We start from the raw sequence: 72,089 nt of genomic DNA on the forward strand, positions 1-72,089 counted from the left end.
ACATCTTGCTTCGTATTGTATTAACTGATGATGAGCAAGTTCTGTTGGAACCTCAGTTACCAATGTTTAACTGATAAGATGTTAAACCCAACCTGCCCCTATCAGCAGCAACTACAAGGTCACAGTTAGAAGTGTGCAGTTCAATATAGCTTTATAGTCTTCTTCACTAGAAAATTAAGTTCTATTACATACCCATTATTTCCTAGGGGACATGCAATGACGTGACTTCCTTCTGTAATCACATTTACTGGAGCTCCTCTGTTTCCAAAAGGTAAAATCCCCATTAATACCTGAGTTTGTTGTGCTTACCCTTAAACAGGCCAAAATATTACAGTGCAGTTACAATGAATATAGTGAGAAATAACAAAAGGGAGGCCAGTAAAATCAGTGAATCCATCTGACAGATTTATGTAATATTCAGTTGCAGCGTCATGAAAATGGACTGTCTTCTCAGAATGCCAGAACCATTTGTTTAATGCACTTTGGGCATGACCCAGTTCCTATTTAACTCAATAAACACTTGTTATTGACTCTAATGCAGAACGGACGAAGTCATATGACCACAAAGGACTACGTAAGAGCTTCACCAGACCTATCTGGTCTGAAGTTTCACATAGAGCATACCAACCAGCTTCTATAGAAATAATTAATGGATAGTATATGCATTGCCCTAGTGCTTTAAAATAGAGTAGGCAATTGTGTTTCCTTTTACAGTATGTCAGCTCCACAAAGGCAGAATATTTCCTTAATTTTAAAAAATGTCACACTCTGGTTCTAATTAGGTTTGACTATTCACAGTGCTTTTTTACTTCAAAAGGCAACAGGAGGGATTTTTCCTGTTTGTAAAAATATAGACCAGGATGCATCTGTTTATTGCATTGTAATTTGACTTTCCACTGTACACTGAGGGACTGTTTTAGCCCTAACCATTTGTAGAAAAGGGAACTTTGAGGGTATATCACTACTCACATAGAAACTTCTACACTATTTTTGAAGCAAGTAAAAAGAAGCATCAGCAATGAACGTGAAGGTTATTTGCTTAGCAAGCATTAGTGAATTCACTAAAGAAATGTGCATCACACAGTACTATTTAGTTCAGCCTAAGGTCACAGACATTTCCTTGCCGTATTTTTGTATTAAGAAAAATGAAATATTTTCTTTGCAGGTCTTTGTGCTTTAGGCAGTTCAGTCCTGGTCTTCTGTATTCTTACTGAAGGCTGGGTAATAATATGAAAGTAAACTGAATCCTTAGCAAAAGAACCACTGCCAGAGATGCTGCAATTACAGATAGTATTTTAGTCATATACACAGACCAACTTACAGATATCAGCTCAAGCATCTCATTCTTCCTGCAGCATGTCTTCTTCCTTTCAACAGTTGCTCTTTTTATTTTTGTTTTGTCTTATGTGCAGCTATTTGCAGATTTGCTAGAGTCAAGGCTACATGGCCTTTCTAGGGACAAAGTCTTTATCCCAAAAGTTGCCTGTTACACTTTGATGTCTTCAAATATATTGGTCTTTGAGTCAGCCTCCTGCTTCTTGTCTGTGTTATTACTTTTGATGAAAGACTTGCTTCCACACACTTGTTGCCTGTATACTGTTGGATTTGCTCACATGGTTCTCTGTATCAAGTATATACCTGTTTTCCTCTGCCTTCCCTAGGCCAGGTCAACTGATGACTAAGACCGTTGCTCCTGGGCATGATCTTGGCTCCAGCTGTCTAAAGACGCCAGATGTTTTTTAGGCTAGGTACAGACAGTCAAAAAGCCCAAAGCTGATGATTCAGCCTTTGCAGGTTAATCTAAACTGCACAAATGAAACTGAAACAGAAGTGAACAGACATTTACCTTTGATTCATAAAATGCAGCCTCATACCTGCAGTGACTCAGGCCAGAAGCCAGGGGGCTCAAGAGCACAGGTCTCTGTTTGTATGTTCACTTCCTCTTCCTCCTACCCACAAGGGCTTTAGGATTTGCAGGCCAGGATTACAGCAGCAGGATTCTGGAGGGTTGCTCACATCACTTCGTCCTGTCTCCAGGTGTCTGTGAGATTTGTAGTCCACAACTGCAGCCAGCAGTAAGTTTGAGCAGGAAAAGGGGTGTTTAACCCCCTTCCCTGGTCCCAGCCCCCAGCCCAGGGTTTGTTGGGGGGGGAGGGCAGTTCCCCTCCTTATAGACTGGGCTTGACCCCCCCCCTTTGTCAGTCAACCCTCACTGCTCCAGCTAGCCCTGCTCTCTAGAGCAGACAGCACAGCCTGTCCAGCCCAGGGCTGCAAAATGCGGGGCTGCTGGAGGACCACGGTTTAACTTGAACCAGGAAGGAGTCTGGGACAGAAGTTTCATAAACCAGTTTGACCCAAATCAGTTAAGTCTGACACTGCATTCAACCAGGTTTATCTTTAAACCAGTTTCAGCCAGTTTGAAACTGGTTTGTGTGTATTGAACTTCGATTCTGTTACACGTTTAAATCAGTTTCTGATCACTTAAACTGGTTTATGTGTAATGAAGTTACTGTAATTGATAAAATGGATTGAGCACAAAGTGAACTCTAATCCAGAGCCTGATACTAACCTGTTATATGGCCTTTTGGGAAATCCCTTAGACCCCCAACACCAAAAAGTAACTAAATGCATGCTTAAGTCCAGTCTTGATGACTAAAGTTTCAAAGTGCACAATGATCTTTAGGAATATCCAAAGGGCTGCCCAAAGTAGGGTTGTTCTTCTGATACAGGTCTTAAGTAGCTCTCCTTCTCAAATTCTGTGTCTAAATTGGAGTTGATAAAGGTCTGTAAACACTTGGAGATACAATACAGTGCCTTTTCTGTGTATAGTAGTAGTAATAGTAGCTCATGAGTCTGCTGATTTTTCCTTTTAAAGTGAAAGTTTGTTTGAAATGAGTTTGTTGCTCTTACGCAGCATTCTAGTTGCACGCCATCTACAACTAATGTCTGTGCTATCTTGTATCAGACTGTCACAAGTATCCAAAGCAAAGTTCTCAGAGTTATTCCATTTTGTTTAAGGAAACTGCAGGAGGTTGTACAAAAGCACATTTCAAAACACAATCCTTCTCAAATTAATGCCATGTGTGTAATACAAGTCCAAAACAAAGCAATTCAGCTTCCATGCGCATCATCCAAAGCCCAGAGTAAATTGATAGTTTCTAATAGACTCCAGCCTGCCTTGGATCAAGGCATATTTCCAGAGACACAATACAAGATGTTGACCATTCTTTCTATACTTTGCAAAATGATGCTCACATTGCAGCTGACAACATGCTCAAAAGGATGTTCAGAGGACAAGGGTGCCAGCAGGATTTAAATTGCATTTACACTTAGACAGTGAAGGTGAAAAAAAAAATGGTTAAGAGATTCTGCTAGACTTCAATACCAACATCTGCTGAGATGTAATCACATATTTAGTCACTGCTCACTACAGAAAATATACCTTGTTTCTTTAAGGCTATATGAAGTATGGCAGCAAAAGGAGAGATCAGCCTGAGAGACAAGCATCTTTGAGATGGAATCACAGGATGCTTTGTGTGGCAAATGAGTTCAGATGTGGAATACAGACAAGAGACACTTTACTCCAATAGCAACACTAATACTTACCATGGCACTTTGCATGGGTCAGTGGATTTCCTGAGAATCATTAACTTGGTAATTACCCTTGGAAAGAGCAATGAAGGCCTCATAAAAAAGTCATGTGATTTCTATGCTGGATGTTAGAGTGCACTCAAGCTCTCCAATTTGTACTTTATCATAATCATGGAAGGATTTCACTCTGTGTTTGGATTCTAGGTTGTACAATACTGATCACGCTGCTATATTGTACTGAAAACTGACACTGATAAGTCCTGGAGGCTCACAGCTCCATACTTAGCTTAACTCCTGCTTCATTTTAGAAAAGCCATTGTGGTCACCTGTGCATGAGAATTTGGAAGCTAAGCATGAAGTTTGATGCATTTCCTAGCCTGTTAGCATCTACATTTCTCTTCACAGCAATGCTGGGGGTTCAACTTTGGGTGCAAACTGTAAGTTCTGGAATGCCTCTCTTTTTTCCCCAAGATGTTTTTAGTAGGAACAGTTCCCTTTTCTGGTATAAGGAACTAGGCATTTCAAAAAAGCTTATGTGAAATAAGTGTCCAAATCTTCAAATCCCATCCTTGGGCCAGATACACCTACTTGGAGCTTCCTGCAGCTATTTGTATAACTGGAATTTAGGATGGAGTTGGATACCCAAATCTTTAAGTGATTCACACTAGATTGAACACCAAAAATTCATTGTGTGCCTAAATCCAACATGCACCTCCATTTGGCACTGTACACAGTCCCACATAGATGTGTGCACCTGTCTGAAATGACACAGAACATTCACTTTGCCAGCAAATTTCCAAATGGGATCTGGAACAGTTCTGCAGCAAAGCTCTGCTTTTGTCTTCGGAGAGAAAAATGCTGTTAATCATCTTCAGAGTAGGATTAATGCCATGTTTTTAGTCTGTACCCTGCTGCCTCACAGGTAGCCTGTGAATTTATGAAGACCCACATCACCCCTCACCTTTACCCCCACTCAAAAGAAAACAAAAAACAAAGCAAAAAAACCCATGAGATGCCACCAGTTCAGTGTAGGGAGAGTATTAGGTGCACTGACTGTGATCTAAAGACAGTTTGGGGAGTCAGACAAGGCCAGGCAGGGCAGGGTACATCATTGTATGTACTAGATTTGCTTTCCTGGGGAAGTGAAGGAAGTCAGAGGGAGAGAAACACACTGCCAGTGTTTGTGAGAGGAAGAAAAAAAAAAGAGAGAGAGACAGACAGACAGTCAGTGTCTGACTTGCTACCTTGAGAGATGTGAAGTACGTGCTCAAAGAGGGTTAAAACTAAAGTCATGCGTAATGTCAGCAACCCAGCAGATTGTGCTCATTCCCTGTGAGCATAGCAGTCACCCTGGACATAAGGAATTTGGTCATATACACACTGGACTCTGTTGTACTCACAAGCCTCACACCCTTTACTGAAGGTGCAAAGTACAACCCATCAAGTACAGGGCCCACCACCAGCTGGTAGCTCCTTCTTTCATGCTGCACAAACTTTTCCATGACTGGCCCATTGGCCAATCCCCACATTCTTGTGCTCGATTAGGTCTTTCTGCAGCACATCTGTCTATGCTGTGTTCAAGTCTACAGGCACTGGTGAAATCCTCTGCATAAGTTATGCATGAAGGCAGATATCTCCACTTTCTCCTCCACAAAGAAGTTAGCATGATGACAGGTTGGGTTTATTTTCCTGCTGTGGCCAGACAGGACCCACAGGGGCTCTCCTAGAAGGCTTGCCATGGTAGGGTGGACAGTGTAGTGCCAGTAGGACAGTTTTAGGCTGACCAGTCACAGATTTTCTGTGGCCAAGAACATAGCACCTAGCCAAAATGTGTGCCCATTCAGCACGTAGGTATCCAACCCAGTGAAAGTGGAGGCTGAGGCTACTGAATTGCTCCAGGAGCAAGGCACATCATGGGTTGCAATGTATATTTAGCTACTGCTATGGGCTGGCTCTTGAGCTACAGTGGACTTCCCTCCATTGTCTGGCTGTGATCCCAGACTAGACTTCAAAAGCAGTTAGCAAGTGGTGGCACCCACATGTCTGTACATCCAAGAGAGATGATGTAAGGTTTCTGCTTACCTGTCTATGTCCATCCTTAGTATAGGTTTATGGTCAGTCTTCATGGCTGCACGATACTGGAAGAATGCTAGATGCACCACAAATATTGTGTATTACTTCCCTATCCCTTAGAGGTTTGGGGAGGCCCAGTTAATGTTTTCAACATGGTACAAGTGAAAAATAGCTGTATACTTTCAAATATGAGGTCATATCATAGAGCCTTCACTCAGCATTTAGCAACCCCATCTAATGCTGTGTAAGGACTGCACAACCAAGCTAAATTCACTTGAAAATGACTGCATCTGCTGATGCACAGAGGAAGAGAATTCCCAAATTCTGCTTATTCTGAATCCAGATTAAGGTTTTTAAAATGAGATTAACAGTGAACTCCACATTTCAAACCAGACAAGAATCTGGGAATGTAATGAATTTCCTCCTGGCCCAGCATACTATGAATATGTGCATCTGGGAACTATTAGAAAGGCTCTAAACTGTCTAGGAGTCCACTCAGAACTATGAGATCATTTCCTAAGGGAGCCTCATTGGTGAGAATTAAATTAGGGCCTTACTTTCTTTCTGAAGGGGCAAATCAATCCTGCATGTAATTTCCTCATACTAACACAGCAGTTAGTGTACATTTTTGCACTGTTATCTTACAACTTAAGCCTAGCTCTGAAAAAAAAAGCCAAGAACAAAGTGCAATGTGTGTGTGTGTTGGGGGGGGGGGTGTAGTTTACGGAAAGGAAAGGAAAGGAAAGGAAAGGAAAGGAAAGATTTGAATGTTTCAGTTAGGACACAATAAATTCCAAATTGGTCTCTCTCCTTCTTGGTGTTTTACCTAAGCCACTTATCTTCACATGTTATAATATTTCCTGCCATGGACCACTGTTTCCAGAGGATGTCAAAGTGGATTAAGTAATAAAAGAATATCATCATCATATTTATAGGTCCCTGTAATTGTAACTCCTTTTAGTGCCCTTTAAAAAGATGAGTCTCTGCCCTTAGAAGGCCTGACCCTATGAATTGCTGAGCACTAACCTCAACAAATAATGAATTCACCTCACAATATCTAGTCTTCCAGACACTGGCTTTTCCCCCATTGGTGTCAATGGCAAAATGGCCACTTGTTTCAATGGGATAGACAAGGAAGTGAACATGGCATCAATGGTACAGGGTGTCAGTTCTAAATTCTTGATCTGTGACTTGGAAATTGTAACTTCTCAAAGTGATGGGTGGCCCATTCTCCCTTCAGCTTCAAAGTGCCTGGGTAAACAAATGAAGTGGCAAATGACTAATAAGGTTAGGTAGGTTTAAAAATAAGGACATGAAGAGAAGAGACATATGAAATGGAAGAGGAAAAACATAAAAAAAAAGATTTTTAAAGGATGAAGTCACAATATCACTTCTGTTTTTTCAGGAATAAAAACCATGCAAAGCAGAGGGCTCAAATGTACAACAAGAAAGACCATAGGAGACTGTTTTGCAAACTCATGCTACATTTTACTTTGTTTCTATTTTGAATCAGTGCTTTAAAAGTTACACCAACTGCATTGTACTAAAGACATTACAAGTTCTTAATTAATGGATCTACCCAGGATAATTTGTATGAACTAAGAGCTCTAGCCCTCCTTTGTTATTCCAAGCCAGGATTCTCAAAAAGCTGAGACCTGACACAACAAGGTGTATGAGAAATATGGATAAATACCACTAGTATCTCTCAGAGTTTGTGGTGATATTTATGTTTCATAGTTCAGGAATGTTGGATATTGCTGTAGAACTTCCATTGCATTGCTCTCTTCTTGTCCTGCCCATTAGCCTGGGATCCCTAGGAAATGAAGATGCTCCTATTTAATGTAATCATTTCTAATATAAAACTGCATCAGGTTTGTAGGAGATTCCATGGAATAAAAGAAAAATTAAAACAGTATTTAGAAGGGATTGATTTTTACAGTTTCAAAATCGGTGCTGCCAACTTCATACTTAAAGAATCACTGTACTGGGGCTACAATGAAGGGTAGTTGCATAGCAGTTCTTACCAAGATTTCTGATACCTTATTCTGAACACCACATTACACAAGTCCTGGGTTTTGGTGGGGACCAAATATATGGCCACACAAGTAGTTAGGGATGGTCCTGCTTTGAGCAGGGGGGTGGACTAGATGACCTCCTGAGGTCCCTTCCAACCCAATTTTCTATGATTTCTATGATTTTAAGTACACCAGGATGAAATATGTTCCTATTCAGAGTACAGCATAAGCGATGTAAGTAGGATATAAGGATATATTTTCAAGATACATTAGGATATATTTTCACCTTAAATGCATGACAAAAGACAGTTTTGATTCAACTAATCAACACACCATAACTCTAGATAAAAATCCTAACTTTTCAATAGAGAGGTGGCTTCTATTAAGAAAAGCTGTCAGCAAGAAATGCAATTTAATTTCAGCAGCTTTTCTATTCACCTACAGTAACAAATCTCAGTCATATTGTGGTTAGAAATCAGGAAATCTATATCACATACAGAATGAATGATGATTAAATCAGGAAATACATTGTCAGATTAACCACCTTCGCTTTCTAAAGGTTCAACTACAGCTTTTAGGTATGCTGCAGCTCTATATCTATGTACATCTATATGCATATTGCAGCACTGAGTGTAAATACCTGAACTACCTTTAAACAGTATAACTTGGATACTACAGTTTAGTTGTAACAGCAGGGACCTCAATATAGTCTAAATTACTTTGCTTTTTTACTTCTATTAAGTTCCATACTACTACAGGTAGACTCCTCCCAGTACTACAAGTTAATTCAGTTACAGCTACCTGGCATATCTCTACATAATGTTGCAGTCTACAGTGACTGAGAAACCATGCGCTGCTGGAAGATGGGAGAAGCCTGCGTGATAATGGATACTTTAATTGGACAGGAATATAATACCACCTCATTCATCAGTAGCCCTTGCTACCAAGTGCAGGGGTCCCAATTTTCCTGTGCAAGTAGCACAACAGTTTGTGGGTACATCCCATTCCTGAGCATTTCTACATCAATACCCAAAGAGCATGCTATTTTACCACCATTCACTGCCCCCAGTCTTTTCCCATCAGGACTGCCATCTACTGTTGACAATCCCCAAGCAGCTCTATGCTCGATTTCATAGGAAGCAAATGACAGCATCATAACTGTCAGGGGATCAGGGGGAAAGGGAGATGGTAGTGGGGGTCTACTATAGACCGCCACACCAGGAGGATCAGCGAGATCTGGAATTCTCCAGACAGCTCTCAGAGGTCAAGAGTTATGGTTGTCATAGGTGACCTAAACTACCCTGACATCTGCTGGGAGGAGCAGTCAACCAAATCTAACCGCTCACATTTGTTCTTAACCTGCAAACAGACCTCCACCTAACACAGGAGGTATATGATCCCACTAGGAGAAATGCCTTGCTGGACTTGGTGTTGGCTACAGGGGATGACCTGGTGGGGAATCTGCAGGTACAAGGTAACCTAGGGGATAGTGAACATTGATTGATTAAATTTAATATCTGACAAAGGGTGGGTAAGGTAACCAGCAGGGTTGAAGTGCTAGACTTCAGAAAGGCTAATTTCAGTGTGCTCAGGAGATTAGTTAGTGAGGTGCTGAAGCTCAAGAGCATTGGCAAAACGGGGGTCCAGGAAGAGTGCTTGTTTCTCAAGGGAGCGATCCTATGAGGGAAGAAGGAGACAATCCTATTGCACATAAAAGGGGGCAAAGGGGCCAAGAAGCCCTCTTGGCTGAACAGGGAAGTCCAGGAAAGCCTAAGGGCGAAGAAAAAGGTATACAGGCTGTGGAAACAAGGGGTAGCTACCAAGGAGTAGACCTCCATGGCTCACACCTGCAAGGAATCAGTTAGGAAGGCCAAAGCAGGATTAGAACTTAGGCTGGTGACAAAAATTAAGGACAACAAAAAGTCCTTCTTCAGGTATATAGGGAGCAAAAGAAAGGTGCAGGGTAGCATAGGACCCCTACAGGACAAACTAGGGCAATTGGTGACAGAGAGGGTGGACAAAGTTGAGCTATTCAATGAGTTCTTTGCATCTGTATTCCTAGACACAGACCAAGACAAATCTTCCAGTTGGATCACTGACAGACACAGGAGGGGCACCAGCCCACCAACTGTTAGTGCCGACTTAGTGAAGGGGCACTTGGAGGGGCTGGATGTGTTCAAATCAGCAGGCCTGGATGAACTTAATCCAAGGGTGCTGAAGGAATTGTCCAGTGTCATAGCAGAGCCACTGGCATGGCTGTTTGAGCACTCATGGTGCTCCGGTCAGGTCCCAGAGGACTGGGAAAGGGCCAATGCGGTCCCTATTTTCAAGAAGTGGGAGGAAGAAGGAACCATGAAACTATAGGCCAGTTACACCTCTATCCTTGGGAAAACTCTGGAAAAAATTATTAAGAATCACACTTGTCGGAGCCCAGCAGGGGAAATAATGCTGAAAGGAAATCACCACAGGTTCACTACAGGTAGATCCTGTCTGACTAACTTTGTTTCCTTTTATGACTAGGTCACAAAATGCTTAGACTCAGGAGTCGAGGTAAATGTCATCTACCTAGACTTTAAGAAGGCCTTTGATATGGTATTTCATTCTGTTCTCATAAATAAACTGACAGGCTGTAATGTAGATGCTTACACATTCAGGTGGGTGGCTAATTGGTTTTGGGGTTGCACCCAGAGAGTGGTGGTGGATGGGTCGATAATCGACCTGGAAAGATGTGGGCAGTGGAGTCCCACAAGGCTCGGTCCTTGGACCAGTGCTATTCAATGTCTTCATCAGTGACTTGGACAAGGGCATGAAGAGCACCCTGTCCAAGTTTGCAGATGATACCAAATTATGGGACAAAGTTAACACACCAGAGGGTAGGGAATGGATCCAAGCAGATCTGGACAGGTTGGAAAAATGGCCAGAACAAAATAGGATGCAGTTCAACAAAGACAAATGCAAAGTGCTGCACCTAGGGAAAAAGAACCACTGACACACTTACAGGCTGGGGATGACCTCAGCAGCACAGCAGTGGAAAGGGATCTTGGAGTCATAGTTGACTCCAAGATGAAATATGAGTCGTGAATGTGATGAAGTGATCAACAAGGCTAACTGCACTTTATCATGCATTAGCAGATACATGACGAACAGGTCCAGGGAGGTGATGCTTCCCATTCATGCAGCACTGGTCAGGCCATAGTTGGAGTACTGCATCCAGTTTTGGGTGCTGCACTTCAAGAAGGATGTGAAGAATCCTGAGAGGGTTCTGAGGAGGGCCACTCACACGGTCAGAGACCTGCAGGCAAGGCCCTAAGAGGAGGGACTGAGGGACCTAGACCTCTTCAGCCTTTGCAAGAGAAGACTGATGGATGATCTTGTGGCTGCCTATAAATTCATCAGGAGAGGGCAGCAGGGAATAGGATATGCTCTATTTACTAGGGCACCCCCTGGAGTAACTAGAACAATGGCCATAAATTGATAGAGAGCAGATTTAGGTCAGACATTAGAAAGAACTTCACAGTAAGGTTTGCCAGAATCTGGAATGGGCCTCCAAGGGAAGTGGTTCTCTCCCCTACCCTGGGGGTCTTCAAGAGGAGACTAGACAAGTACATAGTTGGGGTCATCTCACCCCAGCGCTCTTTACTGAGGTCCCTTCTGACCCTAACATCTATGAACTGCTCTGCACTCTGCACTAGCAACCATGATTTGGTCCTCCAAATACAGTGGATTAATGACACAAGAATACCAAGTCATCACCTACCCATGTTGCCAGATGTTACTTAACCTTTCTTCCACACGATCTAGGAATGCAGTGTAGGCACCACGCCGTCTTTTGTGTCTCTAACAACAGAATTAGAAGTAGAAACAAATTACAGCAATTAAATAGATGAGAGGCCACTGACATAAGAATATTTTTAACATGTCTAAGGAGTGAGCTGAAGACCCAGCTCCACAGACATGCCTTCACATGTGAATCAGGCAGCAATTATGAAAGGATGTATCTAAATAACATCTTCATTGTGTCCTGGGAGAGATATCCCAAGCAAGACCCACCCACCTGCTCCTGTTTGCATGCACCAAATCTAGGAATACAGCACATAAGTCATTCCAGGGGCACACTACACCCACTTTGAAGATGTTGATTACCAACATGCTTAAGAGATGCTTCTGGGAACACCACAGTGTGTCCTTACTACCACACTTTTAAGTCTGGCACATCCAAGGAGGGAGCAAGTGGGCAAGCCAGACCAAGAACAAGCCAAGGACGTGGTATAGACATACTCCAAACCAACAGCATAACTGAGGGTGGGTGAGAGGGACAAACCTGTGTCATGGCAGCACCTGATGGTGAACCTGAACTATGCCAGCAGCAGCCAGGTCTTTGAGTCTACAGGTTCAAGTAATACTTGCTTGGCATCCCATTGCCCCTTAGCTTTCCAGTGCTCAGCACAACCCCCGCTCTTTCCAGAGTGCTAAAATAGTTAGTTATACCTGCTCTGAATGTATGTCTAATCACCTGATTGGTATGTACAAATTCAGTACTTACTATATTTAAATATTGAAACTATTGTTATAATCATATAGATATGAGTGTATTAGGTACAGAAATGTCCATCTTCCTCATTCTTCCAAGAGGATAAACTCATAGCTTAATTCATTTGCTATTCATACAATTTCTTTAAAGCAATGCATTTGCAAAGTCCCTATTAACATTAATGGTAGTTGAGTGCATGAACCAAGAATTCTTTTCATATCTAAAGAAGTCATCACTAAATGTTTAGTTTGTGTTTATGAGCCATCACAAATATTTCTCCTCTGAAATCCTTCTGAAACAGCCTACATCTGGCACAGAGATTTTGGCCCCCACTGAGCATTTTTTTGTGCATGGCTTCCTTGGCAGTAGAAAGAGGTAAGTTTACATCATTGCCATGTGCAGTGTTGTATACTTGTGCACTAAAGGTTACACTTTTAAAGCATCCCTCAATAATTTCAGCTCCTACTGTCATCAGTGCCAATAGCCAACCCTCCCCCAGGTACAAAACTCCATTCCAGGGGTAGGCAACATTTTTTGGCTGGAGTGCCGAAAAAAACACAATGTCTACCTTGGAAGGTGCTGGAGTGCCAACATGCCAGAGCCTGGAGCAGTTGTTTGCAGCCTTTGCAGCCAGCCCACGGAGCCCAGTCTCCTTGCAGCAGGGCTTGCAGCCTCCCAGCCACCTGCTGGGAGCAGCCTGGGCTCCGTAGCTGGCAGCAGCTGCTTAGAGACCGGGCTGGCGGTGGTATGCCGAGCAAAATGGCCTTGCGTGCCATGCTCAGCACACATGCGAGGGGTTGCTGACCCCTGCTCTATTCTAAGAGATGGAATGAACTGCTAGTCCAGTTGTTGTGGTTCTTACTCTCTCTAGGAACAATCATCTGCCCACCAATAAGGGCATGATTCAAAACCGTCTGAAATCAGGTCAGGTCAGGAGTAAAACTTTTGAGCAACATAAAGGCAGGTTACTTGGCTCAGAATACAACTAACCGTAAATGAGGCAGGTTTGGGTGGCCAGGGATTCTTTGGCAGAATTAACGTGGAATCCCACTTGCATTCACGAGGCTTGTAAGTAATAAATCTTCAGTCAACATCTTTTTGTTTTTCTATCAGTGGTTCCGGTCTGCAAACTGAAGAAGTTAAACAAACAACTTACTATTACATGGTCCAGGCTCTGCAGACTATCTTGTTATCAATAGTAGCTCAAGAATTATTAGAATTTGGAAATCTGGGCCTACAGCAGATGGAAGTTCGGAAGAGAATCCCGGAAAGAGGAGTGAAAAAGTATATGCATTTAATAAAATAACCATCTTGCCCAAACCATTGGTACAGTGTATACATACTATAGCCACTTCTCCCTCTTTACATCTGAGTACTATAAAAAGGCAAAGGACAACACTGGATGGCACCTGCAAAATAAAGACAATGCACATGGAGTTCAAATCCATTAAATATCATGAATTGTACAGATCAGCTGCAGCAACCAGGGACTGCCCAGCATTCGGCAAGTGCTCTGGTATAATCCTTCTTTGGGCTTCCTAACCTCCACTGGGGACCATACCAGTGACTACTCCTCCATAGGGTGTCAAATTTGCCTCTTTTGGACACCTTTCAGTCATAGGGGCCTAGGACTGAAAGGTACTTCCTGGACCATTTGAATCCAGACCCCTGTATTGACAGGCAATCGTAAACCAAGGAACTGCCAATATTGTGACTTCTTACTCTCACCTCCAGCTACAAGGCACAATACCTGAAACATCAAGACCATCCTATAATATGCCATAGGCCAAAGCAGGGGATATGGGGATACTGCCATTGAGGGAAGCAGCTGGATAATATATGCTCATAAGTTCATAATAAAACAACCTAGAAACAAGGAATAGGAAGAACTGTTTATGTTAGACTAATCTATTGAACTTCTGTCCCAGATCCCCTCCTGACTCAAGTTAGGTTGTAGTCCCCTGGCATCCCAGGAGCCTTTGCAGCTCTCCAGCTGGCTCCCCTCCCCCACTCACAGGGTGACTGGGCTAGCCTTGGCCCATGTTGTTCTGCTGTTTCATAGTTGGTAAGGTCGGACGGGACCTGAGCAGATCATCTAGTCCGACCCCCTGCCATGGGCAGGAAAGGATGCTGGGGTCAAATGACCCTGGCTAGGTGATTATCTAGCCTCCTTTTGAAGACCCCCAAGATAGGAGCGAGCACCACTTCCCTTGGAAGTTGGTTCAAGCTCCTAGCCGCCCTGACTGTGAAGTAGTGCCTCCTGATATCTAGCCTAAATCTACTCTTGGTCAACTTATGGCCATTATTCCTCGTTACTCCCGGTAGTGCTCGGGGGAACAGGGACTCTCCCATAGCCTGCTGGTCCCCCTTGGCCAGTTTGTAGACAGCCACCAGATCCCCTCTCAGCCTTCTTTTGTAGCCAAGGGCTAGGCTAGCCCTGCCCCTGGGCTGTTACAGAGCTACGGCAGCAAAGCCTCTGGTTCCCAACCCTGGTCCTGCCTGCACCTCTCAGCTGAACCAAGTGTGGGGGGATCTGCCCCCACTCCACTCCCCTCCCCTAACCATCATGGCCGGGCTGGGGCTGTGCAGCAGGGGCTTCTCCACTTGCCCATTGCCTGGCCCACCTGGCCAGCACAGCTTCACTCCACAGCCCTGTCCCACCACAAGCTGGCAGCGGTAGGGGGTGGGGAGTGGGCAAAGCAGAGACACCTACCATAGACCCCCCTGAACCAGTACAGCTGGGGGAGGGGGTTATACAGCAGGGGCGTCCTGCCCAACCTGCCCTGACCACCTGACAGTTGCAAACAGGAACCACAGCTCAGAGTCCGGCTGTCCACCAAACCGGGAACAGCAGGGGTAGAGAAGGGGGGTGGGGGAGGAGGGAAATGGATCTCCCTGCCATGTGGGGCCCACCAGATTGCTGGCTCCGGGTGGGGGGGCAGCCTGGGTCTGCAGGGTGGGGGCTCTGGCTGTCAGGAGGTCAGAGGGGGAATGGGGAAAAGCTGAGCCAGAACAGCAGAGGGGGCTGTACAGCAGGGGACTCCACTTTCTTCCCCTTCCCTCTCCCCTGCCACCACTGGTAGCTGACCTCTGGTAAGGGACAGGGCAGAAGAGAGATTCGGTGCCAGCTCCCCGCTTCCCTGTGGCTGACAGCAGAGGGTTGGGGGCATATGCCAATAGACAAAAAAGAGACCGCCCCTGTTGGCTGGGCTCAGCTGCCCTTGGCAATCTCCGGCATGCTGGGAGGCATGCATGTGGATGCTGGGGAGTGTGCAGGTGGAGCCCCCACCTTCTGGCCTCCGCTAGTGCAGGCATCTGCCTGCCTCCCCCCACCAAAGGGCAAATGTGTGTTCCCATCACTCCTGATCCAATCTAAACAGCTTAGACAAACCTGTGTAGATTGGCTCTATTCTGTTGTGGGCTTTTTGAGTGTCTGTAATTAGCCTGAATGTATATTAAATGTCTTTGGTTCAATTAATTTCTGTGTTAGAAAAGACTTACCTGTGTTTAAATTCTGTGATTTGAACTTTAAATTGAAAGGGTCTCCGGCATAACTTGTCACAAATTCTGGCATGTTAGCTTCAGACTGCACGTGAAAAGGAAACAATTCAACATCAGATGCATCATCTTGCCAAAACCACGTGTTGAAAATAGATAAATGTGTTGAAATTAGATAAGATATACCGATATATCAAAAAAGGCTTTTCAATTTAAAAACACAAGAAGTTTAAGGTTTTATAACCAGCTGGCAAAATCAATAGAGTGCTATTGATTTTAATGGAGCCACACCATTTTACACTGGCAAAAAAGTTAACACTAAGTTTAGTTATTCAGAAATAAACTTCTTTGTGGCACGAACCATTTATTTCTTTTATGTTTTTGGACAGTGCCCAGCACATTGGCCCCAATCAATGATGGTGCTCCTACATGGATTACCAGGGACCCAGGTTTTCCATTTCCCATGGAAAAACAAAGTAAATCACGGATTTTACTTTTTACCAGAGGCAAACCTGGATTTCTCATTTTACTGGAGAAACCTGTGGATTTTGCAGTTTTGCAAAGAGCTCTCTGCAGGTTGGCAGAGTTTAAACTTGCAGGGGGCTGGGAGGTAGTGGGAGGGCAGGCTGGCAGGGGGAGCAATATGTATGTATATGCACATGGCCCCAGGCAGCTTGGAGAGCAGCTCCCACAGGTTATTGGCGGGGGGGGGGGGGGGGGAATTGAGGCTCCTATAGAGGGAGGGAAGGAGGAAGTGAGTTGGGTAGGGCTGGGGCAGTGCCTGGGGCTCGGGGCTCAGGGCCACAATGCGTGGTTGCAGGGCCCTGGTGGGAAGCAGGATGGGGCTGTGGGCAGCTCATCTGGGATGCGGTGGATGGGTGGGGGCAGGACCAGCTCCCCCCTGCTGTGTGCACTCCCGGGGGCCAGAAGGACCTGTGCTCCTCAGATCTGTGTGTGGGACAGGGGTGGAGGTGAGCTGCTGGTTGCAGGCTCAGGCAGAGGGGTGAGGCTGGCTCCCCACTGCTGCTCACACTCCCAGGGGCAGCCAGAAGCCGTACCTCCCAGATCTGTACATGGAACAAGGGCTGCATGCTGCCTAATTCAGGCTCGTGCTATCTGCCCTGTTGCCCGCCTCTGGGGCCTCCGCAGCCCAGCATGTGCAACCTAGCATTGCAGGGAACAGCGGAACTATTCAAAAAGCTGCCTGCCACTGTGAGCTCCACACTGCCTGCATCCCCTGCATGCAACCCTGCACTGCCATCCCCATTGCAGCTGTGCAGGCAGGGGCCACGTCAGCAGGACAGTGCAGAACTCATAGCACCAGGCAGCTTCCTGCACAGCTCTGCTGTTCTTTGCAGCACTGGGTTGCACTACTAGGCTGCAGAGGCCCCAGGGGGAGGGCAGCAGTGTGGGAGCCCAAGCCTGAAGTGGGCAGCACACAGCCCCTGCCCTGCACACAGATCTGGGGGGCATGGGTCCCCCCTGTCCTCCGGGAGTGCGCACCATGGTGAGGAGCAGCACCCCCTTCTGCCCAAGCCTACAGCAGGCAGCAGGCGGGGAGCCAGGCTCCATGTTCTGCCCCATTGCAGCAGCCACTGCCTCCTGCCAGGGGCAGGGGGCTGTGGACCTGGGTCCCTGGCCCTGGAGCCCTGACAGCTGAGGGGCCCCTCTGGCAGGGCTGGGGGAGCAGGAGCTGTGGATGTGGGGTGAGGAGCACCAGCAGGGCCGGGGCAGGGTTGTGGTGGGGAGTGAGGGACAGAAGTAGGGCTGGGGGGCCTTTCATTTTAACCACAGATTTGGATATATTTCAATTTCCACTTCACTTCTACAGTTGAGCTATGCCTTTCTTTCCCATTTCCAATAATCCCTGTTTATTCACCAGCCCTACATGTTTGACAAATACTACCAAACAGGGCCCCAAACAGTTCACTCTGTCACTCCTCCTCTCAGCTTGTTGCATATGATTAGTGTAGCCCTGCCCTTCATGAGCTAGAACTGACCAAGGTTGCCCTGCACCTCATCAACATATAGAGAGAATCCCAGGACTCATGACAAGAATACTCAGTTACAATCATGAGTGGGGAACTAATTAGCACATGGATCCTTCATGGTGGGGCAGAGGGGGGGAGGGAGGGATAAAGAAAATGTCTTGCACTGGCATTGCTTAACTTAGACTCATGCAGCTGTATCAGAGACAAGGCCAAAGGGTCTTTGTGTATCCTATACCCACAACTCAGGAGAACAGAATGAAAATGTGAATTTATACCACTCCGCTGGTTCTTCACCCCCCAGAGAATTCTGTGTGTAATGGCCTTAGGCCTGCTTTTCACTGATGACATGATACAAAGAAGCCCAGACCCTAGGGAAAACCTGGGGCTGAGTCAAGGACAAGACACTAAGAGTTTTCTACATAACGGGTGCATCAATACATAGCTCGAAGTACTCCCAGCTGGGTCATGAGACGCTACAGGGATTTGGGAGTGGGGCTCAAGGGTGTGGGGGCACAGGTGGTGTTCTCTTCGATCCTCCCGGTCTCGGGGTATGGGCTGAGGAGGGAGAGGAGGATCCAGGTAGTTAACCAAAGACTGCAGTACTGCTGGTGCCAAAGGAAAGGCTTTGGCTTTCATGACCACAGCCCGCTCATTGGCAAGAGAGGCAGTGAGCTGCTGGGAAGAGATGGCCTCCACCTCTCTCTGCTGGGGAGGAGGCTCTTCTCAGCCAGACTGGCTGACCTGCTCCACCAGGCTTTAAACTAAGCCTGCTGGGGGATGGAGGGACTACCGCCACTGCTGGCCCGCTGAGCAACCCTTGCAAAGCCAGCAGGCCAAGGCACTTAAGGGAGCCTACCCCTGCCCCAGCCCTGGTACAATCTGTGGGCAAGGCAAGATCTCCCAAGGGGACACTTGCCTGTCTGTACACAAATGCCAGGAGCTTGGGGAATAAGCAAGAGGAACTCATCCTCCTGCTTAACACAAATAATTATGACATCATAGGGATAATGGAGACCTGGTGGGATTCCACCCATGACTGGACCATGGGTATAGATGGCTATACCTTGTACAGGAGAGATCGAGTAGATAAAAGGGGCGGGGGTGTAGCTCTCTCTGTTAAGGAAAGCTACACGTCCCTGCAAGCTGATATTGGAGACCAGGGTAGATGATTGGAGATGGTCTGGGTTAAAATCCATGGGGAACACGGCACAGGAGACACAATGGTGGGAGTCTACTACAGACCTCCCACCCAAAGTCAAGAGCTTGACCAGGAGTTCACCCAGGAACTGGACGAGGCCGCATGCTCCAGGACCATGGTTGTCATGGGTGACTTCAACTACCCAGACATTTCATGGGAGGATCACTCAGCAAAATCTGAGCGGTCGCAGAGCTTCCTATCGTGCATGGATGACCTCTACCTGACTCAAGAAGTCTACAGGCCAACGAGAGATAAAGCGCTGCTCAACCTGGTACTGGCTACTGGGGGTGACCTAATCGGCGACCTAGTGATTGATGGGAAGCTGGGGGACAGCGACCATGAGCTGATCACCTTCACCATCTGCCGTAAAGCTGGCAAGTCAGTCAGCAACACTGAAGTCCTTGACTTCAGGAAAGCTGACTTTGACAAGCTCAGGCTTGTCAGTGAGGCCCTAAGCGACCACGACCCCAGGGGGAGGGGGGTTCAGAAAGAGTGGTTGCTCCTCAAGGGAGCGATCCTCAATGCACAAACTAAGTCTATTCCATCTTGGAGGAAAGGCAGTAGAAGGGCACAGCAGCCCCCCTGGCTCTCCAGGGATCTAGCAGACCTCCTGAGGCTAAAAAGAAAGGCCTACAAAGAATGGAGGATGGGATTCACCTCCAAGGAGGAATATTCTGCATTGGTCCGGTCCTGCAGGGAGCAAACCAGGAAAGCCAAGGTTGCAACTGAACTCCAACTAGCTTTGAGTATCAAGGACAATAAAAAGTCCTTTTTCAGATATGTGGGGAGCCAGAGGAAAAGCAAGGGCAACATTGGACCCCTGCTAAAACAAGTGGGACAACTGACACCTGATGCCCAGGAAAAAGCCAACCTATTAAATGAGTACTTTGTGTCAGTCTTTCATCAGTCCCATGGGATGCCCATGCCCACTATGGGACAGGGAGGTCCGGGTGAGGGAGATCCCCTGCCCTCCATCAATGCTGACCTCATGAAGGAACACCTTGAGAGGCTGGATACCTTCAAGTCAGCTGGCTCTGACAATCTACACCCCAGGGTACTCAAGGAGCTGACGAGCATCATAGCTCAGCCCCTGGCACAGATCTTTGAGAATTCCTGGCGCTCTGGTGTAGTGCCCAAAGACTGGAAGAACGCCAATGTGGTGCCTATCTTCAAGAAAGGGAGGAAAGTGGATGCAGCAAATGACAGCCCCATCGGCCTGACCTCTATCCCGGGGAAGGTCTTAGAAAAGTTTATTAAACAGGCCATCCTTAATGGACTGACTGATGCCAACATCCTGAGGGATAGCCAGCATGGGTTTATTGCGGGTAGGTCTTGCTTGACCAATTTCATTGCCTTCTATGACCACATGACCTATCACCTGGACAAGGGAGAAGAGATTGATGTCATATATCTTGACTTCAAAAAAGCCTTTGATCTGGTATCCCATGATCACCTCTTGGCGAAACTGGCCAATTGTGGCCTTGGGTCCACCACGATCCGCTGCCTGGGGAATTGGCTCCATGGTTGGACCCAGAAGGTGGTAACTGACAGAAGTCAATCGTCATGGTGCCCTGTGACCAGTGGGGTCCCCCAAGGCTCTGTCCTTGGACCCATATTATTCAAAATCTTTATTAATGATGTGGACATTGGAGTCAGAAGCGGAATGGCCAAGTTAGCCGATGACACCAAACTTTGGGGCAAAGCATCCACACCTGAAGGTAGGAGGGCGATCCAGGCTGACCTGGAGAGGCTCAGCAAATGGGCGGATGAGTACCTGATGGTGTTTAACACTGAAAAATGCAAGTTTCTCCACCTTGGGAGGAAAAACCTCCAGCATCCTTATAGGCTCGGCAGTGCTACGCTGGCTAGCACTATGGAAGAAAGAGACTTGGGGGTCATCATTGACCACAAGATGAACATGAGCCTTCAATGCGATGCTGCGTCTAATAAAGCGACCAAAACACTAGCTTACGTCCATAGATGCTTCTCAAGCAAATCCTGGAATGCTATTCTCCCCGTGTACTCGGCCTTGGTGAGGCCGCAGTTGGAGTACTGTGTCCAGTTTTGGGCCCCACAATTCAAAAAGGATGTGGAGAAGCTTGAGAGATTCCAGAGAAGAGCCATGCGCATGATCAGAGGTCAGGAAAACAGACCTTACAACGAGAGGCTGAGAGCCATGGGGCTCTTTAGCCTGGAAAAGCACAGGCTCAGGGGTGACCTGATGGCCACCTATATGTTTATCTGGGGTGACCACCAGTATCTGGGGGAACGTTTGTTCACCAGAGCACCCCAAGGGATGACGAGGTCGAACAGTTATAAACTACTGCAAGACCGACTCAGGCTGGACATAAGGAAGAATTTCTTTACTGTCCGAGTCCTCAAGGTCTGGAATAGGCTGCCATTGGAAGTGGTTCAAGCACCTACACTGAACACCTTCAAGAGAAAATTGGATGCTTATCTTGCTGGGATCCTATGACCTCAGCTGACTTCCTGCCTTTTGAGCGGGGGGCTGGACTCGATGATCGTCCGAGGTCCCTTCCAGCCCTAATGTCTATGAAACCTATGAAATACATGTGATTAATATGCATGAATAAACACTGGGGCGTATAGCTCCAGGGTTTTTTGCTCCTGGGTGCTTCATTTGAATATGCACTCGAGAGCAAAAAACTCTAGAGCATATTGCTCTAGAATTTATTAGTGCGCAGCATGTCGAGCCCAGTCTGAGAAGCCCAGGCTGGTAGGGGACCCAGAGGTCACCCTGCCAGCTCAGGGATGCTTTGACCAAGCTCCACATGCTGCGGAGGGGACTGGCTGAGGCAGTGAATCTTAAGGATGAAAGAGTAATAGCAAATCTGTTCCAGTAAATTTCCATTTATAGACAAGCCCTTATTAACTGTCTACCGAACTTGTATCCCTGTACAAGGGAATCTTTTAGGGTTTGTGAAATTAAGGTAATTTTAGCCTGCTGATTAACTGAATCTCTGGTAGTATGATAAAATTTAGCCTGTAGGCAACTGAATACTGTGTTCCTCAGACTTTTTAAGTGGTACTCTTTCTTACACAGACCTGATGCTGGATTCCATAGATGGTGAGAGTACCTAGCTCTTAGCACTAATTTTCCAATTAAATATTTTGACAGAAAGTGCCGATTTCCCAAATGAATGGAGTTTGATAGCTATGTACCTACAAGATTTAACAAGATTAAATTTCTGAACTCAACAAGAAACTTGAATGCAAGTCTCCCATATCCAAAGTATATGCTCTACTCAGAAAGCTCTTGGTTATTCTGAAGTAGGCAAGTGTCTCTATATGCATTTTTTTCACAAAAAAAAAAAAAAAAAGATTTGGTTCTGCCCAAGTGAACATCAGGAAACTTAAAGAAATTCTGAATGTGTGTGGAGTGGAAAAGCCAATTGCTACCCTAGTCTAGTAAACACAGCCCCAGAACAATTCCTCTTTCCAAAGAAGAAAGTTTTTCAACTATTTTAGTTTGTTTAATGAAAGATATTGGATTTACCCAAAGAACCTTATCTGCCTATGCCCTTAGACCAACAGCCTTGAAAAGAGGGGGACTTTCCTTGAGACAGGATTCAGTTAGATAAGTTTCCTTTATCAGTAAAAGGTAACAGAGTGTGTTTTCAATTTAAACAAAGTAAACTCAAACAACCAGGAAGCTAAATTCTGGTGAAAGTAGTTTGACAAAGGAACTTAGACCGTTGTTATAGCTCTGCCAGAAGGAAATAGGAAAGTCATCATGTTCCATGCAAAGGAGGTATGCAAAGATGACATGGAGTACTTGTTCTTTGGGGGTTTTTTTCTTGTTTCTTTTTTAAACAGGCACTAAGGTTTATATTTGTAGGTAGAGAATGAGAATCAAAGATGAGGACTTTTTAAAGTAGATATTTCACTTTAAAACAGCAGGAAAGTGTGTGTTCTCCCTCTCCTCCCACCACTTTTTCTTTTTTTTTTCCTGGCAGGTTCTTTGAAAGACCCAGAGGACTGCAGACATGAAGCTTTGGAAAGGTTTCAGTTGAATGAAATAGTGCCTTAATCAGCTATGCTTTTTTCTAGCCATTTCTAGTGCGTCTGAGTTAAATAGATGTTACAAAACCAAATTATTAGCCCCATATAACAAATCTGAATAAAAAGCACTTCACTTAAGACAATTCCTCTTCTTCAGCAATTTTAATGTCAAACGTCATCCACAAATCCACAAATCTTCCAGGAAAACAATGGAGTAAATGCAATACTTTTCTACTATGCAAGCAAAACAGACTTTTAAAAACACCATGCCCTGTTTCAAGCAGATAAAATTCAGCTAAAGGAAACCCTAAACCTAATTTTTCACCCCTTTCAAAAATCTCCTTTATGCATTTGGAGTTAAAATCTTGATGCAATGCTAAAAGAAGTAGAATGGTTCATTGGTCTGAGTTAAACATATTTCACCCACGGATTTAACCAAAGACCATAGAAACATTCAAAGGATCTAGAATTCTAATGAAGAACTTTTACTGAACCAAGTGTATAGATAAGTTAGCCAAGTTTGGGGACACGAAGAGGCCTTCCTCAGATCTTCTGGGGAATAATGAAGATAAAAGATATCACTAAGAGCCCCTCACATCTTGTACATCATGGCTATAACAACACTCTAACCCCACTACAAAGAAGAACTTAAAATAAGAAACTAATACCAATCTCAATAGCTGCAGCAGAGTGGTTACTGAAGTCATTTCATTGCATCTAGTTCTTTATACCCAACAATTCAGATTCCGCATATGTGAGAGGCAAGGATTTTTGTGGGCAGTATCTTTTGTTGAATCAACTGCATGGCTGAGATAAACTTAAACAAGCTTTTGAATGTAGTGCATTCTTCTTCAGGTCTGAGGAAAAAAAAATAGGCACACTGATTCAGTTAATGGTTGTTTTAGTAATGGCCTGTGTCCCAAAGCTTACAATTATACTTGGCTTGGAGAAAAACGGTTTACTTCTCTGTAACAAACCATGTGCTTGAATGGCTCTATATAAATAATAATACTAATAGATATGAGAACTCCAGATAGTAAGATGAGTAATTGCTGCAATTATGTTCTATTGTTATACCTTTATAAAATTTTCTTATTCCAATTTAATTATTTATGGTAAATTGTTTTAATGAAATTGAGAATGAGAATATTAACTTGTTCTATTTGCCAATAAATTAATAACATATGGAACATGGTTAGAAGTGAGCATTTCTGTTAGAGGAAAATATTTTCTTAGAAAGCAGAATTGGTCTCAACTTAGTCAAGGCACATGCCTGACTCATGAAATCAGGGTCCAAGTCTTCACTCTGTGGGCACATCTACACATGCCTATTAAATAAGGAGCAAAAAACTCAGGTGTTTGTCATACTATAGTTTATTGCTCCCCAATGCCACATATACGTGTGTGCCCAGAACTACAACATGTTGAGCCGGGTCAGAGCAGCCCCAGCTGGTAGGGGACCCTGGAGAGTCAGCCTGCCAGCCCAGGGCTGCTCCAACATGATGTGGAAGGGCCGGCTGGGGCACAAGAGTGCTCAGTGCAGGGCTAGCATGGCAGGCAGTCCACTCACTAAAGCACACTCATACTCTAGCCAGCCAGGTCAGCATGTACATCTGTGCTGCTGAACAAAAAAAACTCCACAGCAGGGTAGTCCTTCTAAATACAAGGACTACCCTGCTGTGGAGTTCATTAGTTTCCTGCGGCCTAATAGGGCCGCACATGTAGACACCGAGACATTTACCGCAGAGCTAATTAGGTAGCTCCGTAGCAGAAGTTTTGTGTAGATGTACCCTGTTATAGTCTTTCAGAGTCTGGAAGAGTTATTTACTACCTAGTCCTAATCCTACTGAAGTTAATAGGAGTTTTTCTAAGGATATTTGGATCAGGCCCTTAATGGTTTTGTGTGGCAGATCCTTGTCTTTAAAATGGACTGATAATATTTCCTCTCTTCCTTTCTTCCTGGGTCTTGCCTATTGCACCTGTAAAATCTTCAGGGAAGAGACTGTCTCTTCCCATCTGTTATGCATAACATCTCTCAAAATGAGACTGATCTCAGTGGGTATCATTACAGCAAATAAAAAGATGTAGGAATGAATAATTTTACTTAAAATATCAGACAACCTAAGTGGGCTTTATTTGTTTGGGAACAGGTACTGAAGCTAGGAAGCAGAGAGAAGGAAGGTAAGGATAAATAAGATGATCATAAACTAAACATGTCCATAATTGTAATTTTGTTCTTTGATGCAAAAATAGAAGTTTTCTAGCCATCTACAGACCTCACTAAGGCCAAGAGCTGAAATGAACAGCTAAATTAAAAGGCCAGATTTAAAATGCCTGAGGTCTCAATGAACCTTTAGGGTTTCAGTGAAACTGTTCAAAGACTAATACAGTTTTTCAAATTCACAGCTTGTATCCAGCTATAGTAAAGTTAGTGACTGAATGCTTTTTGAAGAGTGACATCTAGTGGCATAGTTAGTTATTCAGAATTATCTGGTGACTGCAGGAGAAGAAGTTGGTTCAAAAGGGCTAGGAGTCACATAACTTACCTGCCTAAAGTCATAGGGTTTGGGATCCTGGTATGTGCCAGTCTTATACTTTCCATTCTTTACAAACATTATCTCAGCTTCATATAAGCCCACCTGGGGAAACCTTGTGACAAACATGGGCAATTTCTTCTTCCTTCCCAAAGGAGGGAGGAACTGGCTAGAATATCTCATAGATAGCTGCTGGATGGTGTCAGCTTTTGAACTCTTGCTCTTCTTCAGTTCTTCTTTTTCTTTTTGACATGCCTGAGGTGGTGGTTGGGAAGTTTGATAAAGCTTGTAACTAAAATCAGGAGGCTGCTTTTGCCATGTATCTGAACCGGTTCTGGGAGGTTGCTTAAAACTTTGATTCTGTGCAAAGGCCAAATCCAGGCTTGCAGTAAATTTGATTTTTCTATCAAAGGAGAAGAAGGGATGTTTGCCTTTGTGAAGAATGGTCGCCATTTCTACTTCACGTGGTGCCTGCTAAAGACAATAATTATTTTGACTTAGGTTGAATAGAGCATTATTATATTTAAAATAACCAAATGCCTGTATTCATACTTAACTGAAGGTTTTTCCTTAGTACCCTAATTTAGAATAGTAATATAATTGTGTGGCTCAGCTGGGACAAGAGGAAGATGATCTTGTTGTGAAGGGGCTAAACTGTGACTTAGTTCATCTTCTTGCTCATGCAAAGATTCCAAATCATTTTATTCGATACTAGCCAATTGCCCATCAAGAATGACAGGGGGCGGGCGGGGGGAAGGGGTAGCTGGGATGCAGGGCCGCCACCTCCCGCCCCATGCTGCTGCTGTTCTGCCTCTTGCAGGGAGTGGGGTGGGGGAGCCGAGGCCAGCAGCCTCAGCTCCCCCATCCTCTGTCTGGTCCTCGGAGTGGCTTCAGAATCATGGTGGTGCCGCCCCAAGCTTAGATTACTCTGATTGGCTGTTTCCATCAGCCAATAAGAGCACGAATAAAGCATTATGGACAGACAGACTTAGGCTTTTATAATATTCAAATAGTTTCTTATATCCTACTCATCACCAGAGCTGTGTTGCCTTGTAGGGGGGCATCAATCTGCAAACTGATCTGAACAAGTAAACACTTAACCCCACAAAGAGCCCCCTTAAAGTTAAGGGCATCAGGATCTGCCTGTTCTTGCCAGCTTGTCAGGACTTTGATCTTTCTGTGCCTTGGTTCACGACATATAAAATGGGGATAGAGAGAGGTAGTTAGCCATGTTAATCTGAAATTAGACAGAGGTCAGGGCAGGGTGGTACCTTAGGCCATTTGTAGACATGCTCACCATTTTTTAAAACATGTTAACTGCTTCATATCACACAGTTTGCATCAAATTTCAATTTGAATTAAGGGTTAATAGATTATTATTGACCATAAGTCCCTTAATAGACTCAATACACAGCATCTGTGTGTTGGCTTATGTGCTTAGCACTTGCGGATGGAAATAATTAGGAGATGATAATAAACCTGTTTAAAGCACTGCAACATTGTTGCACAAGTACCGAAAGTTGTCTAAAGTGCTTTTCGTAGAAACCATAATGGGTGCAATTGACCTGAGTGTTGATGACCATTGGCTGGGGGGGGTAGGAGGGGTGGGGGTGTGGGGGAGACCAGGGAGTTTGCCCCCTTCTTCCAGACCAGTAGTCTGTGTGCTTGGGCACAGCTGGGGGAGTCAGGATAATGATACTTAGTTACTATGAGGTGTTGTTGGCACATTTGATTCTGTAAAGATGTTATTTTGTGCCTGATAGCCTCCGTTGTGTTTCAAAAACCCAAATTGAGTTTCCTTTGTGAGGACTGATATATATTTGCAATGCTTATCTGCTAAATTCCTAAAAACTGTTTTTCCTAAAAGCAATACTCTGCGTGTGTGTGTGTGTGTGTGTAAATAAATAAATACAGTTTAAATTGCTTAATTCAGACTGCCCTAATCTGTACTCATTTTAATTCTCATTCAATAAGGATTATTAATTCAGACTGGAGCCAATTTTAATTCTGAGTACAAATGTCCATGTGTATATAGCAACTGCTGTAGTCTGGATTATACCTAGGAAAATATAATATCTATAAATGGGTTTAGATACGAACTTGTTCAGAGAAGCATAATGTTTTCCAGGTGCCAGCCTATTCAGTCAGAAGCAAATCCTGGCCCAAGTACACAGTCAAAGTAACCAGCTGTCTGTCCAGTAGACAAAGCTGAAGCATCTAGCTTCAAGCAGTGAGTCTGCAACATGGCTGCTTATTTTGGGAAGGTGGTGGGTAATTTGTTTCAAGATGAGAAACTGGCATAGTTATTCAATGATTTATAAATACTGTACAATGGTTACCTATTTGCTCCTCCCTTTTAGGGACTCCCCAGGCTTTGTATTACAGCCAGGGAGTTTTTAAAGCCTCTTTTTCAAGCTTTAAGTGGGCCAAGGGGAAAATTTGGGATTACAATAAACACCAAAAGAAAAAGATCACACATTTGCTAACCCTGTCAACACTATTACCATCTGCACACTTGACTTTTGTGTCTTAGAAACAGAAGTACCTAAATCCCAGGTGAATACAGGCAGTGACAACAACAGTGCAACTCCAGAGAGGCATTTGACAGAAAAGATTAAAAGACATCACTTACCGCTCTCTCAAGTCAGTTCTTTCCGACGAACTTCACATACTGTATTGCACAGCCAGCCTTCTCCTCTGCAAGGGGCCAGGGGAAGCTAAGCAAACAGATGAACTTGCAGCACATGTTTATTCCAGAAGCTGTTTATTCTTTTGTTGTACAAAAGAGCTGGAATGTATAATCTGCCCATCTGTGTTGCTAAGAAACAGGATCCTTTTTGCCTCAGGACTTAATTCAGAATTCAAAAATGAAAATAGTGACTCAGTTGGCGGCATAAAGTCAGCTTGAAACCTAGCAACAGGGCCATGGGTTCATTTCTATTGCTTCAAATGTTAGAAAACAAAGATATTAGAGGGGAAATCTAATTGAGGAAAACAGAACAGCAAGATGAAAGGGAAGGAGAGCTGTTGTATTTCAGGTTCTGCTAAACCATGGGATTTTGCTAAACTCACTTTCATGACTTGAAGGGCCTTGTTTGCTGTTTGTCAATTTGTCCTGGATACAAATTGTCTGTAAATCAAAGTGGCAGTGTTATACAACAACTTAATATTCTCCTTGTATTATATGGCATAGCACAGCAAATTCATTTGCATTTCAGTTTGTAAATAGTCTGTTGCCAGAGTCATTTACTGCTGGGCGCACACCCCTTAATATAAGTTCTCTAAAACACACATGGATTTTAGAACTTCAGGGGAAAAAATAATCTTACGCACACATTTACAGAGCATTTGTACATGTGCTTTTACAAGTGAGACGGGGATGTATGAGACAGCCTATGAAAAAGTGTAAAATTAAAAATACAGTGCAATTCCCTACTCACTGTGACGACTCTGGCAACACACAGTTTTCAAAGTGAAATACAAGCAGGGCCTGATTCCATCGTTCTCTTAGAGTACAAGGAGACTATGCAATCAAGTCATGTGGGAAACCAAGAGTAATACAAGCATTTAAGTAACACAAGCTGGTTCCCCTGGTTCCAGAACCATCACAAGTCTAAAACCTGAGCCAAGACTTCAAGAATTGCACCATAGGCCACAACTAGGCTGAATTATAGCATTCAATTGGTATGCTGGCTTAGTTTATTGTCTTCGATGAAAACCAAATATAACTTCTCTTCAGCTTAACACAGTAATGCCAACAGTCACAAAACCATCGCAATACTCAGGATTTCAAATTCAAAATAAACTCCAGCTCGCAATCTCCCAATCCAACCCCCACATCTCTGGATTTTCCCCAGCTAATAAGTGGAGGGAAAGGGGCGGGGGGAGAGGGAAGGGGCAGGGGAAGGATCGAGGGCCCCGTGGTGCAGGAGGGAGTAGGACAGGAGCAGGAGCTGGGGTGAATGGGGCCCCACAGCTGGGGTGGGTCATCCAGAGGTGCCAGGGAGCCCACTGAAGCACACAGCCCCAGGGAAGGCATGGGGGCATGTGCCCCCCATGAGACAGAGGTGGGCTGCCTGCTGTGGGTTGGGGCTCTGTGCCCTTCTGTCTTGCCGCAGGAGCTCAGCCGTCCAACGCCAGTGTGTCTCCTGCTGCTGGGTGGGCAGGGGATGTGCCGCATGGTCAGTGCCCCCGCATACCCTGCCTGCCCAGCGGGTGGCAATGGCATCACGCGGCTGAGCTCCTGGGGCAAGGCAGCAGGCCGCAGAGCCACAGCCTGCAACAGGCAGCCCACCTCTGCCCTGTGGGGGGCACATGCCCCTATGTCTCCCCCAGGGATGTGCACTGCTGTGGGGAGCTATGCCCCTGCCTGGCACTGCTGGATGACTTGCCCCAGCACCCCATTCATCCCTGCCCCTGTCCCACTCCCTCCCTCACCACGGGGGCCTTGATTTCCCCCTTCTCACACCCCTTTCCCTGCACTTACCAGCTGGGCACGGTCTGTGTGTCTGTCAGGGTCTCTGTGTCCATGTCTCTGTCTGCCCCTCACTCCCAAGCCACAGTCCACCCAGCCCTGCTGCTGCTTCTCACTCCTGATCCACAGTAACCCACACCCTGCCAGGGTGTGTGCGGACTCCCCCTCTCCAGGCTCCAACCCCCTCCCCCACACACCCACAGCCCCCCACACCTTCACAAATGACCCCTCAACACACACATTTCAAAAATTGCATCTCATGATTTATGTGCCAATCTCTTGATTTTTTAAGAGTTTGTCTCATGATTTTTGGCACAGTGGGGTTGGCAATACTGCAACAGAAATTAATCTACACACAGCAGACTCAATGGGAAGGGGAAAGAGAAGTGTGCAAACACCAGAAACAAATGAGTCATGACATGATCTTAGAACTGTAAACTTCTCTTTACATTGTTACTCCCTAATCCTGTTCTCACCCAGGTCATTACCTTTAAAATAACATCTAGAGTGACTCCACTAAATTTCAGTGCTCTTACTGATCTGATTTACTGTAAACTCATCCAAACATTGCATTTATCTTATTTGTTTATTTTTGCAAAACTTGTAGGGTGATTTCTGGCTTACTATGAATAGATAGCAATGTTTAAAGTGTTGTAGGTCTTCAACCCTAAATCAGCTGGCAGCCAAGATTGGTGATAAGGTTTTTGCATTTAGTTATAAAGATCAACTGAAGTTCTCAGCAGACATGTTTGCATAAATAATCCATTGCAGATTACTGAGGTGCACATAGTTTTACTCAAGAGAAACATACATCCAACCCTAATTATTTAAACTAAATTTGAAGAAATAAAGTGTTTCATTGCCACTAGATGGCAGCACATTACTTGCTATATCAAGGGAAAGCAACTTTAAACCACCAGAAGAGGAAAGGTAGTAAACTTTTTTGCAAAAGAAAGTAGGTTTGATATTTTTCTGACCAAAATTCACTATGTATTTTTAGGAAAATGTAATCCACTTCTAGAATGAAATAAGATTAAGGAGACCTTATAGGACAAAAACAAGGAATGAAGCTATAAGTATTTTCATCTGTGCCACTAAATTGCATGATCTTTTTGCAGATGAACAAACACACTGGAAAAATATGCAAAACAGATCTTGTGTTGAAAGTCACAAGCTACAAGTAAACTAACTCACAATTCTTTCATAACATCTCCTTTCTTTTTCCTTAAAAATCTCTAAAAATGTGATCTTAAATCCTCAATCCTGCGTTTGTTTTTCTTTGCAATTTACTTGCATTTTAATTTGGTCAACAGTTCAGGAAAAGGCAGTATTAGCCAAATGTTAAGAATAATATATCAGTTTATAGTATTGTTAAGATGGTCTTTTGTATGTGCAGTGTCCTTTAGTGCGTCTTTAGAATTGCAGTATTTTAGTTACCATTGCAATTTAAAATTTTTTTTTAGGAATCAAATAAATCATTAAAGGAGCTTTTCTATTGATTTTGACGATGGACACAATTCCACCTTAAAAATAATTGCTATCTTAGAAGTAGATTCCTTTTTTAAAAAACCTAGACTGTAAACTCTTTAAAGTAGCAACCATTTTTTTCCTTCTATGTCTAGAGGAGGGATGGGCAATTATTTGGGCCCATATAAGTTTTAGTGAGCTGTCATGGGCCGGGTCAGCACCCCCCCCCCCCTTCTCCTGCACCGACTCACCAAAACTTCCTACATGGGATTGGCCCATGGGTGCGGAGCAATATTTGACAGCTGGACAGGCAGGCAGGGCCAAGGAGACCCCAGGATTGGGATAGTAACAGTGCAGGGCTGGGGCCTGGGGCAGAGCCATAATCTACTACCTACAAATCCCTGCAATGGGCGTGGGTTCCGCGGGCAAGTGTGGAGAATGGATCTTGGCTCTGCCCCCAGACTCAGCTCCACACCGTCACCATCAATGGATCTTGGCCCTAGCCCTGCATGCAGCTTCTCACCTGCCTGTCCATCCTGGGATCGCAGGGCCATGACACTGAAGGAGAGCAAAGCCCCCGTTCTGTGGACAGGGACATGCAGTAAGTGGGATCCTGGCTCTGCCTCAGCCCCACACTGTCATGACCCTATGATCCTGGGGTCTCCATTGACACCAGCTGGGAGCTGTGCAGTTAGGGTGCATGGCCAACACCTAGACATGGCTCTGGCTGACTAGGCTTCAGTTTTGGGCAGCAGACACTGCCGCCACATGTGTCACACATACACCCTTTTTTTTTTCTGGTGCAGGTTGACTGCTTTGCTTATCCTCTTTGATCTCTTCAATTTACCTTTGCCTCTCTTAGCAGTGCCCTTTCCTTTCCTCCTCCTTTCCCTATCCTTTGTGTTGAAATAATCATATTCCTGCTCTCTACAATCCATTCATAGCACTTGACCAAGTAGGCTGTAGCCTGTGAAAGCTCATGCATCTCTGAATGAGTTAGTCTATAAGGGCATCTTTATACGTGCTCTGGGGTGGGAGGAGACACTTTAATTAGAGCAGCTCTCGGGAGTTGCTCTAATTAAAGTGCCCACAGCGTCTTGTATATTCAGTGTCCCGCACTTCAAAGTGGTGGCATGGGTGCTTTAACTAAAGCTTGATCAATGAGCTTTAGTTAAACTGCCCCTGCTGCCATTTTGAAGTACAGGGACACTGAATACATGAGACACCAAGGCTGCTGGAGTGTGTTAATTAACATACATCGGAGCAGGTATTGGGCAATGGGCATGTGTGTAGGTGCCCTGATTTGCCACATTGCCCTGCCTGCTGCCTAACTTCAGACTAACAGGCTAACTACCTTTTTCTTTAATTTGTTATTTAGGGTTTTCACAACTCACAAGTGTGCCCCTGCAATGCTTATACTGGAGGATACATGGAAAATGGAATGATTAGAAGGATTATTTTATTTACAAGATTCACTGTGAGCTATTTTATCTAACAATCTGTTTTGTAAGATAAAATTGTTTTTAAGCCACACAAGTGCAGATGAAAGCTGTTGAATCTAATAAGCTTATTGTTATTAGGATATTTCAACACCTTTTAAAAACCAATAATCTCTCTGGGGTTTAGATTTAATAAGCCAAGTTACAGCCCAGGAGCTTTACTACCCTTTTCCATAAACCCTTGTAAATAAGATTTTACACTCTAAGACTTCTGACAGAACCTACAGCAGTGATTTTACATGACTGTGGATTTCAAATCATTCTTAGTTACTGCTAAACCAATGATCCTCCTCTTTTCTTGTTCAGAGCCTAATGAAATGTGGATGTCCACAAGCTTTGAATTAATTGGAACCCACAATGTATGAAGGATAGACAATAGGGGTTCAGTATATATTCAATGTATTTTTCTTGTTTCAAAAAAAAAAAATCAGATGTCTCTTGTGAGCTGGGCACCTTGGACATTCTGTATTTACCTCTCATTTCCTTTGTTTCCATTCCTCATGGTTTATGTGTCCAGCTCAACTCAGTTTCAAGTACACAAGATGCTTCAGTAAACATACTTCCTTGGATGGTGGGAATTTGACAGCCATACATATAACAGCTGTTTGATACCTTCTTGAATCTTAGGGTCAGAGGACTGGTGCATTGTTTCAGATAATGAAGCAGAGAGTTTTGGGCGTGGTCATTCACTACATTCTGCAGGATAATATCTCTAGAACAGGGATTCCTAATGTCTTCATATTGTGGCCTGTATCCAAACAATTTTGAAAACTACATATGTTCCACCTACTTGTAGGTAGACGGTCTACTAATAATGCCATAGCAAGTACAGGAATTTCTTACCCTGAAAAGTAAAAACAAGAAAGATTTAAATACATTTTAAAATCAAATTTAGCAAAACTAGGCACCGGAATGAGAGCCAGTATCACAAGGCAGTAACACAAAGCAGCTGTTCATAGATTCATAGATGCTAGGGTCAGAAGGGACCTCAATAGATCATCGAGTCCGACCCCCTGCATAGGCAGGAAAGAGTGCTGGGTCTAGATGACCCCAGCTAGATGCTTATCTAACCTCCTCTTGAAGACCCCCAGGGTAGGGGAGAGCACCACCTCCCTTGGGAGCCCGTTCCAGACCTTGGCCACTCGAACTGTGAAGAAGTTCTTCCTAATGTCCAGTCTAAATCTGCTCTCTGCTAGCTTGTGGCCATTATTTCTTGTAACCCCCGGGGGCGCCTTGGTGAATAAAACCTCACCAATTCCCTTCTGTGCCCCCGTAATGAACTTATAGGCAGCCACAAGGTCGCCTCTCAACCTTCTCTTGCGGAGGCTGAAAAGATCCAGGTTCTCTAGTCTCTCCTCGTAGGGCTTGGTCTGCAGGCCCTTAACCATACGAGTGGCCCTTCTCTGGACCCTCTCCAGGTTATCCATATCCCTCTTGAATTGCAGCGCCCAGAATTGCATGCAGTACTCCAACTGCGGTCTGACCAGCGCCCAATAGAGGGGAAGTATCACCTCCTTGGACCTATTCGTCATGCATCTGCTGATGCACGATAAAGTGCCATTGGCTTTTTTGATGGCTTCGTCACACTGCCGACTCATGTTCATCTTGGAGTCCACTAGGACTCCAAGATCCCTTTCCACTTCCGTGCCACCCAGCAGGTCATTCCCTAGGCTGTAGGTGTGCTGGACATTTTTCCTCCCTAGGTGCAGCACTTTGCATTTCTCCTTGTTGAACTGCATCCTGTTGTTTTCTGCCCATTTGTCCAACCTGTCCAGGTCTGCTTGTAGTTGTTCCCTGCCCTCCGGCATGTCCACTTCTCCCCACGGTTTTGTGTCATCCGCAAACTTGGACAGAGTGCGCTTCACTCCCTTGCCCAAGTCGCTGATGAAGATATTGAAGAGTATCGGTCCAAGGACCGAGCCCTGCGGGACCCCACTGCCCACACCCTTCCAGGTCGATACCGACCCATCCACTACGACTCTCTGGGTGCAACCCTCTAGCCAATTCGCCACCCACCGGACTGTGTAGTCGTCCAAGTCACAGCCTCTTAACTTGTTCACCAGTATGGTGTGGGATACCATATCGAAGGCCTTCCTGAAGTCTAAGTATACGACATCAACCCCTACTCCTGCGTCCAGGCATTTTGTAACCTGGTCATAAAAAGAGACTAGATTAGTCAGGCATGATCTACCTGCTATGAACCCGTGGTGGTTTCCCCTCAGCATAATTTGTCCTGCTGGGCTCTCACAAATGTGAACCTTGATAATTTTTTCGAAGACTTTGCCTAGGATGGAGGTGAGACTGACTGGCCTATAGTTGCCCGGGTCCTCCTTCCTCCCCTTCTTGAAAATGGGGACCACATTGGCCCTTTTCCAGTCCTCCAGGACCTGGCCCGTGCACCACGAGTGTTCAAATATTCCCGCCAGTGGCTCTGCAATGATGTCAGCCAGTGCCTTCGGTACCCTCGGATGGAGCTCATCCAGGCCTGTCGACTTAAAGGCATCCAGTTCCTCCAAGTGACTCTGCACCATCTCAGGGTCTATGCATGGCAGTCTGGCGCCTTGCTGCTGCCTCTCTACAACCCCAGTGAGAGCCTTGTCCTGCCCCTCACTTAGGAACACTGAGGCAAAGAACTCGTTGAGGAGTTCAGCCTTGTCCCCCCTGTCCGTCACCAATTGCTTCTGCCCATTTAGTAGGGGTCCTATTCCACTCTGGGCCTTCCTTTTACTCCCAATATATCTAAAAAACAATTTTTTGTCATCCTTTACTTGGGATGCCATCCTCAGCTCCATGGTAGCTTTGGCCCGTCTAACTGCCTCCCTACAAGTGCGAGCAGAGGAGGTATACTCCTCTTTGGTAATCTCTCCCCATTTCCACTTTTTATATGCTCCCCTTTTAGTCCGCAGGCTGCCCTGGATTTCTCTGGTCAGCCACGGAAGCCTCTTGGCCCCTTTCCCTCTTTTTCCTTGCATCAGGATCGTCTCTCTTTGTGCCCGAAGGATCATTTCCTTAAGGTACAGCCACCCTTCTTGGGCTCCCATCTCTTCAAAACTCCTACTCTGCAGTGCGTCCTTGACTAATCGCCTGAGTTCACTGAAATCAGCTTTCCTAAAGTCTAGCATTTTCACCCTACTAGTTACCTTACCCACTTGATGTCTTATGATGAATTCTATTATTAGGTGATCACTGTCCCACAGGTGACCACCGATCTGTAGGTCCCCTACCATATCATCCCCCGTTGCCAATACCAGGTCCAGTAAGGCATTCCCCCTAGTGGGACCATGTACCTCCTGCATCAGGTGGAAGTCCTGTATGCAGGATAGGAACGTGCGTGAACAGTGGGACTTTGCTGTCTGTGTCTCCCAGCAGATGTCTGGGTAGTTTAGGTCCCCCATGACTACCGCCTCCTTAGTTTTTATGGTCTCTGAGAGCTGCCTCAGGAGCTCCAAATCTAGTTCTTCCCTTGGTGTGGGGGTCTGTAGCAGACCCCTACCACCAAATCCCTTTCTCCTTGCCCCCCATGTAACTTAACCCACAATCCTTCTACTTTCTCCTCCTTCGATTCCGTCTTGATGAGGGTTGAAATATATTGCTCATTGACATAGAGCGCAACCCCTCCCCCTTTCTTCCCCTCCCTGTCCTTTCTGTACAGCCTATAACCCTCAATATGTACCGCCCAGTCGTGGGAAGAATCCCACCGGGTTTCAGATAGCCCTACTAAGTCGTAGGTGTTTTCTGCAAGCAGGAGTGCTAGTTCATCCTGCTTGCTCCCCATGCTCCTAGCATTAGTATATAGGTATTTGAGTTCTGTGACTGGTGCCTTTTTTGCCCCCCAGCTCTGATTTCCAAGGGGCCCCTTATTGCTTACCTGCTTATTGCTTACCTGTGCTGTATTGCTGGCCGCCCCATGGATTGTAGGTTCCCGATGTTCTCCATCTTCAGGCTGGGCTGTCCTTGTGGGTGCCACATGGTTTGGTGGTCCACGGCTTCCCCCGCCCTCATCTTCCCCTCCCCCCAACGAGCCTAGTTTAAAGCCTGCTGGAGGAGATCCGCCAACCTAGAAGAAAACACACGCTTACCTTTGGGGGACAGGTGAAGCCCATCCCAACTGAGCATGTCCCTCATTGTGATGTGCGGGTCATTGTCCAAGAAGCCGAATCCTGCCTCGAGACACCACTGCCGAAGCCGCCAGTTGGTCTCTCTAATGCAGTTCTCGTGCCATCTTCCATGTCCACTCACTGGTAGGACAGAAGAGAATACCACCTGTGCACCGATCTCCCTCAGCACGCCGCCCAGAGCATGGTAGTCCTGTTAACCAACAAGTGTCTTATTGACTAGTGGTATGCCAGACGAGGCCTTTCTGCCATGGCATGGAAATAAAAGCCCTTGATTTTTCCCAAGAATTCAGTTGGACACTGCCACCACATGCATCATCCCCACCCCCCCTTTTTTTTCTGGCACAGGTTTTTGTTTTTTTTTTTACATTGGGGGATCCTAGTGTCAAAAATCCCCACTACATTGCAAATAGTCCTGTCCCTGGCATAGACTCCTGAAGAAAAGTCAAAACTGACTAAAGGTAACTACCTGTACTTAAGAAAACACATGTGAAAGGATAACAAAAACTTGGGTAGACGTCACCATTTGGTGCACAGAATGTAGGAGGGTGCCATCTTTGAACATAGCAACAATTGCTTTTAGTGACTGGTATCTCCTCTTCCCAGTATGGTACAAAGGTAATCCTGCTGTTTAACCCAATGTTTTCAAGGCCAGACAATCCAATAAAGATGTTTCTAATATCATAGTGACAAAAGAAAGTACGGTTCGCAATTCTCTCAAGGCAAATTATCTCAACGTTATTTAGGAAAATGTTTTTTACATACCAATTGAAATGTAAGTGCTGTATATAATACTGGAATGCCACTATGGAATTATTAAGTGCTATAATATACAGCATGATATTAAATAAATTCATGAGACTATTGAAATATTTTTCTTTTAATGTTTTGGGGTGATTTAACTCATCATCCATCAGACTAACTGGTTTTCCTTATACAGTTTTCACCATGCTTGCAGTATTCAGTACTAGAAATGTAATTTTTTTGCCACTTGCCTCTTGCAGTTTTGCATGTTGCACAGTTACATGTCAGCAATGATTCATCGGGAACAGAATGGAAACGTTTGTCAGGAAAAAGAGCTCCACTCGGGTCTTCATACCACTCAAAATCTTTCAGATTTAACATACTTCTATAGCTGCCATCATCCAAGCTAAAGTATTCATGTGCCACAAAGAAGCATCTCCTGAGATGTCCGTTCTGAGTACGGAAAGAAGTGGGAAGAAGCTGTGAGATCAGTTTACTTTTGTACAGTGCAAAATGAAGCTCATCAAATGTTTTGTAATGTAGCTGTAGGACCTTAACAAGGTATTCTTCAGCTCTGTTAACTACATCCTTAGGAAGTGTGCTATCTTCAGCAAACCTAAAAGGAATTTCTCTGGCGATACTTTCAATGCTGACAATTTTGGTCCTAGCTTCTGTCCAATTATGCAAAGAGGAACAAATCTTACTTTATCATCCAAGCCTACTTTAGATTAAAGTTCAAAAAGTCCTTTTTCAAATAAACAGTTGAAACAGATATCAAAATGAAGACAAAAACATCTGTATTGTTAGACAACACTATGACACATGAAACCAGATGAAACTGCATCAGATAAAATCAATGACCAGCCAAGTATCTCTTTCTTCTATAGCAGCAAACAGATGATTGCATACATGATTTCCATCGTCTTGTGATCATTAAGGCTTCCCTTCTGTCACTTTCTCCTGGCATCGTTCCACTTAACACTGTAGTACGTATGCTACTCTCTCTTCCTTTTTCACAAGGGTATTGTTTGGTTAACAGTTGTAATAACTGTTTGCTGAAGGCCAAAACTTCTCCACCTGAACAGGTAAAAAGAGGGTCAGGATCCAGTTTTACAAACCCTGTTGGTGTAATAGCCTCTCCCCTCATTCACCTTCTTTCAATGACTTCTCCACATAACTGTCAAACATGATATCTACTCTCTGAACTAGTTGAAATCAGATAGCTTTCCTCCATATGGTATCAAAAAGTTCTTGAGGAGTTTTCTTTTTTTTTTTTGCTTCTGACTTGGCGTATTTGAGACAAAGTCTACAATTACTGCAGGTTTTCTCTTGCTGTTCTGATGTAAATTGTAATCAGATAGCTACAGTTTCTTCTCAAGCTCCTCTAAAAGAACTGACTTGGTTGGTTTACTAAGAAGGCCACAATCAAATAGCATATTAGATGGCAGTAGATCGTACTTCAGTATGCTCTTAACAATCCTTTGTTATTTGGATTTTCTCAGCTGCAGAGTAAAATTTCCTTTCACCCTTTCAGCTACCTCTTGGGACATATTGTTTGCTTATGAAATTGAAGAGTTGCATCTGCCTGGATGTGATATATGGGTTCCCACTACCCTCCATGAACTGGAACACACAGGAAACACACAATGCAATATTTGAGGCCAAACTCCCAGACAACTCATGGTGAGTGGATGTCTCATGATACCTAGTTCTGTCAGACACTGTTAATTCTTGGAACGTGTTGCTGTTTGCAAGAATTTCATGATTGCCCAGTCTGTCCAATTATACCTCTCCTAGGACTTTGAGAGCTCCAAATAGTTTGTTCCAACTTCATAATCAGGAGAAACTACACAGAATGACCTGTTCTGTTGTTGGACGTGGTGGCGCACCTTTGAGTGCTTGCCATTTGAAGGACCTGAGCAGGCAGCAGAACTACCTGCAGGTGACTCCAGAGCCAAATAGGCAGTCACATGATGACCAGGAGGCCACCTGATTGTAGCAGGGCTGAAAAACTGCAATATGAGAGGAAGCCCTGAGAAGCAGAGCCAGCAGTTGCTTCAGGGATGCTACCGAAGTAACACTGCCCAGCCAGAGCTTGTCTGCTCCCAGGAACACTCTGGGGGTTTAGGGTAAGAATGATGGGCATGGAGGCGGTTCCTAGGGACCCAGTGGGGTCCCTAACCCCAAGGAAATGGCTTTGGGCCTGAGGAGAGCTAGGCCAGCCTAGGGAAGGGGCTTAGAGAGTGTGGGCCTACTGAGGAGCTAGATTAGAACTGGCTGCAACTGAGGCCAGTGGCTCAGATAAGCCCAAGGGAGTAGAGGGCTGCCAAGCGTAAGATCTCTGGGGCTCTCTGCAAGCCTGGCAAGTTGACTGCTTTATGGTGGGGCCCATGGGGGACCCCTGCTGAGTAGGAAGGTCAGCAGCTGCCAAATTGATTCTTTAAAACTTGACTGGTCAATGCAACATGGCCAGGGCCAAAAGGTCAAAGGACAAGTAAGCCCACCATCAAGGGCAGGCCAGGGCTGCGGAGAGCTCCTGGCACCCTGACTAGACCAGAGGTGAGGCCAGGGCCTCAAGCAGGTCAAAGGTCCCTCTTTTGGGGAGTGGGGGGGGCAAACCCACTGCCCAGAGAGGATAGGGGTTAGCCAGCAAGCAGGCTGATAGGAAGGAGGCTGCAGATCACCTTCCTGATGGGAGGCATCCTATGAGGGGTCTGAGGGAATTGGGCCAGGGACTGAGGACATGTGATGTGGAGGAGGCTGTAATAGAGGGCCTAGGAATGAGCAGCCCAGATTGAGAAACATCAGGAAGCCCAGAAAGGGGAAGAAGGACCAGGGTGGGTAGGTCTGCATTTAGTCCCAGGGAATGACCTAAAACTACACCCTGCTGGGAAGGATGGTGTGGTGGGGCTATCTGTGGTGAAGCAGTTCCTAGGAAATGCCAAACCAGTGCCTCCCTAATGAGAGGCAAGTATGGGGCACCAGAAAGCCTCAGCCCCCACTACCTTGCGGGTGATTTGTGGAGGGGAAAGCCTATGGGAGTATACCCCGAGAGAAAAGCAACAGGTTTAGGCAACAGCACAGGGGCCAGGAGAGCCCAAGGCTCAATGCCTGAGAGTAAGTCTTGGGTGACAATGCAGAATGGCCCAAGGCCTAAATGAGAGAGGGGCCTAGTGGGAGGTCTGCAGGAAAGAGTGAAGTCCAGGTATGTCGAGAGATGCTGGAGGCTTAAGGAGGCTGAGAGTGTTGGCAGACACCTGAGACCCATGGGGCGCAAGGCCCCATAGCCCCAGTCAGGGGGCAGAGTAGTTACCCCAGTGAAGATCTAGAAGCCTGATCAGAGGCAAGAAGCCCAGAGTGTGTGCGAGTTGTCGCCCCAGTGAGGGGGCAGAGGCCGAGTGCAGCCCAGCAATGGGGCCAGGGCAGTTAGGAATTATTGCTGATGCCATCTGCAAGGCATAGGGCATGGTGTAGGGGCGGTTTGGAACAGTGTTGCCTTTGGCATCAGGGCCTCCCACATTTTTCCATCTGGTTCAGAAGCATCAAGGCATGGCAGGTGAATTGGGGCAGTCTGCCCTAGACAGGTGGGCTGGCTGACATTGTGACTGGTCTCAGGGATGGCTCCCTTGTTGCAGACAAATAATGGCCATCTAAAAATTTTTGGTATACATCTGCATGTCGTGCCTGGAGATTGCTCATATTTTCAAGGTACCAAGATGTTTAGCACAAGTAATTAATGCTGTCAGATTCTCTAAACAGAAGGAGAAGGTCCAGTACATCTTGAAGATGTGATTCCCAATCACCATCTCTATCAGTGGCTACCAGATTTTTGAGCATCTGAACTAACTCAATGAAACCATCCCAATACTTGCACATTTCAGATTTTTGCCTACCAGGAAGCACCAAAAGCTTTGTAATCTTCATAGAGATCATTAAAAAGCAGTAAACGGTTTTCATAGGTGTCCTGAGGTTTTCATGAGCAGTAAAAGGTTTTCACAGGTGTCTTTTCATTCAGATCTGAGAGAGATGTCTTCAGTTTTTGTGCACTTTTGAGTACTACAGAATACTTGTCAACAGGAGTGATTTTCCAGAAGGCAACCTATTTCAGTTTTTGTATAGCTTCTGACAAGATAAGAAATCCCTTGAATGACCTCACATAGTGACTACCTTTTATAACTGATTCTACAACTTTAACATCAAATACACCAGATTCCACCAAAGCATTCTGAGCACTACTCCCATGCAGGTACTTCTCAATAAACATGCACAACTTTAGCACAATGAAAGCTTCCCTATCATTGGAACACTGTCTGTAAACTCTGATGGGTTACACATTATTATATCTATGGTTATATGGAATGCTCCCTCATCACAAAACAGGTAGAGAGGTCTGATTTAGTTGAGAGCTAGGGCTCTGAGCATCTCACAACCCGCCCGGGCCCCCCACTCACCCCAGCCCCTGCCCCACTCCCTCCATCACTGTGAAGGCCTCAATCTGCAACCCTACCTCCCAAGGCCCCTGCCCCATGACAGACTTACCTGCTGGGGGCAGGGCAGTGTGTGTGCATGCTCAGCCCTCCTCCCCCAAATATTTTCTCCCTCCACCTAGAAGTATTGTTAAGCATATCAAATTTAAGCATATGAGTATTTCCAAATAAGTAAGATTATTCATGTACTTTAAACCCAAGAGAATTAGTCACATATTTAAAATAAGGAATATACTCAAATACCTTGCTGAATCAGGGCCACCACAGTAAAAGGTTTGTATAATCATTGTAACTAGCAGGAAGGCTCTCTGCTGACTGAATCTAGTTCGGTCTAGGATAATTTCAACACTAAAACCTCTGAGGAAAAAAAAGTATAAAAAGAGTCAGGCCAGGCCAGGTCCTGGTGCAGTGAAAAGCTGTGTATGACTTCAAGCTGCACCTCATGGCCACATCTGTCGGGAGCTTGCTGGATCCAGTTGAGGGTGATGGGGAGGAAGTTGGGCCAGGTCCACAAGGCAGGAAGGTACCATTCCCCTACCCTTATCACTCTAGCCTCCTGAGAACTGCACACAGAAGCTGCAGCTCAGGGCTACCTGGCCCAGCTTTTCACCATAGGAATGGGGGGATTGGATTGCCACTGCCACATGAGCACCCCCTCCTCCCCAGCTTGCTGGCTTGGGTCTTGTGGGGGGGTAGGTCAGGTCTGTGCAGCAAAGGGATCAGTTCCTCCACCCTACTCCCAGTTCCCAGCACGGCAAAAAAACCTCATGCACAGGAGGCTGGGTCAGGGGATGGAAAAGGGTAATGGAGCCACCATGCCACACAGGCCCAGCCTAGCCTTTCCAAGACCCAAGCCATGGGTGTGGGGGGGAGGGGCTAGGAGGCCCATGTGGCAGGGGGACTCCATACCCATTCCCTTCCAGCTTTTTCTGACAGCTGCTAGCTGATGGGGCGGGGGGGGGGGAGGGGGGAAGCAGGGCTTGGGAAAAGTACCCTCAGCCTGCTGGCCTTGACCAATGCAGGCTGGTTCTGTGTCCTGGTCTCAAGGGCAAACATCAGTTCTGTTTGCTCACACACTAATCTAGGGCACTTTGAGTAAAGCGCAATACTGAGAACACTTCCACTTCGGACTTTTTTAACATCTGTACTTAGCCAATATAAAAAGGCTGAATCATATTTTAGTAAATTCTGTTTTCAGAAAAAACAGCCCAAATCAAATCACAAACTTGAATATAATAAGTATTGTAAATAGTTAAAAGCTATAACTTTCCCAGGATACTTGGGTCAATGATTCATGGTCCAGGCCGAGTATTATGTATTGCATTATTACCAGGCTTTTAATAAATATACATTACTCTCAAGGATTTGAGAGACTTAATAGCAACCGGTACAGATCATATATATTCACAACCCTAAATCACAACCTTTTTCTAAGTCTTTCAGAAATTAAAACCATTAATTTAAATGCTGTTGTATAATAATCTATAGTCTGGTGGTTAGGGCACTCTTTGGAAGTAGGAAACAAGGGCTTGAATTCCCCTTGGAGCAAAAATACTCTATCTACTCACTACAGTCCTGATGATGAAGCTGCCCACAGGCCTCCTTGATGCCCATTAAGGAACTGTGTAATTACTGAATCAGCAGCTGCTAAATGGCCATGGAGCATGCCTTTTGACACCTCAAGGCTTGCTGAGGTGCCCACAGACATGCCTAGATGCCAACAACTGCAACACACCCTATTTTGTCCTCTCTACCCAGAATGGATTACGAAAGGGAATTGGTTATTTGGAAAGGATTGGATCCCAATTGCTAGGAACAGACTAGCAAGTAGGAAGCGTGAGCCTTCCTGATGTTCCTGATGTTGCTGGAGGACACAGCTCAGTAAGCTGACAAAGGCACAGCTGGCAAAGCTAATTTCAAATAATGCTTTTATGCTTCTTCTCCATCCCTCCCCCAGAGAACTGAGATTGGAAGGGACCTCAGGGAAGGATCAGAGTCACTGGCCAGCTACACATATCAATATAAGAGCAGTCCTTTCCTCCTCTTCCCCCTCCCTCTCCTTAGTTTGCATTTCCCTGCAAGCCCGCCTTCAAAACTGCTTAATTTTTAAAACATTTTGAGTGCCCTTGTTTCGTTTTGAAGCTGTTTTGAAGCCTTGCAGTTCATTTCAGTTTCGGTGTTTTGAGCTCAAAATGTGTCTAAACACCTTCGAAACAAAACGTCTGATGAAATTTTGCACAGCCCTACCAGTTACCTCATAGTTTCATAGTAGCTAAGGTCAGGAGGGACTTGAACAGATCATCTAGCCTGACCCCCTGCCACAGGCAGGAATGAATGCTGGGTTCACAAGACCCCAGACAGGTGATCGTCCAACCTCCTCTTGAATTTGCCCAAGGTAGGGGCAAGGACCATCTCCCTGGGCAGTTGGTTCCAGATTTTGGCCACCCTAACTGTAAAATATTGCCTTCTGATCTCTAACTAAACCTATTCTCCATCAGCTTGACCATTGTTCCTTGTCACCCCAGGTGGTACTGGGGAGAAAAGGGCTCTGCCTATTTGCTGTTGATCCCCCCTGATGAGCTTGTAGGCGGCCACCAGGTCCCCCCTCAGCCTCCTCTTGCTGAGGCTGAACAGGTTCAGGTCTCTCAGTCTCTCCTCATAGGGCTTGTCCTGCTGCCCTCTCACCAACCAGGTGACCCTCCTCTGAACCCTCTCCAGGCTGGCCACATCCCTTTTGAAGTGCAGCGCCCAGTACTGGACGCAGTACTCCAATTGCGGCCTGACCAAAGTCGCATAGAGGGGGTGTATCACCTCTCTGGACCGGCTTGAGATGCACCTTTGGATGCATGACAAGGTATGGCTGGCCTTGCTGGCTGCGGTCTGGCATTGGCGGCTCATGTTCATCCTGGAGTCAATAATGACTCCAAGATCCCTTTCCACCTCTGTGCTTTCCACCTGTATGTATGTTGTGGATTCCTTCTCCCAAGGTGCAGCACCCTGTATTTGTCTACGTTGAACCCCATCCTATTCTCATCTGCCCACTTTTGTAGTCTGTCTAAATCTAGTTGCAGCCTCTCTCTCCCTTCAAGCGTGTCCACCTCGCCCCACATCTTAGTGTCATCAGGAAACTTGCACAGCATGCTTTCCACCCCCTTCTTCAAAGTTATAGGCTGATTAGATTCAGAGGAGTTTAGGGCTGGAAGGGACCTTATGAAATCATTGGGTTTAGCCCCGCTGCTTTAGGAAAGACTGCTGGGGTCAATAACCCCAGCAAGGTGTGTCCAGTCTCCTTCTGAAGATCTCTAGGGTGGGTGCCTGCACCACACCCACTGGGAGTCTATTCCAGAGTCTGGTCACATGAACTGTGAAGAAGTTTTTCCTTATATCCAATCTGAAACTTTCTTCTAGGAGTTTATGACCGTTGCTCCTGGTTTTCCTCTGGGGTGTTTTGGTGAATAGTTGTTTGCCTAGCCCCTGATGTTCTCCCCCAATATAAATGTTAGAGTAGGCCCTTGAAGAACATATTAGCATTCCTGATCATCGGGAACATAATGGCAGCTGTTACAAAACCTGAGGTGTGCACTACACTCACAACATCCTGCTCTAATAGGGAGAGAGCTCTTACACATTCATTTTTCTATTCATTTAACCAGAATGAATGGCACGACAGGAACAAGCAGTAGAGGAATGCTATTATCTGTGCATACAGAAAGACAACATAGCAGCTATATACTTGCCTTACATGGTTGTCTTTCATGGTATCCTAGTTGGGTCAGAGACCTAGGTATTCCATTCTGCTGGATATCGGTCAATTTTGGTGTAGGACTGACACTAAACTTTAAGGAAGACAGGATACATAACCTCCAGCCTGTTCACTGTCTTGATAGTGTTTCTTGAGCAACCATAGGTCCCTTGCACAATACAGAAGGCAGTCTAGTTACGGATGATGCTGAGAAGGCTGGCGTATTTGATGCCAGGGTTTTTTGTTTGTTTTGTTTTTACTTCAGTCTTCACAAATAGGGGCAGCTACCTAATGGTGAGTGCAGTTGGTGATGGCTAGAAAGTGATACTTAGAGATCTGCTTTTAGAAATTGGCTTGTAGGTAAAGTAGATACGCATTAGAGCAATGGTCTAGGGGAGTGGCAAGCGTTAATTGGTTTCCAAAAGCCTGTTTGTGACAAAGTTTCCTTCAAGGCCTGCTGTTTCTGAAGTCAGCAGACACACAGACTGGGAAACTGAAGACACGTACCACACTATTCCATAACAGAGACAAGGGACTCTGCAGCATTGGCACCAGGTCACAGTGCCCAAGTGCCGAGTCTTTGAGATTTCTGGCTTTGGTGAACAGACCAAATTAGGAGACCAGTAAAAGCCCAAATTAAGATGTGTACATGTAATGGGTTTGTTGGAACAAAGGAATATGCTAACAGGACAGAATGACAGCCACAGGGACACCAATCAACAATACCCAGAAATAGAGAGTTATCAAAGGGGAAGAGAGGATACAAAAGAAGAGATTTCAGAGCAGCAAAGGGTTCCCAAGAGGGGAACCCAAGGCTACCATGGACAGAGGGCATACCAGCCTGTCTCTCGCACTCTGGTCTTCAACCTCCAGGCTGCTGGCATCTGACATCAAGAAAGAACTGCAGTGTGAAGCTTGCGTACTGGCCGGACATACCTTCCCTCTGACAGCTCTACGACTGGTAGATATAGAATTGTTTGCATTATTCTAATCTGCTATCACTATCAATAAAATGTTCCTATTATTAAATGGAGAGGTCGTGGTTGGTCTGAGGGTTTGGGTCCACCTGGAAAAAGGTATCTGGATCATAAATCTAATGCCAACATTTGGCAGCAAAGATATGGAAAGAGACAAACAGACTAGAGTAGTAGCAGAACAGATTAGCGATTACTTAGAGAAGCTAGATTACTTAGAGAATCTTTCAGGTTGGCAGGGCTGAATGGGATGCATGATAGCGTACTGAAGGAATTGACTGAAGTAATTTCAGAGCCATTGACTATCCTTTCTGAGAAATCATGGACTTCAGGGGAGATCCCAGATAATTGGAAAAGGGCAAATATAGTGCCCATCTTTACAAAAGGAAAGAAGGAGAATCCAGGGAATGAGGTTAGGACTCAGAATAACACGGACAAACTAGAGAAATGGTTTGAAAGCAACCAAAAAAAATTCAGCAAGGACAAGGGTAAAGTCCTGAACTTGGGACAGGATTATTGCATGCAAAATACAAACTGGGGAACAACTGGCTTCAGTACTGCAGAGGGGGACTTGGAGGCTGCAGTAGACCACAAGCAGAATAAGCCCACCATGTCCTCTTGTTGCAAAAAAACCCCAAAACCACAACTCAGGATGCTGTTGATTGTTTCAACAGGAGTGTCACTTGTAAATCAAGGGAAGTGATTCTTCCACTCTATTCATCACTGGCAAGGCCTCACTTGGAGTATTGTGTCCAGTTTTGGGCCCCACACTTCAAAAAGGATGTGCACAGATTGAAAAAGAGTCCAACAAAGAGCAACCAAAATGATTAAGGGCCTGGGAGACAATCTTATGAGGAAAACCTGAAAGAACTAGGGTTATTTAGTCTGGAGAAGAGAGGACTTGTGTGGGTATTTGAAAATAGGCTTCAAATACTTGAAGGGCAATTATAGAGAAGATGGAGATGGGTTTTTCTCTTTGGTCACAGAGTACAAGACTAGGAACAATGGCCTTAAAATGCAGCAGGGATTAGGTTGGAGATTAGGAGGAACTTTCTGACTATGAGGATGGTCAAGCATTGGAGAAGGCAACTTAGAGAAACTGTGGAATCTCCATCCTATGAAATTTTCCAGAGCAGGTTAAACAGTTGACTGTGAAGGTTTAATCAGGGATAATCTTGTTTTAAGCAGGGCCTGGACTAGATGACTTTGTGACCATGTAACCTCCAGCCCTACTCTCCTATGATCCTATGCATTGGGTGGTTATGGATGCTTTTCATCTATTTCTTTAACTGGTGGTATATTAAGGAGCCAGTAAAAGGAAAGAATTGACCACAGTTAAGCCAGTTGTAGGGATCCGAGTTATTTTGATGCATGCTATTACTTTAAGTGGACTTTTGGTATACCAACTGAAAGAGCTCGGTGGATATTAGAATAAGCATTTACTACTTCACTGCGTGCTTTTATCACTATGCACAAATTATGCATGCACACTTGATCTTTCTGCACATTATTTATATTACTGCATGATCTGAAAGCAGCCGAAGTCCTCTGAGTGTATTTGGAAAATCATATCTGAGCTAGTACTACACACAGTAAGGAGCCTGCATTTGCTTATCATGCTGAATGCCATAGTTGAGCCTGCTAACTCCTTGTTATTTCTGCATGCAGTAAGGAATTCTAGATCTATTGATTACATGATTATACTGTAAAATTGCTTTACTATACAAATGCTGAAAGATGTTAGGAAGTGGGACTCATTTGATACTTCAGTCAGTCACTCTCATACTCCTAGACCTAAGTAGCATGTCATACAGTTGACTATGGGATGATGCTGTTCTGCCTCAGATGGTTCTCTCGTATGTAGAGAGGATGAAGCTCTTGTCCCAGTGAAGTAAGTGGCAAAACTCCCTCATGGACCTTAATAGGACCAGGATTTTGCATTTTTATGCAAATAAAAGTGTATGCCTATGTCTAAGGATTTCCACTGTTAGACTTAAATATAAAAGAAAGTTCAAAACTTAGAAAAATAAGACTGTAAAAAGTATGAAAGCAGATTGAAGATCATATCACGATCCATTTTCTTATTTATTTGTTATCTGAACTTAACTAAATATTTTTTGAATAAGCCAGCTACTTTATCTTATATTAGAATTCTGCCTAACTACCCTACCATATTTCTAGTAGGAACAGAATCAAAACCAAAGTCAAAGCTTCTGTAAATCTAAAATTAATTTTATTAGAAGATTTATAACAAGTCTTTACTTCACAACTGATTTTAGTTCACAGCTGAGTAACTTTTCTGCTTGCACATTTGTACATAGAGCTGAAATCCATATAAGTAGACCTCACGAACATCAGAGTACTTTTTACAGTTGTGACAGAGGGCAGCCCAGAAGTTTATTTCTGAAACCTAACAGCCTCAGTGGCTTGACCTGAACACCTGTGAAAATCAGCTTATTTGTTGGGTGTTATATTATACTGGTGCCATCCCATTTTTCATCCCCTACTGACACCTCTAGATTTGTTAACAGAGTTCCTGAAGTCAAACCAGCCTTAAGCTATCAAGTTTACTTCTCTACTTAAGTAGGTTGAATATTCCTTACAATAGCTATTTATTCTCTTAAAAATAAAACAAGAAAGAAAAAGAAAAAACAAAAGCACCTTGCCTTTTGTGAAAAGAGACTGTGATTCATCACTTGCAACAAATACAGAATTCTTTCATCCATCATATAGCGATTAGAATACAAAGAGAAATGTCTGTCTTGTTTTTAGGTTTTTACACAGCTTTGCTACTACTTCAGTGAATCCTACCATGATAAAATATCTGGATGATTATTCATCATTACTCAAAACTTCTACCAACATAAGTTGATTGGCTTCTGAATTAGTGCTATTCTGAGCACAAATTTAGCTGATCATATTTTCTACATAGTAAAACTGTTTTAGTCATACTAAAGTAACGTGTTTTTCTAGCCATATAAATATGTTCTGTCAAAATTAAAATTGCTGCCTTGGTGTTAGAAAAATCAGACAAAACATGAACTCAGTATTGAAGTGAAGAAAAGCCAAGATTTGCTAAGTTCCAGGGGTTGCATTTTGTTCAAAGATTTAACATGTTTATAAGAGTCTGTAATGCTGCTCTGCTACTACTCACTCCCAGCCCACTTTTCTTCCTTTACTTTCCTGCCACAGCTTTGATGTTACCAGGTATTGGGAGGTGTAAGGAAGTCCTAAGACCAGCAGTAGCTCCACCGGGTGCCTGGCCAGATTCCACCCGTGCAGGGGTCCCCTGCTACACAGAGGTTATCCTTGTGGATTTTGAGGCCTTGTCAGGGGTTCCAGTTGTTAAAGCCTAGGCTCCTTTTTTTTCCAGCCATGCCTACTGTAGCCCACTAGTAAAAGGTCTCAGCTTTTGGACTTTAGGCCCAGCCCCAAGGGCCACCTCACATCTCTCTACAGTTCTCTCTCTAAGCTAAGGTCTGCCCCTCAGCTTGGGGCTTTCTTTTAGCCACTATGTCAAAATAAACATGGAGGTTGCACCCCATGCCCCTATATGCAGCCTCCCTCTCCCCTGTATCCATAATTTAGTCCTTCAAATCCCAAGTCCAAATCAAATCATACAATACACCAAAAGGCACGAGCTGTCTGCTCTGCAAAAGAAATAAGAAGTCTTACCCCTCTGCAGCCCATGGGCCTTACCTGCCTGGAGCTTCCTCTCCTAGTTCTCCTGAGTAGCTTACATGTCCATCTGCCCCAGCAGCATTACATACACACCATTTATCTCCCCCTTGATAAAGCCCTAGGCTGTTTTAAATCCCTAACCCAGCCTACTTTTGGTCATCTAACAGTCCTGCTGCCTCCCAGCATCTAGGTGAAGCCAGCCACTAATTAATCCACTGCTCTTATCATTGATGCCTGACTCAGGCCACCTGCACTAATTCCTTTAATTTTCTTCCACTACTGGCCGCACCAGTAACAGGGGCAGGGGTTTCCTGTTACAAAGTCACATTTCTTTTTATTTTGTATTGTGCATTGCATTAAGTTAGTCTTGCTCCGCACCAAAATCTTCCATTAACCATTCAAGAGAAAAGAATTTAGGCTACGTCCACCAGACAGTCCCAGAAACAGAGTTGAAATGCCCACGCTAGAAGCCTCACTGTAGAAGCACAGAATTTATTACAGGTTACATTAACTCTTCTGAGATCAAGGCTGTGCCTGTAATCAGAATCTAGCCCTAAAATCTAGTTTATATATATGCCATGTAAATTATGTTTAACTTGTTTGGTATCACAGCTCATGAAACTGTGTTTATGTATGTAGTTTTCTGAAATGTAACAAGCATACATTGCTGATTACTTTCAAATTTAAAGGAAGAAGTATTGATTAGCGAAAAAGCTAGATACAAAATTTTAATAAAAATCATGAAGGAGTCTACTAATTATGTACATAATCAAACAGATAATTTCTTGAAACCTACTTAAATACAACTTTCATATAAATTAAATATGCTTTAATTAGCACCTTAGATCTCATAATGCAGTATCAGAGCTAAGCAAACATCACTGTCATATTTAAAATAATTTCCAGTTGTCCAGATTGTCAAGGGGTAACACTGGATAGCTATTGCACACAGAATATTGATCCAGTCTTGTGCTTTATTCAGATAAAGGGCTTATCTAGCAATTTTTTGGCACACTAAACTCATTTGGGAAAGGAACTGATGGTTAGGCCCATACTATTCAACCAATTAGGCTAGCAGTTATTGAGAAGCTTTTACATAATTTGGAGATTCATTCTCCGTATAACACAACATAAAACACTATTAAAGTACAGGACATAGTCTATAGGTTGCACTGCACCAGGGGAAGCTGCTAGAAAGCATGGGTCCTTTTGCAGTGCAAGGGGCCCTTCATTGCTCTTGGAGGAATGGTAGCATGCCAATCTTTGCTCCCACAGAGAAGCTCTATGTGTGTGGGGAGTGACTGCAGCTCCAAACAGCATGCATGCACCCCAAAACTTCTGGGCTGGATCATATGGCCTACAAAACAAGATTGCAAGAAAAACTCCAAAAGGAGCCAAGTTGATTAATGGCTGCAGCTGGCCAAACCACACAATTTGACTAGAGCAAAGCACCATCAAGAGAAATGAGGGGGAAAAACCAGGCCCACCCTTTAGGCCTGGGCTACAGGTAGTTTGGGTCACAGCTCCACAGGAACAGAAAGTTGCAAACCTCAACTCTAGCCCAAAACTGGCAGGATTAGAAATTACCAGGTTGCAACTCTGTTTAAACTGCCAGGCCTAACTCCTGGCCAGCAAACCCCAAGGAACCAATACTCTTTTCCCCAGTATTAATCCCTTAAAACCTCCAAAGAACCAAGGGGAAGAAAAGGAGGAAAGAGGAGCCCTAGACACTGGGACAACCCTCCCTCACTCTACCTGAGGTTCCCTTTTTGTTATCTGCAAACTCTACCCTTGGTGGAGACCAGCCTAGCTCACCTATGACATCACCCTAGCCTTGTCCAATTAGGGAGCTCCACACTCTAGTTCCTCTCCCAGCCAATCAGCCTAAAGCATTCTCTGCTTCTCCTGGCCAATGAGGCCAGAGGGTTTTACATCTTTTCCCCATATACAGGCCCCAGCTTGCCAACATGGCCAAAATACAGGGGCCTTCTTGCCCATGTGAAAATAAGACATGAACACAAAAGCACAATATACAACCGTGTGTGTGGGTGTTACACGTTTTATTTCTTTATGGGAATGCACATGTTTATATGACCTCTATCAGTGCTTGTAAACTACCTATTTTCTGTTAAATAAACCTGATTCTTCTCATACTAGTAAGGGGGTGACTAGAAAATAACACCAATAGTGTATTCCTATAAGGCACATGGTTAGTGAATCTTCACTGTGTTCTTATGAATTTAAAAACAACCAGTAATCAGCTAAAGAAGCAGAACAAAGGCAGCTAAGGGTTTTGGTTTTTGTTTTAAATTGTTCTATACATAACCATCTGCTTGCTCTCTTCTTATGTCTCAAAGAAAGAAAGAGAATGTTTTTGGTCAATGACTATTTGGCCCCCTGAGCAGGCAATTCCTTTGTATATTTGTTATAGAAAGAACAACAAAGACTCTCCCCCCATCCCTCCCTCCCAGAGTTGCTCCTTCCAGTTATCTAAGGCTCCAGCTTAAGTTCAAGCCCTGCTATTTAACCTTCTTCTTTTCACAGTAAGGATAGTCCCTGATGAGATTCTTATTCTACATTACCCCAAACATAATTCCATATTAATCTAATTACCTTCCCCATCCTAGTTCTTCAACAATATTTGCTTCTCTTCTCCCTCCTAGCTCTCACAGTCCTGTTGTGTACCATATCCAGTTCCTTTATGTCCTAACACAGCCCAGACCTTGGAGCACTATCCCCAAAGCATGCAAAGAAAGTGAACTCTGCCTTCCACTTGGAAGAGACTGAACCTCCCCTCTTCTTTCTCTGTCAGTTTTTTAAGCTTTCTTCTTAAGCTACATGAAGGGTTTCCCTGTTGTTTAGGAAAGCCTCTGGAGCAGAGTCTCTTGCTCTGAGAAAGCAGCAAGGGTGAGATTTTCCAAAGCACTCAGAACTGTGTAATCCTGCTCCCAATGAAGTCAATGGTAAAATTCCCATTGACTTCAGTAAGAGCAGAGTTAGGGCAACACTAACTTCCTTTGAAAACCTACTTTGGTCTCAGAGACTTGCAACTAAAATAGAATAGAGTTTGATTGGGGTCTGAAATGAGGAGGAAACTCAGAATTGTAGATGAAGAGATAGCACAAGAATGTGTGATGCCATTCTTTCTGAGACTGAATAATTTCCACAAGCCACTCCTCTAATGAAATTATAGTAAAGCATTGCATTATGGTTGTACTGGGGACTCAAGAGATTGCAAACAGCAAGAGATGTTTAGAATGTGTAAGAGAGAAATCTCCTGTTCAGAAAAATTATAAATGAGTTGTTTATCATGCATGGCACCTGGGATCCAGTTAAATGAAGAACACAGATTGCAAGTGCTCAAGGGAATCTATTAGCAAAAATGTCCTGCAGTGAGACTACTCAGTAAGGTAACAAGATCATTTGTAATAAGGGTAGCCCTAAAAAAAGATAAATCTCTGATGTGTTCCTGCTGTTCTGGGAGAAAGCATGACTTATGGACAGACAATATTAACAACTGAGCAGGAGGATGGAGAACAAGGGGTCCTTCTGTGAAGATTGATGGTGTTATTTTATACCAACCAGGTATGTAGGGGGATTACAACCAATATGTCTCCTGACAGCTGGTGGGAGAGTTATTTATGCTACATCAAAAGCCATCAAACACAAAATTTAAACAGCCCACAGCCTGGAAAGCCAGGGGCACAAACAATAAAGGAGCAGGGTTTCCAGGTCTGTGCCCCTATATGGGCTTTTTAGAAGATTATATCAGCCATTTTCTAACCACAGCAGTCCCTTTTAATTTAGTGAACATCAGCAGGTGTTTGATGGCACAAGTCTCCCTAACCATTATCTGCTCATGATTGTTAGAATCTGAAAGGATCTGTGCATATGGATTCAAAATTTACAACTCTTAAAATTATCAGAGGTTGCCTTCTCCCCATTTGGTTCACTGTACATATGGCTGAGAGGGGTGGGAGGAAGCTGGTCAGCCAGTGTTAGATTCCAAGGACCAGAATATCAGTTCCAGAAGCCTTTAATAGGAGTCAGATCAGATGCAGAAGCATCTGATTTGGGTAAGTTTCAACTCCCATAGAAGTGAATGAGCCATTTTCCACTGAAATGAGGTTGATCAGGTACCAGAGAAAAAGACAAATTAATTTCATAGCCTAGCTCCTGCTGACATTATTCTCTCTCTTATAATGTTAGAATAAAATTCCAAGTGAACCATGACTTATTTTTCCTTTAACACTTATTTTTTATTGACGTTTTAGGTCTTTGGGTTGCTCTGAAGTAATGGGAAGCCAATGGGAATTAAGCTCCTAACACCTTCAGGCATTTTTAAAATTCTAATCATCTGCTTCACAGAGGCTGTATTGCTTAATTGTTTAATGTTTTATAGAACACTTTTTGATACTCTGAAGGAAGGCTTTAGACAGGGATGGAATCTGATTTCTTAATGGGCATGGTAGATTAGTGCAGGATTTGTTTTGATACTGCATTGAGAATTCAGCATTTGGCTTAAAACTTGCAATCCTATTGCACACTGATTGTGTAAAACAGTCCTGCTGATGGGAGACATCACAATGATCCTATACATAACCACATGCTTGTCATCAAATTACCTCTCAAGGAAAGAAAGGAAACATTTTTTGATATTCATTATTTTTAACCCCCTGATGTTATATGCAATTATAAACAGTACAGTTTTTAACCTCTGAGCAGCCATATCTTCAGGTTTGACAGCATCTCTCAATAGTGTCCTTTTAAAAATAGTCCTAAGGGGCAAAAAATACTATTGATTTCTTCCAGAAGCTCAGCATTTACATGAACAGGAAATATGCACTAAGATGGTCTGAGCAACTACCTACTGCCAGGAAATTTAATATAGTAGTTAATACCCTCCAACCCTGAGGATTAGCAAATTAGATATTTATAAGGAACAATTCTCAGCTAAGACATGAATATTTCTTATTTTATCTACTGATCCCAAACTTTTTTTTTTTTAATGTAACAAAGGGATTTTTTTCCTTAAAATAATTATTGTCATAGGCAAATATATTGGTAATCTTCTGAAAAATGATAGGTAGTATAGGAGTAAAATTTCAGTACAATGAGGTGATGAATGCTCTTCCCTCCTCTTAGCTCTTCCTGATAGACAGCATTGTCATCAAGTTTCTTTAGCATGCAAGTTTAGCAAGTTTAACTGAAAATATTGAATGAAGTCAGGTTTTAGGCTGGCAATAGATTAGCCCTCCCTAGTTTTGTCACCTTCTGTTATAACTGTGGTCATGGGCAACTGGTGCCTCCTGAGCCTGGGGGGGCAGACGCTACCAGTGGCATTGGTGGTAGGGCCGGAGTTGGCAAACATCCGCAGACACCACCACTTGTGTTGGAGGGGATGGCCCTGTCGGGGGGGGCATGTCGAGCACCCACAGACACCCCCAGCAGTGTCCCTCCCGTGCCCCTGCTACCAATTGTCTATGAAGGTGATCAACAGAGGTGCCAGTTTTCTACCAATTCTCCTACAAACACAAGTAATACACAAAGTGAAGGGCACTCAGGGAAAATCATTCCTGCCAAGATAAATGTCATGGCTGTTGTATTTGTTAGGCACTTTTCCCTTTTAATCCTTTTCAGTCTACAGTGTTGCTGATGCACTTCAAAATTTGGCATGCAAAACCTTGGTCCTCCAGTGATGTGTGGCTGCTGGCCAGAGCATCTCTACAGCTCCATTTGTGCCCTTGCTGCTCAAGCATGCTGAGAGCCAGGAGGAGCTAAGAAAGGGCAATTTGCAGGACAATGTGTCCCACAACAAAGTGCACATGCAGGGGCGTTCACCAAGGCACAAAGTAGTGGGACAAATTTTTGCAAGCACATTTGTGCCTCTGCAAGCATACCCCCTTGCTTATCTAGACATGGCCACTGAAGCCAACTTAATTTCATAATAATAAGTTACTGTAAAACTAACATGAGTTGTCAATTTTGGTGAAGTGATAAGTAATAAACTACCCAAAATGAACATGAGTCACCAATGTGACAAAGTGATAAGTAAAGCCGACCACACTCTTTCATGCATTGGAAGGTGCATCATGAGCAGGTCTAAGGAGGTGATACTTCCCGTTTATGTGGCATTGGTAAGGCCACAGCTGGAGTACTGCATCCAGTTCTGGGCACCGCACTTCAAGAGGGATGTGGATAACCTTGAGAGGGTCCACAGCAGAGCTACTCGTATGGTTATGGGCCTACAGGTAAGAAGATCCTACGAGGAGAGATTGAGGGACCTGAATCTCTTCAGCCTCCACAAATGAAGGCTGGGAGGGGATCTTGTAGCCATCTACAAATTCATTTGTGGGGGGGTTACAAGGAATAGGGGATCCTCTGGTTACCAGGGTGTAACCCATAAACTGCCCATAAACTGACAGAGAGCAGATTTAGATTGGACATTAGGAAAAATTTCTTTACAGTGAGGGTGGCCAAAATCTGGAATTGGCTTCCAAAGAAGGTGGTGCTCTCCCTTACCTTGGAGGCCTTTAAAAGGAGACTAGACAAGCACCACGCTGGGGTCATCTGACCCCAGCACTCTTTCCTGCCCAGGGCAGGGGGTTGGGCTCAATGATCTACTGAGGTCCCTTCCAACCCTGAAAATCTATGAAAAATCAGGTGTAGCCAATTAGATAAGTAGCCTGATACTGGGTGCATCTACACATCCACTCTGAAGTAGGAAGGTAGGAGAAAAATCTTCCCCCTGAAATCCCAGACCAGCTTCAAATTCATAGGTTATTTCTACTAGAGTCATGAGGCTGAAGTGGTTCTCACAAATGTTATAGGATTCCTTCCTTCAGCCCAGCCATGCTTTATTTCCTCTTCCTAACATGTACTAGTGCAATGAAATCCCTGCAGAACTGAGCTCTGTACATACACACTTTGTGCAATTCTCTGTAACCTTACACCTGTAATCTACATAATATGTTGCTAAGGGAGAATCTGTAGGGAGGTTGTGGGACCTCCATTACAGAAGGTTTTAAGCAAAGGTTAGACAAACATTTGTCTGAAATCATTTTGATCAGGATTATTCTGCTTGGAACAGACAGCTTGACTAGATGAACTCTTGAGGTTCCTTTCAGCCCTATATAACCATCATTATAAAGATAGAACAGTTGATTAAAAATAGTGTTCATGGAATCCTTTTAGGCTAAGTACAGACAGTCAAAAAGCCCAAGGCTGAATCAATTCAGTCTTTGCAGGTTAGTCTAAACTGCAAAGATTGCACCAATAAGCAAATGAACAGGAATTCATTTTTGATTCAAGAAATACAGCCACATGCCTGCGGTGGTTCAAACCAGAAGCCAGAGGAGGTGCTAGCGCACCGCTCTTTGACACGTAGCCAGCATGGGCTGTGTGTTTGCTTCCTCTTTCTGCTCCCTCGAGGTCTCTGGGATTTTCAGTCCACAATCACAGCAGCAAGACTCTGCAGGGTTGCTCATTACTTCCTCTTCCTGCTTCCAGGTGCCTCTGGGATTGGTAGTCCACAGTTGCAGCCAACATTAAGTAAGCAGGGCAGGGCAGCCCTGCATTTGAGGAAAGGGAAGTTTAACCCCCCTACCTGGCCCCAGACCCCATCTGGGGTTTGCTGGGGGAGGGCAGTGAGCCAGCCCCCACTGCTGCAGCTAGGAAGCAGAGGGGCAGGACCAGCCCTGCTCTCTGAAGCACACAGCCCAGCCCAGGGTTGCAAAATGCTGGGATGCTGGGGAACTATGATTTAACTTGAACCAGGAAGGGGTCTGGGACAGAAGTTTCTTAAACCAGTTTGATCTAAATCAGTTAAGTCTGATACTACATTCAACCAGGGTTATCTTAAACCCAGTACCATAGCGGGGGGGGGGGGGGGGGAGCAGGGTGACTGCCCTGAGCACTGAAGCCAAGGGGTGCCAATAGTCACTGCCCAACTGGAGTTGGCCATGGGATAGAGCCATAAACAGCTTGTTGGGGGGGGGGGGCATGCAGAGACAGGGGAGGGTGGCTTCCACCACTGTGTGCACTCCCGGGCAAGGAAGGTGGGGTGTGTGCCCCCTGGATCTGTCCACGGGGCAAGGCTGGGCTGCTTCTGCGGGCTTGCACTGGGCCCCAAACTTCCTTGCTACGGTACTGCTTAAACCAGTTTCAAATAAGTTTATCTGCACTGAACTTCTGTTCTGTTATAGGTTTAAACCAGTTTCTGATCACTTAAAACCAGTATAACATCTGTCCCTAATCTTAAAGTTTATTATTAAACTTTGAGTTGAATTAGTTGCATTCCTTGGTATTAGTGTTTTACTTTGTTTTATTTTAAAGATTTTTATAATCAATATTGCCTTATATCATTGTATTTTATATTTTGTTTAGGTGGGGAGTAAATTGCAGAGAACTTGTATTGCTCTTCTGTAATTTCTGAGTGAACCTTAAATACTGCTAGAGTCATGGTTTCAATGTTTGTCTGTTGGCAGCTCACTCAGTAACTGTTTATTGCCATTATGAAGTTGTTAAATTTCTTTGTCCATCAATAGGTATCTTTTTTAACTCATGCTGTTTTTAAACCACTTTCCCTGGCAATCTGTGAAGAGCAGGATCCTGTTTCAGGGCAGACCTATTGAAAAGTTTCGTATTATAATCAGTTAGCTATGAACAAAGGAAACATTGTATTCACAACACAGTATGTTACAGGAATTTCTATGAACTCTATTTGGAAAATAAAGTGCTGTGAATCCCATCACTCTAGGAGGTAGAGTGGAAGGAAGTGTAACTTTACCATATATAAATAGGAAGAAAAAAACACCAAAAACCGCTTGCATTATTATTGCATCTCTCAGAAAATTTAGTTTAGGTTTAAAAAGAAATCTTTAGTATGCTTCCACACTATGATTACTACAGTGGGTTAGAAGCACTTGTGATTAGTATGTGAGACTTCAGCTGAATTTCTTGATTCCTACTGCTTTCTTAGAAGTCTCTTGAACCACAGCCCTGCCTCTAAGAAACAGATTTTGCCCTCTCTTACCTGATGGCAGATTCCAGGGGCCTGAAGGAAAATTCCACTTATAATTTGAGTAAAAGAATGTAGATTTACTAAAACAATAGTAACTAGGGCAGGGCAAATGGGGAGCCTCAGCTCTGACTACTTGGGGGGAGGGACAGAATTTCCCCTCCCCATGGAAGTCTTTACCATAGCAGGGACAGCCATGTGCTGTAGCACTAGCAGCTACATTCTCTGTGTAGAGATCCCAGGCATTTAAGACACCCCTTCCCCCATTTTCTGTCCCCCTGTCCCTATTTTACAGTGGCCTGAATATCACACACACCCTGCCCTTGGCCCTGAATGTTATTTTAAAACAAATTCAACAAACTTCCAATGTGCCTTAGATTGTATAAGATAGAATCTGGACAGCAACATGGCAGCCTTTTAGGCTAGGGACAGCCATTCAAAAAGCCTGAGCCTGAATTGATTCAATCTTTGCAGGTTAGTCTAACCTGCAGAGAGTGAACCAGTTTGCAAGTGGATAGACATTTGGCACATGCCTGCAGTGGCTCAAGCGAGAAGCCTGGGGGAGCTACAGCAGCCCTGCCTTCCACAGGGAAGCTGAGCGGAGGAGGGGGAGCATGCCCAGGCCCCAGCAGGCCTGCCCCAGCAGCTCCCTGACAGTCAGGAGCAATCCCAGCACACAGGGCTGCCTGGCCCCAGAGGAGAAATCTCCCCCTCTTCCCTCTCCCTCACCACCTCGGAGCCAGGAAGGGGGTCCTGTTCAGTGCTGGGGTGGGGCTCCTCTCCCTCCTCCTCCCCTGCTGCCACCGTGGGGTGGGGAAGGGGCCTTTGTGAGGCTGCGTGGCCCCAGAGGAGGACTCTTCCCCATGCTTTCCCACCCCCCCGATTGCTACGGGGTGGGGAGGGAGACTTTATGGGATGCTGCCCAGCCCCAGAGGGGTACTCTTCCCTGCCCCCACCCGGGCAGGGCGAGGCTCTGTTCCATGCTGAAGGGAACTCTTCCCCCTCCTCCTCCTCCCCGCAGGAGGGCAGCAGGACCACGGAGCTCAGCTGGGCAGGGTGGGGGGTATAGGGACCCCCACACACTCCCCCCATGGCGTGCAGGCCCCACTGCCTGGCAGCAGCAGCAGGTGGTGATGTCAGGGCACTCATGCCTGATGCAGGTGTGGCTCTAGCCAGTGCTGCGCAGAGGAGGGAGTGGAGCTTGCCTTATCCCCAAGCCTCTGCTCCCCATGCCTGTAGCTCCATCCCTTGCAGCAGGGGAAACCCCAGACTGGAGCCTGCTGTCTCCCCTGCTCCCAACTGTGCAGTCCCTGCACTCTGCTGGGAGTGGATGGAGCCCCACCCCCTGCTTTCCCCTGGAGTCCAGTGCAGGGCCTCCCCTCTGTGAGTGTGGAGCTGCAGACATGCAGCATGGAGCTCCAGGGATCGAGGCAGCCAGCACTGCACTGGGGGCAAGGAGCACAGGCCCACCACAGGCACAGGGAGCAGAGCCTTGGGGATAAGGCAAGCTCTGCTCCCTCCTCTGCACAGTGCTGACCAGAGCTGCACCTGCATCAGGCACACGTGCCCTGATGTCCCCACCTGCTGTTGCTGCCAGGCATTAGGGACTGCATGCCATGGTGGGAGTGTGTGGAGGTCCCTACATGCCCCAATCACACCCCCACACCCTGCCTAGCTGAGCTCCACTCTCCCACTGCCCCTCTGGGGGGAGGAGGAGGAGGAGGAGGAGGAGAGGGAAGAGTTCCCCCAGCATGGAAAAAGCCTCCCTCTGCCCCGCACCCTCGCTCTGGGGCCAGGCAGCATGACGTGGAGCCTGGCAGCAACAGCAGGTGGGGACATCAGGGCACGTGTGCCTGATGCAGGTGTGGCTCTGGCCAGCACTGTGCAGAGGAGGGAGCAGAGCTTGCCTTATCCCCAAGGCTCTGCTCCCTACGCCTGTGGTGGGCCTGTGCTCCTTGCCCCCAGTGCAGTGCTGGCTGCCTCTATCCCTGGAGCTCCATGCTGCATGCCTGCAGCTCCACACTCAGGTGGAGCGCCGTCCCCCCCAGCCCCAGAGTGGTGGGGGGGGGGAAGGAGAGGAGGAGGAAGAGTCCTAGTGGCTTGCAGAGTCCCCCTCCCCACCCTTGAAGGAGGAGTGGGAAGAGTTTCCCCCTGCATGGAACAGAGCCTCCCCCCACCCTGAGGGACAACCAACCCAGCATGGCCCTGTTAAGGTGAAAAGAGCAGAAAAGGGTTAATTCCTCCCTCCATCCCTTCCCTGCAGTCAGGGTCTGCCAGCTTCAGAGGCCACCGCTGCAGCCCCCTCCCCTCTGCTTCCTGACAGACAGACAGACCCCAGCTGCAGTGGGGGAAGAGGGAAAGGAGGGAAGAATTAATCCCCTCCCTGCCCACTTTGCCTTAATGGGGTCATGCCTGCTGGCGTCACTGGTAGGGCCAGTCCCTGCTCTGGCTAGAGAGCAGAGGGGAGGGGCCAGCCCTGCTGTGGAGCAGAGAGCCCCACCCAGCCCAGAGAGCATGTCGGGATGCTGGAGGTGACTAGTTTATCTTAAACCAGCAAGGGATCTGGGACAGACATTACCAGTTTGAGCCAAAACAGTTAGTGGAAGCCACATAGATATGAAAGAGTAACAGTTCATGATCTAACTGGTACTATACTTTCCTAGTTACAAGTACACATTTTCCACCTGTTTTTTGGCACGGTGTTTAGTCTTAGATAACTGCTGATGTTGCATCAAATGTTTGGTATTTTGATGCAATGAATACATGTGGGGCATGTCTACACGAGATGCTTTGAGCACAGTAGACTAATTCTACTGTGCATTAGTGTGGCGGGCAAAACCCATGCTAATGTGCAGCAAATTTAGTCTACTGTGCATTAACATCACAAAAAGACTATTCCTTTGTGCTAATACAGAATAGTGCCAATTATGGCACATTAAGTTTAGTATCTGTCATTACAGGTACTACACTTAATGCACCATAAATATGATGCATTAAAGAATGTGTAGATGTGCCCATGGAGAGTTAAGACTGCCAAAAATAAGTTACAAATATAATGAAATATCAAATACATTTTTGCTAGATGATTCCATCACTTTCTCCATTCTTATCTAGTTTTGGTTTGCTTAGAGTTTAAATTTGTTAGGTCACAAAGTTGTCTACATCTCTCAAATACGTTTTCAACACCACATCAATCATCCTATCACCTGCTTTCAAAAAACAAATAGGGAGTCTTCTCCTGGGAATACTGTATGATAAAGCAACAATACTGTTTTGCAAGCGCCACTGGAAATTCATATGAGAGTAAATGTCAAAACATGTGAAGATTGAGCATCAGGGAAGAGAACGACAAACACCTGGAGAAGCATAGAATTCATATGAACAATGTTTTTTCTAAGAATTTCTCTACAAACAATGTTTTGATGTAGGGTTTATTTTTCCTGATTTTTGTACCTCCCACAATATTTACTTGAGGCAGAGCATAAAGGGTGCACATTAGCATCTTTGCATCTAATATATGTCATAGTTAGGTTTTAAAAAATGTTTTTGGTAATATATATCCTACTAGAGTTTCAGAAGCAGCAGGATCCATTGTACTATGAAGGATTATGATTACCAACTCAAATTATACAACTGGGAATTAAAGTCACAGTTGGGAACAACAGGGTGCAGATATAATAATCCTCTACTTCACAGCTCCTGCTGGTTCTTTTTAAGCAAAATTATCTGTCTAGATATTGGTTAAACTGTTCTAAGAACATTTACCTCCCAAGTCTGCTGACTGTGGTTGATTTAGGTGGGTGTGCACATTGGTGGGAAAGCTTATTAGGTAAGAGATGGCTCTAAAGATGTAATGACACATCTTGTGAAATAAGACAACCCTGCTGTGAAATATTATTATTCCTCAGCCATGGTCTATTGGGATAGCAAATAAAGCAGCACTAGTTAGTTATTAAAAAATCACCATGTGACTAGAATGCAACAAAAGGATTAAAGTTATTTTAATAATGTCACTCAGCTTCAACCACATCATATGAATAAAGGACAGTGAATAATTACTGAGGCATAATTTTAAAGTGACCACTTCAGCCATGAAATTTGCAGGCTCATTTTCAAGAGTAACCAATTTTGGAACAACTACATTGTCATCACATTTAAACAGCATTTAAATATTTTGGTCTAATTAATAACTACCCAATTTCTAGCAGCAAACATCATTTGCAGGGATAAGTCAGAGTTGGGGTACATGAAAAATCTTAGGGTATGTGCAGACATTCTCTGCACCTGGACAGTCATGCTGCTTACTTTAAACTGTGTGATTGCAGATGGGGACTGATGTGTACAGATACTTGCTGAAGCTGGGAGCTGGGAATCCAGTGTAAGTAACTCAGGGTAGAAGAAAGGTGGGCAGGATGGGGGAGGAGGGGTAGCTAGCCAGTGTACAGGGGCCAGTGCAGGGGTGGTTTGGTGGATGCCTAGGGATGGGGGTGTCTGTCCAGGGGTGGAGGATTTTCGATAGGTCATGGGGTGGGGAGTAAAAATAGCCCAGTCAGGGCCAAGGGGTAGGAGAGCGAAATCCCAGGGCTGGGTCAGGTGACTGGGCTTTCCCAGCCCCTAGACTGCACTCTGAATATGGGCAGAGGGAAAGGTGACTAGTGCCTTCAGAGTCCAGGGGGCATCAGTGACCGATCACTGACTGGGGGGGGGGAGGTCCCTCAGTGGCCTTTTAGAGCCAGAAGGGGTGAAGAGCTGCAGCTGAGAGCAAGCTAGGAGCAAGCCCTCTCCTGAGGGCTATGCACTGTTAACAAGCATGTTCTGTGCGGGTGGGAGGGAAGAAAGAGACCAGGCAGAAAAGCCATGACAGATTACCCTCAAGGGTATAACATATGATGGATTGGGAGGATCAGTTAAACTAGGGGAAGAAGCAGCCTCTCTCCCTGGATCGGCTCTGATCCTCCACCATGAGTTAGACTGGGGAGCTGCATTTCTGTATGCATCCTAAGTGTAGGGTCTGCATTTGTGCAAGCTAAGTTAAATTGGATAGCTACTTTTAATGTGATCCTACCTCCCCCTCAACTCCCTGAATATCTATATGTACCCGAATTCCCCATTGCTTATATCCTAGAAGTCAGCCAGCCAGCCCTGGTACCCATGGGGAGTGGACCCAAGGATGCATGGATTGCTGTGGCAGTGAGCAGTGTGAGGTTTTTTCATTGTTCTCTTTTGGGCCCAGTGGGAAAAGTTGTGTTAGAAACTTTCTTTGGTGTCCCAGAGAGCTGGATGTTTCATAAAAGGGAAGACATCTGTTGTTAAAAACTGCATGGGCATAGCTATAAGGGGTGATGTGGAGGCTGCATAGCAGAGAACCACAACAGAGGACTGCTGTAATTGACCTTCACCAGGCTGGGAGCACTTGTTAGATGGCTCTAACTTTCCTGAACTTCTGTACAGTTCGCACTTAGCTGGACCTAACTAAGGATCTAAGGTCACAGACAGAAATAGGATTTGTGGCACAGTCAGCTCCTTGAAACCACTCCAAAGCTATGCCCAAACAGAAGAGCACAGCTGCACAGTCCTCCAATCACACAACAAACTGACCTTCACTTTATGAGGGATCAAATGAAACCACTCCTAAGCAGAGCAACTTCATGAATTTCTGTCAGCTTTGCTCAGCTGCTATTTCTGGATGAAAGGGGGAGAAGGCAGGGGAGAGAGATCTCTTCTGGGGTTCTCTCAGCCCCAGTGGAGTGGGGGGGGCAGGTGGATTGAAGCACCTCACCGTGCGGGGTGGAGGGGCTCCAATCTATCCAGCCCATCCATTCCAGCAGGGTTGAGAAAACCCCAGAAGACCTCCGTCCTCTGCCTTAACATTCCTCCTATCCAGAGACAGCAACAGAGCTCCAAGAGTCGGGGTGAAGCCAGAGGAGGAGACACGGAAAACCAGGGGAAGCAGCCGCCTTTCTCCCTGGCTTGGCTCCACTCCTCCACCCTCCCGATCCAACAGCTAACATTTTGTTGGATTGGGAAGATCAGTCTATTTCATGGCTATTTCTATGAATTGCCATGAATTAGCTCCAGGAGCTGCACTTCCATATGCATCCTAAGTGTAGGGTCCACATCTGTGCAAGCTAAGTTAAATCAGGTGGCCATTTTTAATGTGTTCTAACCTTCCCTTAACATCTGTATATATCCTAATTCCCCACTGTTTATATCTCTCCCTTCACTCTGTTTTGAGAGACAAGTCCTCAGTATATGACATATTGGAAGAGAGATATGCATGTGTCAGAGAAATTATTTGCTTAAGCTCCCAACCTAGAAAGGGAACACCTGCGAATACTCCTGACCCCAACGGGGCTCGTTTCCCAGCTGAGACTCAAATAAGTAGGAGATGAGGGTGTGGTCTTTCCAGTTTATTAGGCCGAAGGTCCCCCGACCTTAGAAAGGCAGAAGGGCCCCGGTTGCACTCTCACACACGTATTTATATTCTCTGGTTACATGAGCTTTTTGCACGCGCAAAGCTTTAGCGGAAAATTACTAGTATTGCATGACTCTTCTTCAACCTGCAGGGTAAGACCAAATAAGGCACAGTTCTGCCGTTAAGCTTGTCTATCATGCTCAGTTACTATGGGGGAAGTAGTGGGCACCTGAAAGTGCAGGCTGTGCTTCCTGTGTTGCTAAAGGAGACCCCTTTTTCTGTGCACAATTTCTAACAATCCCCCCTTATGGCCAAAGGCCTATGGCCTGCTGGCCATTTCCCAGGTTTGCATGACATTGAGATTAACTACTTTTTGCGTAACGTGAACTACACATGCTTTAATTACAGCAATTACTAAAATAATAACTAAGAAAATTCCTAATCCCCACAAAATGTATTCTAAGATATACCTTCCTCACATTCCTAGACTTGAGGCGATCCATTCCATTACTGACCAACTTTGCAAATAGTTTACCCGTCGTACTATGTCTTGAATTGTTTTTACTACGGCAGTTATATTGTCAGAGTGGTCAGGAATGTAGGTGCAGCAGGGTCTTCCTGTGATTAAAGCACATACCCCTCCTTCTCTAGCTAACAAATAGTCTAATGCTAGGCGATTTTCTAAAGTCATAACACGGTTGGCAGAAGCCTGTCAATGCTCTCTGCTGTGCTGTTGGCAACAAGCTCCAATGCATGTGCTAGTTGGCTGATGCAGTGATCTAAATAGAAATTTGTAAGGAAAGGAGCCGAGACTCTTATGAAATGGGCTGCACCTTGCCAAAAGCTATTCTAATCCCGTTTTTGTGGAAGGGCCGTGTATGCAAGATAGGGCACAGTTATGGTTCCAAGTCCAAGTTTTATTAGAAGTGGAGCATCCTATAGAACTTCCATAAACCACCATACATAAGGAAGCTGTAAGGAGCTGCAAGGGGCAGACATATTCCAGGGGAGGTACCCTTTTCTTTCAGCTTCCTTGGCCCCTACCGCAGTATTGTTTGGCCATATTAGATGTGTGGCATTAATGGTTAGTTTACAGCCTGACTGCCATCCTAAAAATCTCTTTCCTCTTCCACAAGGATTTTCCCAACACACTTGGGCCGATAACATGGCATCTGAAAGCACTACTTCTTTTAAGTAAGAGTTATTTCGCCAGGTACTCACTCCAATCCTATCTGTATCAGCCCATTCTGGATTAGAGAAGTTTCCTTCCCAGGGGATTAAAGGATAGGGTGGAAAGTTAGTGGAAGGAGGCTGTTTGCCACATATCCAGCAATCAGATAAATTTAGGGCCTGCGCTATGGCTATAGTGGAAATCAGGTAACTATTATCTTTCCACTGACCTTCCTGTTCTGTATCACTTTCCCACAAATAGGTGTTTGTTCTATGCGCCCCGAACAATAAGCCTGTCAGGATAACCTACTGAAATGCCATTATTAACTTATAATTTCCCCTGCTTCTACAGTGAAATACAAACACAAAATATAACAAGAAAGGTAATACAAAGCAATCCTAAAAACACAGATATTAAATGTTCTTGCATTCCTTTTAAGGAGTCTGGACAGTCCATGATTCTCCGATTCTTTTTAGCCACAGGGGCGGAACAGAGGTCGGCTGGTTGTAACTTGCTAATGTCTCATTTTGAGAACTGGGTTCGGTGCCAGGTTTGAGGTGACTGTGATGAATCTAGCTTTCTTTCTCGGCAATTTTCACAGCAGTGTACGTAGTAAGGAGAACTTGATATGGACCTTTCCAGACTGGAGCCAAGGTGTTTTTTTTTTCCCCCGCCGATGTTGTTTTACTCAAACCTAGCTTCCTGGTTGATAGGGGTGAAGATTATAGTTTAAAGGTACTGATTGAGCTAAAGCAGCTGACCTGTGTAAACACTGGAGAGACTCCTGTAAGGATAAAACATAACTAGTTAAAGCTTCATCTCTGCCGAGTAGACTAACATGCGGATTTTCCCATTTTTTATATATAATAAGAGCGTGACTAAACAACAACTCATAGGGGGACAGGTTGAGAGGTCACTTGGGTTTAGTTCTTATAGCGAACAGCACTACTGGTAAAGCATCTGGCCATTTTAATTTGGTTTGGGAGCAGATCTTTCCTAAAAGGGATTTTATACTCTGATTCATGCGCTCTACCTGACCCGAGGACGGGGGGTGATAGGGTGTGTGGAATTGTGCTGTTATTTCAAGGACTCTGAAGACTTCTTTTAAAACAGTTTCTGTAAAGTGAGTTCCTCGGTCAGAGTTTATCTTTCCTGGAATGCCAAAACAGGGAATTATTTCTTTTAATAAATGTTTAACTACTGCCACTGAATCTGCTTTTTGAGTGAGGAAAGCTTCTGGCCATCCTGTTAGTTGATCTACTACTAATAGACAGTGCTTGAAATTTCCAGCCTTGGACAAATCCATGTAGTCAATTTGCAGTTTTTCAAAGGGTAAATATGCCCACGGTCGGGCCCCTCGTAGGTTTTTTTTTTTTTTTTGTGCCCCCCGTACTTGTTGAAGGCTCTGTACTCCGAACATTGCAAAAGTTATTCAAGCAGCTTCTAAATGTATACCTGGGGTGAACCAGGTGGATAGGACCTGTTCTGCTATTTCTCCTTTTCCCGAGTGGCTGTATCTGTGGGCATCTTGAGTCAGAGTTCAGAGCAAGGTGCGAGGAGCAATTGGTCTGCCATCTGGCACATGCCACACTCCATCTTTTCCTTGCACAGCTTGCCACTTTTGGGTCCATGTGGAAATTTCATCTGCTGGGACTTTGTCATAAACAACAGACAAGGGTGGAAGAACAACTTGAGATGTGAAGAGGCTTTCTTTAGTCTGTAATGCAGCAGCCCTAGCAGCAGCATCTGCAAGATGGTTTCCTTTAGCAATTTCAGAGTCCTGTCTGGAATGTCCGGGACAGTGTATTACTGCTATTTCAGCCAGTAACATGATAGCCTTTAGTAGTTCTTGGACTTTGGTAGCATTACTGATTACGTGACCAGAGGACGTGATAAAACCTCTTTGTTGCCACAACTGTCCTGTCACATAACAGATCCCAAAAGCATATTTAGAGTCAGTATAGATAGTGACCCGGGAGGCTGTGGTCAATTCTCATGCACATTGGAGTGCCACTAGCTCAGCGGCCTGGGCGCTGGTCTCTGCTGGCAGAGGTTGCGCTTCTCATACCCAATGATGGGTAACAACTGCATATCCTGCGTGCTGAATTTCTTCTTGAATGAATGAAGAGCCATCAGTGAAAAGCACATAATCAGGATTACTTAAGGGGACGTCTAATAAATCAGAACAAGGTTTCTCTTGGGCCTCTACCAACTGACAGTAGTCGTGATGAGGGTCCCCATCCTCAGGATTCGGAAGTAAAGTGGCTGGATTTAGAACTGTACATTGCTGAAGTTGCACATTTTCTGCTGCTAACAGCAGTACTTCATATCTGTTCAGACGCTGGTTAGAAAAGTGTTGGGTGTTGTGTTGTAATAGGAGAGCTTCTACCACATGAGGCACTTGAACCACAAGAGGGTGACCTAACACTAAACCTTGAGCTTTTTGAACTAACATGGCGGCAGCTGTGACTGCTCTGAAAATTCCCCACAGCTGAGTTAAAACACATGAAGCAATGCCTCAAGTCTCATGAGTGAATAAGGTAAAGGGTCCTATCTGCACTTGCGTCTCAGCGCCACGGGGCACTCGCATAGATTTCCCAGTTACTCCCATAATTTTTTCAGTTCCTGAGACCGCAATTCCTGCCCTTTTTGGAGATTCTCCCAGTGAGGATAAATCTGCTCCCGTATCTATAAGACATTTATAAATTTTTCCTGTTACTTGAAGTGGAACATAAGGGGATGAAGGGGCACAGGTATACTCAAAAGATGAAGATTCCTGCAGATACATCATGTGGAAAAGCCCCCCCCCCTCATTTCATTGAGAGTCATCTATGTCCTGTTGCAAGCCTTGGATCCAGGGGTCTGTAGGATCGATGCTTGCAGCCCGGTTATTTCCCTGGGTTCCCCCCTTTTTTCCTCTGTAAGGGGGGGGTCCCCTAGGGCAGTTCAGGCACTCTCGTTTCCAATGCCCCAATTGTTTGCAATAATTACACATATTATCGGGGTCCAATTCCCTTGGGGTATTAGGCCTCCCTTGGTACTCCCTATAACTTCCTCTTCCTCTTCCTCTTTTCTTCGACTGGAACTGAGAGCTGAAAACAGCAGCTAAAAATTTAGCTTCTTGTCATTTCATTTTTAATTTTTTTTTTCCAGCTTTTTGAACTTCCAGTCTCCGATTGAAGGCGTGATTAGCCAAGTCTACTAATTGTTGTATAGTTTTCGTGTTTCAATCAGGGTTATATTTGACTATGTATTTTTTAATATCTGTTACACAACCCCCTACAAAAGTGGATGTTACAATGGTTTGATTTTGCGGAGCCTGTATGTCGAAACTTCCTCCATGGATTGCAATGGCTTTCAGCAGCCTACTGTAGAAATCTTGCAGATGCTCGTTCGGACCTTGTACCACAGAAGTTACTTTGGTCCAGTCAGTTTTGTGTCCTGCCCTGTTTATTCCTTCTCACAAGGTCTGTCTAGCTAACTGTAATCTTTCTTTTCCATGATTATCTCCGTTTATTTCCCAATTTGGGATACCAATAATCCATTTGTCGAGGATGGGGTTCCTCCAGAAACCCCTTCAGGTACCTTAACTTATCAACACTGAGGGATCCCAACACTGGCCTCTGGAGATCAGGGTTCTCATAAGTATAGCCAGGCCAGACACTAGTGCATAAGGCTATAGCGCGCTTCTTACTCAATTGGCCATGTCCAGATAACTTATTCCAGTTACTTAACAATTCTCCAAGAGGACTACTAGCGGGAATTGACTGTTTCTGTCCCATCGTCACTCTTGGCAGACGTCCCTTTCCCCAGATAACCTGATACACTATAAATCTCCCCAAGGACCCTGCTTTCTTGGCTACCCTAGACCTAACCAATCTGGAAAGGCAGGTTCTAGGATGCCTCAAACAGGTTGGAGGACTTATCCAGTTAGAAGGTCAGAGACAGAGACAGTTCCTCAGTGCGCGAATAGAGACATAAAATGCGTCACACAGATTTATTGGCTCAAAAGAGTCAAATGGGCAATTAACTAAAATTGCCTGTGCGCCCAGGTTTGAGGAACCGGAGAGCAGACTGGCCTATAACACATTAGACAAGACATACACAACATATAAAAGACCACACCATGCCAATAAAATTGAAGGAGTCATCTTATCATCCCGCCGTGTCTGCAGCCTCAACCCAAGACTCCCATGGTGAACTCACCTCTGTTATGGCCAGCCGGGGGTTGGGTTCAGGCGGCAGCAGCAACGCGACGAGCTGGGTGCTCCTGGCTGGCTCGCCAAATTTGTTGGAGAAATTATTCGCTTAAGCTCCCAACCTGGAAAGGGAACACCTGTGAATACTCCTGACCCCAACGGGGCTCGTTTCCCAGCTGAGACTCAAATAAACAGGAGACGAGGGTGTGTTCTTTCCAGTTTATTCGGCCGAAGGTCCCCCGACCTTAGAAAGGCAGAGGGGCCCTGGTTGCATTCTCACACACGTATTTATATTCTCTGGTTACATGAGCTTTTCGTATGCGCAAAGCTTTAGCAGAAAATTACTAGTATTGCATGACTCTTCTTCAACCTGCAGGGTAAGACCAAATAAGGCACAGGTCTGCCGTTAAGCTTGTCTATCATGCTCAGTTACTATGGGGGAAGTTGTGGGCACCTGAAGGTGCAGGCTGTGCTTCCTGTGTTGCTAAAGGAGACCCCTGTCTCTGTGCACATTTTCTAACACATGTTAAAAAATATACCCCATTGGAGGAATAGTTCTTTGCTTCGCTGTTGTTCTGTAATACTTGACTTCTGTTGGCCTCTTGCTGATATGCTGTAGTTTAAGAAATATTAATGTTGATATAAAAT

The 72,089-nt window shown here is 45.0% G+C and overlaps 1 protein-coding gene and 1 long non-coding RNA gene across 2 annotated transcripts in view; both read right to left on the reverse strand.

The window, feature by feature from the left end:
* Positions 1-7,130: 7,130 nt before the first annotated feature.
* Positions 7,131-29,371, reverse strand: LOC106737862 (uncharacterized). Its single transcript, XM_059729361.1, has 7 exons — positions 28,087-29,371; positions 25,467-25,928; positions 15,655-15,796; positions 13,577-13,619; positions 13,201-13,291; positions 11,437-11,516; positions 7,131-7,477 (listed from the first exon to the last, which is right to left on the reverse strand). The coding sequence occupies exons 2-7, from the start codon at positions 25,905-25,907 to the stop codon at positions 7,396-7,398; spliced, it is 879 nt and encodes a 292-aa protein (XP_059585344.1). The 5' UTR covers positions 25,908-25,928; positions 28,087-29,371; the 3' UTR covers positions 7,131-7,395.
* Positions 29,372-66,051: 36,680 nt separating this feature from the next.
* Positions 66,052-72,089, reverse strand: part of LOC109285823 (uncharacterized) — a 6,536-nt gene continuing 498 nt past the window's right edge. Inside the window, exons 1-2 of the long non-coding RNA XR_002093685.2 lie at positions 71,449-72,089; positions 66,052-68,026 (exon numbers count right to left, since the gene is read on the reverse strand). The exon at positions 71,449-72,089 is cut by the window's right edge and continues 498 nt beyond it. This is a non-coding gene — a long non-coding RNA (uncharacterized LOC109285823). The remainder of the gene's footprint in view (positions 68,027-71,448) is intronic.

Source organism: Alligator mississippiensis, chromosome 5 (genome assembly GCF_030867095.1).
Source record: "Alligator mississippiensis isolate rAllMis1 chromosome 5, rAllMis1, whole genome shotgun sequence".
Taxonomy (NCBI): Eukaryota; Metazoa; Chordata; order Crocodylia; family Alligatoridae; genus Alligator; species Alligator mississippiensis.

What these genes read in the sequence shown, in the direction of transcription:
- LOC106737862 (XM_059729361.1), bottom strand. Translation starts at nt 25,907, where the DNA reads ATGGCGACCATTCTTCACAAAGGCAAACATCCCTTCTTCTCCTTTGAT. An exon ending in CCTTTTTATAGTACTCAGAT is followed by an intron (nt 13,292 to 13,576) that starts GTAAAGAGGGAG and finishes TGTTGACTGAAG; the next exon opens with ATTTATTACTTACAAGCCTC. An exon ending in AGTAACATCTGGCAACATGG is followed by an intron (nt 7,478 to 11,436) that starts GTAGGTGATGAC and finishes TTCATTTCCTAG; the next exon opens with GGATCCCAGGCTAATGGGCA.